We start from the raw sequence: 72,089 nt of genomic DNA, 5'->3' as shown, positions 1-72,089 counted from the left end.
ATCCTATATAATAAAGAGCTAGCCGCGCATGCGCACTCCTATTTGCGTGTTCTGTGCGCCTGTAGGTCTGTGGCTGAAGGAGTGCGCATGTGCGCTTATACGTCACCAGCCGATCGCCTCCACAAGTCGGACCGCAGCCAGCCGCCGATCTCCGTTCCTCCTGTACCATGGCACGCCAGGCATGTCCCTGCCTCTCCTGCCGCCGGCCTCGGGCTCCTGGGGGCCGGCGGCGTGAGCCGCCCGGCCGGTGCTGAGGCCCCGTCTCCCCGCTTCCGCCCTACATGGCGCCGCCAGACCCGGACAGCTTCCCACGAGGAAATAACAAAACAGCCCTACACTCACAGACCCGCGAGCAGGGTTGCCATGGAAACCCAGCCAGAATAACATGCAGTCGCAAGGGTCAGTGAGAGGGGATCAGAGCTAAAGAGAGATTGAAAAAAACAAACAAACAACAGTGGACAAGGAGAGAGAGACACACAAACAGCCACAGAAGGACAGGGGGCTAAAGAGACAGATTGAAAAAATAAGAAAACACAGAGGACAAGGAGAGAGAGAGACACAGGAAAAAAATGACAAACAGACATACAGCAGCCAAGGAGACAGACAACAAAAAAAAATACAGACTTACTTACATACAGCGTCCAAGTAGACAGACAGAGAGACAGTGGGCAAGGAGACAGCAAAAAAAAAAATACAAACAGCCAAGGAGACAAACAGATAAAAGTACAAAATACAATGCCCAAGGATAAATTCAGGAAAAAAAGACATACAGTGGCCAAGGAGTTAGACTGCAAAAAAGACATACAGACATACAGCAGCCAATGAGACAGACAGACTGACAGCGACCAAGTAGACAATCAGCAAAAAAACATAGAAAGCAAAAAAAGAGAAACATACAGCGGCCAAGGAGACAGGCATGCAACAAATAGGAAAAATATAAAAACTTTTAATAAATCAACCATACGTGAAGAAGGAATAAAAAAAAAAAAAAAAGGAAGAGACACCTACAGGGAAACACAGGATCAAGAGCATACAGAGAAAACAGAAGTTTGCAGGAATCAGGAACATATAGAGAAAGGAGAGCAGAGACCCCTGCAAGAAGAGAAAAATAGCAAAGAGACTGGGGATGAGAAAGAGAGCAGAGATGCTTGCAGGGAGAAAAAGCTAAGCAGTAATGTTACAGCTTGAGAGTGCAGACTGAGGAAGAAAGCAGAGACAGCGCTACACAGGGAAATGGAGGGAGGAAAGAGACAGAAAGAAAAATACAGACAGACATAAATTCTAGCACCCGTTAATGTAACGGGCTTAACGACTAGTAAACTATAAAGAGTTTTACCTCATGCAAAATTGTCATTTCTTTAATAAGACATTAACTATTTTTTCTGCGGCCCTCCAAGTACTCTATTTTTTCTGCAGCCCTCACATTTAAAGTTTAATATATTTTCTTTCTCAAAACTGGCACATTTCAATCACTATATTGAAAATAAAATCATTTTCCCTACCTATGTTGTCTGGTGACTTTATTTTTCTGTGCTTTCAACTATGGTTCCACGGCCTTCTTGTCCTTTGACTGTTTTTCTCTCCGTCTTCACTTTCTGCCTTGCATCCATCTTTGGCATTAACTTAATGTTCAATTTTTCTGCTTTCTTTTCAAAATCTACGTTTCCATGTCTTCCCTTCCCTTCCTATCTCTCTCTGCTTCCATCCTATTTCCATGGTCTGGCATCTCTTTCCTTCCTTTCTCTCCCTCCCTTCTTCTTTCCTTTCCCCTGGTCTGGCATCTGTCTCCTTCCCTTCCCCCATGCCCTGGCATCTCTCCCTCCCCCTCCATGGTCTGATATCTCCTTTCCTTCCCTCCCTCCCATGGCTTCTTCTCTTTTTCCTCTTCTCTCCCTTCTCCTTCCTTCCCTCTCTTTCCCCAATTGGGTGCAGCAGCAACAGAAGCAGCATTTCCCTTCCCCCTTTCCTGTGCAGGAGAGGCATTTCTCTTCCCCTTTCCCTCCCTCTCCCTTTCCCTGTACAGCAGCAGCAGCATTTCCCTAGGGTCCTCCTTTCCTATGTAGCAGAAGCATTTCTCTTTCCCCTTCCCTTCCGTTCTCTTCCTTGTGGAGCAGCAGCGTGTCTGGCCGGCTCGTTCCGTTCAAAGCCGCAGGTGGCGGCTCCTTGCGAGATCCACGCCTACGTCTGAAGCCTCTCTGATGTTGTGACATCAGAGAGACTTCCGATGCAGGAGAGGATAGCGTGAGGAACCGCCAACCCGCGGCTTTGAACGGAACGAGTCGGCCAGACACGCTGCTGCTCCAAAAGGAAGGGAAAGGGGAAGAGAAATGCTGTTGATTGCGTTCAGACCGCGGGCCGCAAACAAAACCTGGAGAGCCACATGCGGTCCGCGGCCCGCGTGTTTGAGACCGCTGCAATAGCCCATCAAAAGTAGATTTAGTAAAGTTGTTAGTGTCACATTAAACTTGAACTCCCCTATAGATTTTATATTTATTTATTCGATTTTTTTAGCCTGTCCTCCCAAAGAAGTTCCATAATAGGTTACAAATCAGATACTCAAGCATGTCTCCTATCTTTCTTGGCAGGCTCCCAATCTGTGTAATGTACCTGGGGCAGTGGAGGGTTAAGTGACATGCCCAAGGTCACAAGGAACTGCAGAGGATTTGAACCCAAAACTTCAGGATTTTGGTTTGGAAGATTGTGGAAAAACCTTCAACTCTCAAGATTATCTATTTTTTTTTTTCTTTTCTTTTTCTTTCTTTATTTTCGTGAAGTATGACTTATAAAGCAAATTCTGCATTTTACTAAGCACTGATTGTTCATGAGCCACTTATCATGATTTTGCATAGAAGCATCTTATTAACTATTCATTTGAATGAAATTTATATGCTTAAAACCAATTGTAAAATGATGTTCTTTGTAACGAAGATAAATCCCTTGCATCCAGACAGCAAATGGTACACATTATTGCAATAACAAGAATGATTTTCTGTTTTACAACCAAGAGAGTTGATTTTGCAAAGTTAACACAGAAAAATACCATTTATTCAAGTAAAACGGCACGAACCTAAAAGTTGAGAATTTAAAAAAGATATTACTTATACAGTACTGGGTCTGATTCCATATAAAGCACCAAAAAAATTCAGCACTGACTAGAACAGCGCTGAGCGTGATTCTACAAGGTACGAATACCTTTCATAGAATTGTGCTAAGCGTAAGTGCACATCCATTTAGGCCAGTGGTCTCAAAATTGCGACCCGGGGGCCGCATTTGGCCCGCCAAGTACTATTTTGAGGCCCTCGGTATTATAAAGAATGATTCTTTATGGAAAACCTGTGCCTTAAGGGTCCGGCGGTCGCGTTCTGAAACGTTGCCCGCCTCACTGCTGTAACCTCACGCAAGCGCTTTCCTGCATCATTACGCGATGGTCCTCTCCACTCCACCTCACAATCACGTACAGACGCAGGACAGCGCTTACGTGAGGTTACAGCAGTGAGGCGGGCAACGTTCCAGAACGTAAGGTAACCTTTGGAGGCAGTGAAGCTTGTGCGTGTGTACATAATCTCGTGAACTCTCATGAAATTCGGCACCTCTCCTGGCGGTGACTGCTTGATGTAAGATGGCGGTTGGGTCCAGTGCTGGAGGAGGTGAGAGCTGAAGGCGATTGCCGGACACTTAAGACACAAGTTTTCCATAAAGAATCATTCTTTATAATACCGAGGGCCTCAAAATAGTCGGTCCAAAATCTTGTCTCTTGCAGTTGATGCTTTGATAGTTTTTCACTTCCTGCATGTTGCACTGGTTTCAGCTGTGTGTAGCTGAAATTATCAGAAGCAATTAAGAAAAAATTTATAAACTATTTCCTTAATTGCTTCTGATAATTTCAGATAATCCACATTTTGGATTTCTAGGTACTTACCTCATGCAAAGTTGTCATTTCTTTAATAAGACGTTAACTATTTTTTTCTGCGGCCCTCCAAGTACCTACCAATTAACATCAATTATGAGGTATTAATTTCCATTTATTGGCGCTGATTAGGCTTCTTAAACAATTAAGTTGTGCATGCAAAAGACTCCGTGGAGAGTTGACGTTCCTGAATTGGACTTTATTAAAAGTTATCTTGATAATCCACAAGAAAACTAAAGACATATAGGACCCAATCCACTAGAAACGTGGGACCCAACACGGTCCATGTTTCAACAAAGATGTCTTCCTCAGGGGTACTGGAAATAATAGTATGGTGTGAGATGGTTTCGTGATACTTAAAAATATCTACACAGTGAATTGGTGAGTGGGAAAGTGTCCGCTTTGTGGAATACGTGAATATGATAGACTCGTAAAATATTGACGCACAAATTTGTGAAAGAGATTGAACTGATAAACAGAAAACATGTGAAATATATGCAATAAATGATGTGATAATGATGGAAGAGATAGGCATGAGGCGGAAATTGTGTATCATAAAACCAATTTGGTGCTTTGATAGCAGAGAAGTGGTGAACAAATCGTTATGTGTGACTTGGGTTATCTACTGATGCTTTAATTTATCAGGATCAGTAGATAATCCATGCGTTTTTGCTTATCGATAATAGGGTATGTATTTCTCTTCTCGAAAAAAGCACTGTGCGAGTCAAAGCATGGCCGAATGAACCTGCACTTCATAATATTGGTATTTAGAATTCAACAAAGGGAGAGGTCCAAGTCGCACAAAGCGAATTACAGGTTTAAGTTCATTTCGCTGCAATGCACAGTAATTTTCACTATTCATTGTTTGCCTGTGCACTTGGAAATGTGCCAAAATAGCCCCCTTCATGTCCCAAAAGAAGGTTAACATGCAGATCCATAGTTGATATCCAAATCGGCAATCAACTGGGTCACCTTATCCGTCGGTCTTCTCTAATCAAGACATGGGTAAGTGTAAAGTGATGCATGTCGGTAACAAAAATCTTCCACATGAATACAGGATGTCTGGTGCGGTACTCGGAGAGATCCCCCAGGAAAGAGATTTGGGAGTACTGGTCAACAAGTCGATGAAGCCGTCCGCGCAATGTGCGGTGGCTGTGAAAAGGGCGAACAGAATGCTAGGAATGATTAAGAAGGGGATCACGAACAGATTGGAGAAGGTTATCATGCCGCTGTACCGGGCCATAGTGCGCCCCCACCTGGAATACTGCATCCAGCACTGGTCGCCGTACATGAAGAAGGACACAGTACTACTCGAAAGGGTCCAGAGAAGAGCAACTAAAATGGTTAAGAGGCTGGAGAAGTTGTCATTCTGCGAGAGGTTAGAAAAAACTGGGCCTCTTCCCCCTTGAAAAGAGGAGACTGAGAGGGGATATGATTGAAACATTCAAGATAAGGAAGGCAATAGACTTAGTAGAGAAAGAGAGATTGTTCATCCTCTCCAAGGTGGAAAGAACGAGAGAGCACTCTCTAAAGTTAAAAGGGGATAGATTCCGTACAAACCTAAGGAAGTTCTTCTTCACCCAGAGAGTGATAGAAAACTGGAAGGCTCTTTCGGAGGCTGTTATAGGGGAAAACACCCTCCAGGGATTCAAGACAAGGTTAAACAAGTTCCTGCTGAACCAGAACGTACGCAGGTAGGGCTAGTCTGTTAGGGCAATTGTCTTTGACCTAAGGGCTGCTGCGGGAGCAGACAGCTGGGCACGATGGACCACTGGTCTGACCCAGCAGTGGCAATTCTTATGTGCTCTTGTGTGCGCAACCCTAGGTAGGAGAAGTTGCTGGATGCTGGTAAAGATTTGATGAGGTGGGAAGGTTTGAGAGGAGGAGAGGGATTGGCACTCCCACCAAGACGGCACCTGGAGTGGTCTGCCCCTCACCTGGAGTGCCTCCCCCTTACTATGCCACTGGCTAGAGCTCAGCTCTTCTTCTTTTTTAAAAAAATGTACAAAGGTTACATTGGATTATCACAGGCTATGAAGTCATGGCTTGTTTGCAAAGTGTTGCATTGTTCATTTCATCTCTCTTAGAACATAAGAACATGCCTTACTGGGTCAGACCAATGGTCCATCAAGCCCAGTAGCCCGTCCTCACGGTACTTAGTACTTGTACTTGGCCAAAACCCAAGGAGCAGCAACATTCCATACAGAATCTCAAAGAATAGCAAGATTCCAGAATCCCAGAGAATAAGAAGATTCTAGAATCCCAAGGAGTAGCAACATTCCATACAGAATCTCAAAGAATAGCAAGATTCCGGAATCCCAGAGAATAAGAAGATTCTAGAATCCCAAAGAGTAGCAACATTCCATACAGAATCTCAAAGAATAGCAAGATTCCAGAATACCAGAGAATAAGAAGATTCTAGAATCCCAAGGAGTAGCAACATTCCATACAGAATCTCAAAGAATAGCAAGATTCCGGAATCCCAGAGAATAAGAAGATTCTAGAATCCCAAAGAGTAGCAACATTCCATACAGAATCTCAAAGAATAGCAAGATTCCGGAATCCCAGAGAGTAACAAGATTCTAGAACCCCAAAGAGTAGCAACATTCCATACAGAATCTCAAAGAATAGCAAGATTCCGGAATCCCAGAGAGTAACAAGATTCTAGAATCCCAAAGAGTAGCAACATTCCATACAGAATCTCAAAGAATAGCAAGATTCCGAAATCCCAGAGTAACAAGATTCTAGAATCCCAAAGAGTAGCAACATTCCATACAGAATCTCAAAGAATAGCAAGATTCCGGAATCCCAGAGAGTAACAAGATTCTAGAACCCCAAAGAGTAGCAACATTCCATACAGAATCTCAAAGAATAGCAAGATTCCGGAATCCCAGAGAGTAACAAGATTCTAGAACCCCAAAGAGTAGCAACATTCCATACAGAATCTCAAAGAATAGCAAGATTCCGGAATCCCAGAGAGTAACAAGATTCTAGAATCCCAAAGAGTAGCAACATTCCATACAGAATCTCAAAGAATAGCAAAATTCCAGAATCCCAGAGAGTAACAAGATTCTAGAATCCTAAGGAGTAGCAACATTCCATACAGAATTCCAAAGAATAGCAAGATTCCAGAATCCCAGAGAGTAACAAGATTCTAGAATCCCAAAGAGTAGCAGCATTCCATACAGAATCTCAATGAATAGCAAGATTCCGAAATCCCAGAGTAACAAGATTCTAGAACCCCAAAGAGTAGCAACATTCCATGCTACCGATCCAGGGCAAGCAGTGCTTCCCCCATGTCTATGGACTTTTCCTCCAGGAACTTGTCCAAACTTTTCTTAAAAGCAGCTACGCTATCCGCTCTTACCACATGCTCTGGCATGTCTTATTTAATAACAGCAGATTGAATAAATATTTACAAAGATGTAGAAGATTAAAAATTGAAAAAAATGCAGCATAAAAATAGTATTGTGTTCAAAGGGGAAAAGAATTAAATTTAAAGGTTTGAAAAAAAAAAAAAAACACCCAAATTTGTCTACATGGAAGAGCACAGTAGAAACAGAATACCCCAAACGGTAACAGTTTTATAGAAATTAGTTTAGTGCCTGCCAAAATATTTGTCTATATTTGACTCTAAGGAGAAGGTTAATGAGCTGATAAATTGACAGTGGTTGATCATTCTCATTATCTTTCTCTTTTGCAATATTACAGTTATTTGAAATGACTGTTTTATATGGAAAATATAGCAGGGTAGGACCCAAGAAATATTCTTGGATATACTCTTGAACCACACATGGAGTGAAGAAATAAAAGATGCACTTCATTTCTGACAGATTTGCATTTCGATTGAATGAATTATTAACCCCGCGCTGCTCCTTGTGACCCTGGGCAAGTCACTCAGGGCTCCTTTTACGAAGCCGCGGTAGCGGCTTTAACGCGCGTGACTTTTAATCACACGCTACCCTCACGCTAGCCGGAAAACTACCGCCTGCTCAAGAGGAGGCGGTAGCGGCTAGCGCGGCCGGCGGTTTAGCCCGCGCGATTATGCGCGTAAAACCGCTACCGCGCCTTCCTAAAAGGAGCCCTCATTTCTCCATAGCCCCAGGTACGTTCGATAGATTGTGAGCCCGTCGGAACAGATAGGGAAAATGCTCAAGTACCTGATTGTACATACCGCTTAAATAAACCTTGATAGGCGGTATATAAAAACCTATAATAAACTTAATAAGCTTGAAACTTGAATGCTTGTAATAGATCTGCAAATTGGGCATACAGGGTCCATCTAGCTCACTATTCTGCTTCTCATGGAAAATTAGGTTTTTGCCTTTGATAATCTTCTTTCTGTTAGGGCAAGTTTCTCAAAAGTTGAACGCCGTCGTGAAACTGTTTTCCAGCGGTTTAGCCTGTATGCAGTTTAGCGACGGATTATCAAAAGCGATTATCTCCCTCCTAAGCAAGGTTTCTAGTGGTCTTCAACACTGAAATGAGCCCACTGGTGCATTCTTAAAAAATGCTGAGCCATTTTTAAAAAGTGGCATCAGCTTTTGGTGCCTAAGGCCCAGCCTATGGGGTGTCCGGGCCAATCAGAGCCCTAGGTCCCTTCCTGATGCATCCAGGGAGGGGCCTGAGGCTCTGATTGGCCCAAGATGTTTAAGGCCCCTCCCATAGGAGGGGCCTTAAACATCCTAGATCAATCAGAGCCTCAGGCCCCTCCCTGGTGCATCCCAAGATGCAGCAGGTGTGGGGAATACCCAGTTAGATGATGCAGCAGCAGCTGCAAGGAGGATATCCTGCCTGCTCAACTGTTTAGGTAAGGGGAAGGGTGCAATGGAGACCAGGTAGGGGGGTCACTACTAGCAGGAGAGAATGGGCATCTCTCCTGCTGCCAGGGAAGGGGAGAGGCGTATTCGCGTCAGTTCGGGCAGGATTTTCTTTTTAATGTAGTGCAGCAGGAGAGAGTTGGCATCTCATCTGCTGCCGGGGAAGAAGGGGGGTCACGGCCAGGATGTTAGGGGGGTGTTGTGATGCAGCAGATTGAATGGGCATCTCTCCCGCTGCATCACAACACAGGGGTAGCGGGAGAGTATGTGTTTTTTATGGGGTTTTTCTGTGCATGTGCCCATCAGTGATGGGCAAATGCAAATATAGGAAACCTTCGCTGCTGTCCAGCGATCTTATTTGCATGCACAATTTTTTAAGAATGTCTCGGGTTTTTAGATTCAGTATGAAAACGGCTGCCTTAGCTGACCATCGCTTTTTAACATGGGTTTTTATCTTATTCTACATGCTCCTTCTAGGGTCCTCAGATCTACAAATCAAAACCTATTGACAGTGCCTTCAATCAAGGATCTATACTATACCTGAAATTCCATTTCCTCACTCTGGAATGCAATGCCATTTCATCTTCGCAATGAAAATTCCTTAAGTAAATTTAAAACAAATCTCAAAACATTTCTCTTCAAAGATGCCTATCAATAAGCAGCGGGAGGGGGGGAGGGGGGGAGCTTTTAAGAAGTAACATCGGATTCCGGAACTTGGAGGCTTGGTGGATGACTTTTTGGAAATCAATTTGGGACCAAATTAATTGTTTATTAGACAATCCAGTGGCATTGTCATATGATACTGTATTATTTGGTATGTCAATGAGAGCAAAGAGTCAGATATCATCAAATAATAACAAGTTATTACTCATAATGGCTGGGGTTGCCATTCAACAAATTACTTATAACTGGAAGAACTGGAGTAGACTAAATTATAAGTTTTGGTGGAATTCATTATGTCATATGTATAAAATGGAAAGAGTAATAGCAACACAGCGAAGATATATTAGGAAATTTCAAGATGTGTGGGAGCCATTAACAAAATTTTGTACTGATTAGGTGTTACTTTTCCCTTAATTCTTAAAGTTCATTTTCCAGGGAGGGGAGGATTTTTTAAGTATAACATCTTATATAAAGTAATTTAATTACTTGTTATGAAGGGGTGGGAAGGGAGGGAGATAAAAATTTATGATTGGTATTATTGCTGAATATTAAGTGATATTCTCAATGTGCAAATGTGTTTATGTATTATCACACTTATTGTACGTATAAAAATGAATAAAGATTTACAAAAAAAAAAAAAAAGAAGTGACATCCCTGTTTCCCCCTATCCTTCCTTTTATTTTTATTTATCATTGTAATTAAAACTTCCCTATCCCCCAAACCTCTCGTCTCTAATCAGTCCTAATTTGTTATAGTTTTAGGTTTACCCTCTTTTTATTTTACCCCACCCAAATCACAAATAATATTAGACCTTTTAAACTTTTAATATTGTAAACCGCCCAGATATTTGGGATGGTCGGTATATCAAGCCACGAATAAACTTGAAACGTGTTGATAAAACTTTCACTGTAAGGATAACTAAGGCAAAATGTAACCTATAAACTGTATATCATGTATATTGGTATTAGACCCCTAGTATGTATCAAATTAAGATAACAACTTGTATCGTAAACTTGTAATAATGTACTTATGGCAAATTGTAACCTGAAAACTGAATTTTATGTATGTTTATCCTGTAACACGTTCTGAGCTCTTTGGGGAAAACAGGATGTATAGAATTTTCCCATGAGTGCAAAATGTGAAGGCAAAAAACTACCCACAGACTTTCCCTCCAATTAGATAGCCTGAAAATTGTGCCCCCTTCCCCATCTCCACCAAAACATGTTTCAAAAGGTCCTTCATCTTAATTTTATGCATTAGAACACTTAAAAATTAAAAATACGTTTGCTTTACCAACTATACAGTATATATATATGTTAAAAAAATTTTTTAAAAAAACTATCTTAAAAGATGAACAGGCAAATCAACCCACAGAGCTACCGTATTTGCCGGCGTATAAGACGACTGGGCGTATAAGACGACCCCCCAACTTTTACAGTTAAAATATAGAGTTTGTTATATACTCGCCATATAAGACTACCCCTTCTTCCGCACACCTTCTGCACAACAAATTAAACTTAAAAGAACATCAGAATTTATTTCAACAATTTTAATTAATTCACTAAAGCTGAATAGAACAATAAACCCATGGGAGCTGCCATGCTATTTGTTTTCTAAACTGTTAACCAAACTGAAACTGTCAATGATAGAAGGAAGATAACACATAGAGGGAGAGAGCAAGTGCCGGGCAAGTCCCTAGCAAGTTTGCTGGCATGACAGTTTCCCTTTAAAAGCCTTCAAAAGCCTCCTGTTCGCCCCCGCAACTTCCTTAAGGGCTAGACTCCACACACGGCCGCATGTGCGAGAGACGTAGTAAAGAGAAAAGGGGTGGGGCCAGAGCGCCGCTGCTTCCCGCTGCGCAGGATGAAGGAGCTGGCACCCTTGTCACACTGATGTCCCGCCATGGCCCCGCTGATGTCCCGGCAGGTTTACTAGTACCGTAAGCACCGTAAGGAGGTAAGGAAGGAGATGTTAGGGCATGTAAAGTAAGGGCATGTAAACAGTACCCGGCGTATAAGATGACCCCTGACTTTGGGGAGGATTTTAAGGTACTGAAAAGTCATCTTATACACCGGCAAATACGGTAGTTTTGTTCATTTGTTTTAAAATTGATTAATTGAGTCTTTCGGCATCACAGGTCTGAAAACCAAATATGAGGGCAGTGAAAGAAAACATATCACATGTTCGGTTTTTAGCACTATGGTTTATAAATTTCACGTCAGGCTGCCTCTCTCTCATTACAGTAGAGAGTACATTGCTGATGCTATTCTCAGATGAGTTAAATACTGTAATATATTAAGAGATACTTTTGTTAGGGAAGATCTGCCGACATAAATCTCATAAAAATTAGGTTATTGCCTGAATGAATCAATATTGCACCCCCTCTTGCTTCTCAAGGGATGAACAGTTGCTAATCTTTCTGAAATCATAAAAGAGTAAGTATTTTACGAAAGATCATGGGTCTATAGAAGCAAACTGCTTTTAGCAAGCAGAGATCCAGTAGTTTTCAAATGGTACCAAGTCAAACTAGTCCAGTCAAGAAGGCCCCGACAAAATAACCCTGAGAAAATGGCCTGTACACAAAATTACCCTGAGAGGGGAGATATGATAGAGACATAAGAACATAAGAATTGACGCTGCTGGGTAAGACCAGTGGTCCATCGTGCCCGGCAGTCCGCTCACATGGTGGCCCTTAGGTCAAAGACCAGTGACCTATTTGAGTCTAACCTTACCTGCACGGGAGTGAGTCTTTCAGTTTAAAGGCAGCTCTGGAATGAGGGGGCACTGGATGAAAGTGAAAGAAGACAGACTCAGGAAAACTTAGGAAGCAGTGAAAGGAGGAAGGGAACAATGGCATTGTATTTATTTGGCTGGTGAGGCTTCTGTATTCCTACCAGCATCGGTAAGGAGGGCTCAAGATCTGAAGAGGACCTAAACCTAGAGTTACCAGACATGTCCTCTCTTTAGAGGACTGTACAGGTTCCCGGATGGACCTTCCCAAACCCGGCAGTTTGTCCGGGTTTTGGAAAGCCCTGAGCTCTGGCTGCGTCTGGAGGGCTTCCAAGAAGCATGCGCCGGATGTCGTCACATGGATCCGCGCATGCTGGAAGCCTTCCAAACGTGGCCTGGAGATCAAGAGAAAAAGAGATGTGCTTTTTGGGGGTGGGGCTGGAGGCAGAACAGAGCGGGCTGGAGGTGGAACAGGGGATCCGGGTTTTCCCATCGGCAAATCTTTTAACCCTAACCCAAACCCAAAGTGTGTATGTATGGGAGGGGGGGCAGGATCCTAAGCCTACCCCCCTCGTGGCTACACCATTGATTAAAGAAAATTATTGTCTCTTTTTTTTTTTCATAAAGTTTGAGGCTAGTTTACAAAAGGATGCTCCGTGATGCTTTTGGGCATTATCAACTTAGGATGAAGTGGGAGGAAGCTAAGATGGCTGTGCTCTCTGGTGAGGAATTAGAGAGAAGCCAAGGGGACTAAGCTCTACAAATAATTCTGTGTGTGTTGGGGGGGATGTCAGAAGAAAACCTAATGAAGGACCCCTATAGAGGAATCTGACTCAGACGGGCAGCTGGTTACTGTGGATGGGCAGACTGGATGGGCTATTTGGCTTTTATCTGCCTTCATGTTACAATGTTTCTATAACCATAAAGTTCTATGACATCACAATGCAGGTGTAAAGAGCATTAGCCAATAGGGAGAGGAGATGCAAATGTTAAGAGCCTTAGCCAATAGGGAAAGGAGGAGGTAGTGGATGGTGTACATGTATAGACTGGATGGGCCATTTGGCCTTTATCTGCCATCATGTTTCTATGTTTCTATGTTTCTATGCCTACTATCACCATGTAATGTCTTTAGAACAGACAGGCAATTACTGTTTCAGAACTCATAGAAATGAGCTCTATGATCAACCTGGCCCCTGATCTACGTCTTCCTTTCATGCATATTTTGCTGTATTCATCAACGTTCAAGTCTAAACGCAGGATTATATGGCAAGTTCAAGACAGAATTGAGTGTCTTAAAACATATTTCCTTTTAGACACTGTGATAATGTACATTATTAAATTACAGGGATCCTAACAAATCAAGTCATCCTCTTTTTAAAATCAGAAACTATTTCTACTGACTTTTATAGTATCTACAGTACATATAGATTGCATAGGTGAATTACATATTGAATGGCACTTGCATCTTTTCAATGGGTGATCCATCATTTCGTTCCTTAGAACAGGACAGCTTTAAGTACCAGGATACCAGCCAGAGTACAGAATCCTGATTAATAAGGATGAGAATATATGCCGCTATCTCAAGCTCCTTCAAGTAAAGTACAGTACTCTAAATCATGTCAAGGAGACAGCACATTATTTGAAGACCTGCAGCAGTAAATGGGAATGCAATCAAGGAAGTGTTTGATGAAGCTCTATATCACATAATGGACGTGATTTCACCACGTTCACATTCTTTGAGAAGCATAAGCAATTATTGAAACAGATACAAAGCAGATTCGAAGAACAAGTGTTTTTGCATCATTATTTTATTAACACTTCAGTTTTGGGGACTTTTTTTTTATTCTAAAAGAGATGGAAAGATTCAAATTCTAGAAAAGTTAAGTAGACCAAAAGACTACACTTGATTATGTTTGTTTTTTAAAAAATCCGTTGTAGCATTGTAGTTAATTGTATATTGTGACCACCTCCCCCCTCCCAGAGGTGGGTAACGCTGTGAGGTAGGAGTGGGTGGATCAATTGGGGAGGAGATGTGGAGAGCCCAGTCCAAAGATAGAGGGTGCGCCTCAAGGAGTCTTTGACTGCCCAGCCCCTGTTGAGACCTATAGCACCAAGACAGAATCCAGAAGATAAGAAAAAGAGAGGGGTTGTCCTCTGGCCCCAGCCTTCTCCAGTTCAACAATGAAGGCAGATAAAGACCATATGGCCCATCTACTCTGTCCACTATCCTCTCCTCTTCTTCAGAGATCCTAAATACTTGTCCCAAGCTGTCTTGAATTCAGATACACTTTTCATTTCCACCATCTCCACCGGGAGGCTGTTCCAAATGTTCACTACCCTTTCCATGAAAAAGTATTTTCTGAGGTTACTTCTGAATCTATCCCCTTTCACCTTCATCCTTTGCCCCCTCATTTCAGAACTTCCTCTCAATTGAGACTCATCTCAAGTTTCAAGTTTATTAGCATTTTTGATTAATCGCTTAATCATACTTCAAAGCGATGAACATAAATAAAAAACATTAAACATTACAATATTAAAGAGTAATGCAATATTTAACATAGACTTAAAATCAAACCAGACTATACACAAACTTCACAAACAAGATAAAAGGGAAAAAGGGATTTGAACTACAAAGTATTATAAAAAGAATAGTCAGGGAAAAAACACAAGGTAGGGGATATAAAATTCATTAATCAAAATCAACATAACGAATAAATCCAAGGTTGAGAATTATCACTCAAAAATATCTTTGAAAAGAAATGTTTTAAAATTAGTCTTAAATTTATCAAGATCGCGTTCTTCTCTCAAATAGATTGGAAGAGAGTTCCAGACTTGAGGGGCCGTAACGGAAAAAATAAATTGTCGTCTAGTATTGATGATCTTGAGAGAAGGAATTGTCAATAAATGTTGTTCGTTTGATTCTATTCGAGTAGTAAGGAATTAATAATTTAAAAATAAATGCAGGAGTTTTAAAGAGTAATGATTTGAAAGTGAGTAAGCATAATTTGTAAGTTATTCTATGAGATAACCGGAAGCCAATGGGCATTCTTAAGAAGTAGTGTTACATGATCAAATTTATGCCACGTAGGTATTTAAACATCTCTATCGTATCTCCCCTCTCTCACCTTTTCTCTAAAGTATTTTTATTTATTTTTTTATTTATTCAATTTTCTATACCGTCCTCCCATGAATTTATTCAGGTACTTAAGCATTTTCCCTTTCTGTCCCGGCGGGCTCACAATCTACCTAACGCACCTGGGACAATGGGGGGGATTAAGTGACTTGCCCAGGGTCACAAGGAGCAGCGTGGTTTTGAACCCACAACCCCAGGGTGCTGAGGCTGTAGCTTTAACCACTGCGCCACACATTGAGATCTTTAAGTCTGTCTCCATATGCCCTATGGTGAAGACCACCAACCATTTTACTAGCTTGCCTCTGGACCGACTCCATCCTGTTTATATCTTTTTGAAGGTGTGGCCTCCAGAATTGTACACAATATTGTAAATAAGGTCTCACCAGAGTCTTCTACAGAAGCATCGTTATCTCCTTTTTTTTTCTACTGACCATCCCTCTCTTTATGTGCCCAGGCATCCTCATAGCTTTCTCCTTTTCAACCCGATTGGCCACCTTTAGATCATCCCATACAATCCCACCCAAGTCCCGCTTTTCTGTCATGCACAAAAGTTCTTCACCCCCTAAACTGTACCATTCCCTCTGGTTTTTGCAGTCCAAATGCATGACCTTGCATGGCTTAGCATTAAATCTTAACTGCCATATTCCAGACCATTGCTCAAGCTTCGCTAGGGTCCTTTCTCATGTTATCCCCACCATCATGAGCATCTACTCTATTGCAGATTGCTTTGTATTCCCTAGTCCAGGTGCCTGGCCTGAAGTGCTGAACCATCAATACAAAAAAAAAAGCCTTCTGAAGAACAAATCTATATAGTTCTTCTCAACAAAAGCAAAGTGGTTGTGTAAAATCATACACTCCCCTCTAAACGAAGGTGCGCTAGGGCCTTAACGCGGGGAATAGCGCACGCTAAATTGCTGCATGCGCTAGCCGCTACCGCCTCCTTTTGAGCAGGCGGTAGATTTAATCCAGTGCGTGTGCTAAAACCGCTAGGGCACCTTCGTAAAAGGCGCCCTAAATCTTACGTCAATAAATATTTTAATATTTTTAACCAGGAGGTCCTCTGTGATTGCATAGTCAGGTGAGCGCAGAGGCGTTCAATACTTAACTCAAGCACGGACTATACAGCTCACTGCAGCCCACTACCTTGAACCCTCCCGTGTGCTGAAAATAAATTGTACAAAAATTGCAAGTGTTAATCTCCCCTCTCTTCCATGAAACCGCGCTAGCGGTTTTTTTAGCGCAGAGAGCCGTGCTGAATGGCCCGCACTGATCCCGACGCTCTTTGAGTTCCTAGGAGCGTCGGGAACAGCGCGAGCCATTCAGCGCGGCTCTCTGCACTAAAAAATGCCAGCGCGGTTTCGTAGAAGAGGGGGTAAATACCTACAGTAAAGCGTAAAAAGAGTCATGTAAATTTCACAACCGCGTTAGCGGTTTGAAAATAAGTTTTAATTTTAGCAGTTATCTTTGCTGGTCCACCAGGGCTTGAGCTGCTGGATTTAACCAGTCACATGGGTAAATAATGATATAAACCACCCAGGAAGACTCGCAATTAGTCTTATATCTCAACGAGTCTTTTAGCCCGTTACATTAACGGGTGCTAGAATATATGTCTGTCTGTCTTTCTGTATCTCTCCCTCCCGCTGTCTGTCTTTCTTTCTGTCTGTTCTCTGGCCCCCTTTGTCTGTCTTTCTGTCTCTCTCCCTGCCCATGTGTCTTTCTTCCTTTCTTTCTGTCTCCCTCCTGCTGTCTATCTTTCTTTCTCCCTCCCGCTGTATCTGTCTTTCTTTCTGTCTCTCTCCCTGCCCCCTATGCAGAAGCAGCATTTCTCTACACCCTCACTTCCCTGTGCAGCAGCCACAGCAGCATTCCCTCCCCCTCCATTTCCCTTTCAGCAGCATTTTCCTCCCCCCACCATGTGCATCAGCAGCATTTCCCTCCCCCCACTTCCCTGTGCAGCAGCCGCAGCAGCATTCCCTCCCCCTCCATTTCCCTATGCAGCACAGTTTCCCTCTCCCACCCCAGTTCCCTGTGCAGCAGCAACAGCATTTACCTCACCCCCCCACTTTCCTGTGCAGAAGCTGCAGCAGCATTCCCTCCCCCACCATTTCCCTGTGCAGCAGCATTTTTCTCCCCCACCCCACTTCCCTGTGCAACAGCAGCAGCATTTTCCCCTACCCCCCCTTCCCTCCCCATGGTCTGGCCTGCTCCGTTAGTCTTTTGCCCCTCCCCCCCTCGCCCTTCCCTTCCCTTTCTGCATTCTGGCCGGCTCCTGGCGGCTCCTCTCACAACTACCGCCTGCATCGGAAGCCTTCTCCGACGCAGGTGCGACTTGCCCTTACCGCGCCATCTGCCTGCCCCAGAAGTGTTCTTTTTGCTTGCTTCCTTGCGCCTCCGGCTACCCGAAGATTTTAAAATACAGTGGCGGGGAGCTTGTAGATGGGGGAATGGGAAACAAAGCCTTCCTCCTGCCATTTTTCAGTACCCCAAGAACACTTCTGAGGTAGGCAGGCAGGCAAATGTTGGGAGGTTGGTTTTGTTGCACCGCTGGCTGCCCAAAGTTTTTAAAATAAGCAGTGGGGAGCTGGTAGGAGGGAGAATTGGGAACTGGGGAGAGGTTGGATCCAGCTGAGAGGAGTGGAGGCTAGGGTTGGGTTGGCTTGGCTTTGACGGAGGGGGGCGGGAAGGAATGAGGGATCCATTGCGGTAGTGGCTTAGGTGAAAGCAGGCAGACAGGCAGGCAATATCCATGGTGGCACGTACCCCCACTTAAAAATAAACTTCAGGCGTGAGGGACCATTGTATGCGCGCATGCCAGTCATGGACCTACAGATCAGGGTTCATGGATCACGCAGGTACGAGTGCGCATGCGCGCTTAGCATTTTATTATAGTTGATTCATATTTTTTTTAAATTTGTTACAGGGTGCGTCCAGTCTGAACAGATGAAGGATATATCACACATGTTACATGCCTGACATGGAGCATGACCCCCTGTCATGACATTCCTGAGGAACCCAGTTTGATTTTTGTGTGTGGAACAGTCTCCTGGAAGAGGTGGTGGTGGAGACAGAAACTGTGTCTGAATTCCAGAAAGCATGGGATAGGTGCACGGGATCTCTTAGAGAGAGGAAGAGATAATGGTTACTGCGGATGGGCAGACTGGATGGGCCATTTGGCCTTTACCTGCCATCATCTTTCTATGTTTCTATAACCATAAAGCTCTATGACCTCACAATGTAAGTGTTAAGAGCCTTAGCCAATAGGGAGAGGAGATGCAAATATTAAGAGCCTTAGCCAATAGGGAGAGGCGGCGACAGTGGATGCAGTGGATGGGCCATTTGGCCTTTACCTGCCATCATCTTTCTATGTTTCTATAACCATAAAGCTCTATGACCTCACAATGGAAGTGTTAAGAGCCTTAGCCAATAGGAAGAGGAGATGCAAATATTAAGAGCCTTAGCCAATAGGGAGAGGCGGCGACAGTGGATGCAGTGGATGGGCCATTTGGCCTTTACCTGCCATCATCTTTCTATGTTTCTATAACCATAAAGCTCTATGACCTCACAATGGAAGTGTTAAGAGCCTTAGCCAATAGGGAGAGGAGATGCAAATATTAAGAGCCTTAGCCAATAGGGAGAGGCGGCGACAGTGGATGCAGTGGATGGGCCATTTGGCCTTTATCTGCCATCATGTTTCTATGTTTCTCTCTCAGATTATACATATTAAGTTTTCTAAGTCTGTCCCCACACAATTTATAGATTAAATACAACAGAGTGAACGAACAATACATCTCACACTGCTCTTGGTGACCCTGGGCAAGTCACTTAATCCCCCATTGCCCCAGGTAGATTAGGCATAGCGTGAGCCCACCGGGATAGATAGGGAAGAATGCTTGAGTACCTGAATATAAACCACTTAGGCTATAAGTAGTATATAAATGCTAAAAATAAAAAAATAAATCTCAGTCTATGCTTAGTATCAATTCTCATTGGTAAAAAAAAAAAAAAACAGCAGCATCAGCATTTTTATCCACAAGCAAAAGTCGACTGGAACAGATCTTCGACGAAAATTCCCAAATGGAAGATCTGTGATTCTGCTGAAGGAAGAAGGTTTCCCACATCGTAAGAATTCTCCAGCCTTTTAGATTAGCGCCAAGGCCAAGTTCTCTAATACTTTTCTTCCTGGGGAGGGGGGGAGGGCATGAATATCTGGCTTACACGCTCATCAAACAACAACTCTGACCTGTTTTTTTGTTTTGATTTTGATAGGGGGTTCCTTCATCATCATTAACGTCAACACTCCAAACTTCTACTTCATTTCTCTTTGGAGCATTGCCTATAACTGAGTATTTTGCTATTCCTCAGCAAACTACTCATTTTTTTCTCAACCACATATGCTTGCTGACATTGTTTCTTATCTCAAACCAACCTAGCATCACCCCTAACTTGGGCCTCCCTTTCCTATCTCTTTTTTCTGATTCTCATCTTTCCTATCACTTTTTTTGTTGTTACTTTCCAATTTATGTTTTTATTATATACTGCTTTGAAGGGCAATATATCAGACCCAATAAACCATAAACCATTTAATAGGCACCACTAGGTCAGTGCTTCTCAACCCTACTCCTTGGGGGCCAACCATGCATTTGGGTTCCTAGAACATTCATAGTGAGTATTCATGAGAGATCTGTTTGCCCTACCTCCATTGGTATATCTCATGCATATCCAGTATGGAGGTCCTGAAAACGTGACTGGCTAGGTGTGTTCCAAGGACTGGTTTCAGACGCTCTGTACTAGGTATATTCCTTAAAGAATGAAAAACAGCATTTCTAGGGGTGGCTTTGGTACTTCCTAAATTCCGAGTGTTATTTTGCCACTGTAGCTAAAAAGAGTGTTCTCTTATTTCACTACGTGCCAATTTGCATAAGCAAAATTCTCTGTTTTGACATTGCTTCAGATCATTGATTGAACCATCTCCACATCATTCTCTTCTTGGTTAGGCCAACTTTTCAGCAACCCTCATAGCAACATTCCAGAGCTGAGATTGAGATGTCATAATGCCTCATTCTACCAATAAGAGCCAACCTCATCAGTGACGTCACAATGGCTTGATTGTCCTATTCTTGGCTCCCATAGGATGGGGTATTGGAAAATTCTCAGCCCAACCAACCAGCTTCCTAAATTCTGAACATCATTTTGCCACCATAGCTGAAAAGAGTGTTACATCAGAATTGCCGCTGCTGGGTCAGACCAGCGGTCCATCAAGCCCGGCAGTTCGCTCACGCGGCGGCCCTCTGGTCAAAGACCAGCACCCTCACTGAGACTAGCCCTATCAGCGCACGTCCTTTTTCAGCAGGAACTTGTCTAACTTCGTCTTGAATCCCTGGAGGGTGTTTTCCCCTATGACGGACTCCGGAAGAGCGTTCCAGTTTTCCGCCACTCTCCCCTTTCAACTTTAGAGAGTGCCCTCTCGTTCTCCCTAACTTGGAGAGGGTGAACAACCTGTCCTTGTCTACTAAGTCTATCCCCCTTCAGTGCCTTGAATGTTTTGATCATGTCCCCTCTCAATCTCCAATGGGCGGAAATAAAATTCTGTGTTTTGACATTGTTTCAGATCACTGATCGAGCCATATCTACGTCGTTTTCTTCATGGTTGGGCTGAGAACTTTTTAGCACCCCCCTTGTAAATGTAAACTCAAAATGGGGCACCACCAGGGCAACTTACGATATAAAATGCAGATTTACAAACACACATTAACCATTACTGCCCAGTTATTAGCATATTATCTTTAATAGGCCCCACAGAAATAATGGGGCATGCATTAAATAGCGTAAGTTAACTTAGATTAGATGAGACTCTGAAGGCTGCGCAGAGTGCTGTGACTTGCCTAACAGTAGAGAAGCAGCATTTGAACGCTGACATCGCTGCGTCTTGCTCTGCAGTTCTTACGATTCAACAACTCTTTCATCGGATTGGTAAGAATACCGTGCTCTCTTTTTATACCAGGCTTTTCAGAGTGCAGACTGGCTTGCCAGTGAGGTGGGAAGCCGAGAGCGGGTGTTAACACTGTGTTCCTTAAAAGAACGTTTAAAAGTCCATTAGTGGGCGCAAAATTCCAAGGAAGTGCTGTCATTTATTCTATCCCAAACTGAAGAGTGAATGCTTTGGAGGACAAAAAAGCGCAAGACTGAGAAATGGAGGAGAATTATTGAGCATTAAGTATTCATTTAAAATCCAGCGACAATAATGGAATATTTCCGTAACTCGAACAACCTAAAGAATAGAACGGATCCTTTCGGTGGCAAACTGAAATCAGCACTTGAAGTGTGTCGGTTCTCAGATCAGTTCTATAATTGCAATTTTGCCGTTTCAATAACTTTCTTTTCAATATTGTCCCTGAGCTCAGTAACGAACAGCTAAGAAAAAAAAAGACAAAAAATATCTTCTTTAGGACTAAATTAGTCAAACTACAGATACCAACCTTACACGCAAGCTTGATTACGTTAGATTCTACATATAGCACCTAGGTTTGCCTGCCCAAATTTGGACACCCACACTTTAATTTAGTAACGAGCCCTTAGCGATCAACCAATTGCTGAAGTTAATTGACGCTCTTTAAAATCTGCACTTGCATCTTGCTGTGAATTGTTGTATAAGGTGTGGTGCCTAACTCTACTAGTATGTAAGTCAAAGGGGGGGGGGGAGGGGGGCGACCAGGGGGCGTTCCAAAACGTTGCACAGAGAATTATAAAATTTGGCATTAGTGCATCAAGCTTGGGTACCTTCATTTAACCAGGTATCCGCAGGGGTAAGTCTGGTGCCTAAAGTTAGACACAGAAATCTGTGCTAAGCATTATTCTGAGGAAAAGAGATGGCTGAGGGGGAGACTGGATTGAAGTCAAACAAAATCCTGAGCGGAGTGGAACGGGTACAGGTGGATCGATTTTTCGCTCCGTCACAAATTACAAAGACTAGGGGGACACTCGATGAAGTTACAGGGAAATACTTTTAAAACCAATTGAAGATTTTTTCACTCAGAGATTAGTTAAGCTCTGGAACGCGTTGCCAGAGGTTGTGGTAAGAGCGGATAGCGTAGCTGGTTTTCAGAAAGGTTTGGACAAGTTCCTGGAGGAAAAGTCCATAGTCTGTTATTGAGAAAGACATGGGGGAAGCCACTGCTTACCCTGGATCGGTGGCATGGAATGTTGCTACTTCTTGGTTTTGGCCAGGTACTAGGGACCTGGATTGGCCACCGTGAGAACAGGCTACTGGGCTTGATGGTCCATTAGTCTGGCTGAGTAAGGCTTTTCTTATGTTCTGTAAAAGGCACAGAGAGTAGAGTTGTACCTGAAATTTGCATTAAAAGATAGTCACTGGGCTTACTAACATGAAGTTTTATTTCAGAAGCTACCGCCCTATCCTCCCGCCCCCCCCACCCCCTGACGCAGCTAAAAGCGAAACGCTGGTTACCACCATCGGAGGAAGAAGGCACATTGGACGCGTCACACAGCTCTGCGATTTCCCGGTGTAGCTTGTTATGATAAGAAGCTGTAATCTTGCTACAAAACATTGTTTATGATTGGAACATACGATGCACCTTGATAGTAACCCACTTGTATCCCATGTACTGTCAAATATATCTTTATTGTAAACCGCTTCGAACTTCACGGTATAGCGGTATATAAGAAATAAATGATTATTATACTGAGCTATGTATAAATTTAAGCCTGTGTCTAACTCCAAATAACACTCACAAAGAGGTTTCTTACAGGCCAATGAGGTATAAACCCTTTCTAGTCTTTCAGCAAGATTTCATCTGACTGAAGACGGTGATCTGAGGCTCATTCCTCCTTGTATAGAGTACTTAAGCCTAGGGTACTTGATCAAAGTTTTGTCTATATAAGAATTTAAAGGCATAGAGTTGGTATACATATTGAGTGATTGAATTGAACCCACTTTCCTGCATTTTGTGATATAATTAGTGGAGTTCCCCAGGGCTCTGTGCTGGGACTACTGCTTTTAAACATTTTTATCAATAATTTAGAGGTGGGAATAATTAGTGAGATAATTAAATTTGCTGATGACACAAAGTTGTTCAAAGTTGTTAAATCACAAGAGTGTGAAAAATTGCCAGAGGACCTTGTGAGGCTGGGCATCAAAATGGCAGGTGACGTTTAATGTGAGCAAGTGCAAAGCGATGCATTGTGGGAAAGAGGAACCCGAACTATATCTGTGTGATGCAGGGTTCCACATTAGGAATCACTGCCCCGGAAAAGGATCTAGGTGTCATTGTTGAGGATACGTTGAAACTCTCAGCTCAATGTGTGGTGGCTGCTAAGAATGTTAGGAATGATCAGGAAAGGAACAGAGAACAAAGATGAAAATGTTATCATGCCCATGCCCATGTTATCATGCCCATGTATGCCGCTGCACTTTGAATACTGTGTGAAATTCTGGTTGCAACATTTTAAAAAAGATATAGCGGAATTAGAAAAGGTAAAGAGAAGGACAATGAAATTGATAAAAGGGATGGGACGATTTCCCTTTGAGGAAAGGATAAAGTGGCTAGGGCTCTTCAGCCTGGAGAACATAAGGGTAGCCTTAGTGGGTCAGACCAATGGTCCATCAAGCCCAGTAGCCCGTTCTCACGGTGGCCAATCCAGGTCCCTAGTACCTGACCAAAAGCCAAGGAGTAGCAACATTCCATTCGGAATCCTAAAGAATAGCAAGATTCTGGAATCCCAAAGAGTAGCAAAAGATTCCTGCACCCCAAGAGTAGCATCATTCCATGCAGAATCTCAAAGAATAGCAAGATTCTAAAATTCCAGAGAGTAACGAGATTCTAGAATCCCAAAGAGTAGGAACATTCCATATAGAATCTCAAAGAACAGCAAGATTCTAGAATCCCAGAGAGTAACGTGATTCTAGAATCCCAAAGAGTAGCAACATTCCATGCTATCAATCCAGGGCAAGCAGTGGCTTCCCCCTTGTCTTTCTCAATAACAAGACTATGGACTTTTCCTCCAGGAATTTGTCCAAATCTTTCTTAAAACCAGCTACGCTATCCACTCTTACCACAACCTCTGTCAACGCTTTCCAGAGCTTAACTGTTCTCTGAGTGAAAAAATATTTCCTCACAAGAGAGATATAGTAGAGGTTTATAAAATACTGACTGGACTGCAACAGGCAGAAATTAATTGCGTGATTACTCTTTCTAAAAATACTAAGACTAGGGAGCATGCAATGAAGCTACTAAGTAGTATATTGAAAACAAACTGGATAAAATATTTCTTCACTCATGATATTATACTCTGGAATTCATTGCCAGATAATGTGGTGAAAGCAGTTAGTTTAGCAAGGTTTAAAATAGGTTTAGATAATTTCCTAAAACAAATGTCCATAAGCTATTATTAAGGTGGACTTGGGAAAATCAGCTGCTTATTCCTAGGATAAGCAGCATAAAATCTGTTTTACTACTTGGGATCCAGCTAGGTACTTGGAACCTGGGTTGGCCACTGTTGGAAACAGGATACTGGGCTTCATGGACCTTTGATCTGTCCCCGTATGGCAACTTTTATGTTATCTTATGCTGAAAGTTTCTGTCCAGTGTGTGGCGGCAGACAAAAAAGGACCCCCCACCTTGAGTACTATGTGCAATTTTGGTCACTGTCTCATAAAAAAGATGTGAGCAAAATTAGAAAAGGTTCAAAGAAGGGCAACCGAAATGATTAAGAGGTTTGAGCTTCTCTCATATGAGGACTTTTCCTCCAGGAATTTGTCCAAACCTTTCTTAAAACCAGCTTCTCTATCCGCTCTTACCACAACCTCTGTGTTCATTGTAGCTCCTTTTCAACCTAACCCTGTAACCCGTGCCGAGCTCTACGCTTGTGGAGATGGCGCGGTATACAAACCTAAGGTTTAATTTAGATTAGTTTATAAAGGCCTAAGATGTTAGGGCTCTTCAGCCTTGGAAAAGAGAGGGCTGAAGGTGGATATGATTGAAGTCTACAAAATCCTGAGTGGAGTAGAACAAGTGAAACATAGAAACATAGAAATAGACGGCAGATAAGGGCCCACGGCCCATCTAGTCTGCCCACCTTAATGTCCCTCCCCTACCTTTGCCCTGTGAATAGATCCCATGTGCCGATCCCATTTGGCCTTAAAATCAGGCACGCTGCTGGCCTCAATCACCTGTAGTGGCAGACTATTCCAGCGATCAACCACTCTTTCAGTGAAAAATAATTTCCTGGTATCACCTCGTAGTTTCCCGCCCCTGATTTTCAACGGATGCCCTCTTGTTGTCGTGGGACCCTTGAAAAAGAAGATATCTTCCTCCGCCTCGATGCGGCCCGTGAGATACTTGAACGTCTCGATCATGTCCCCCCTCTCTCTGCGCTCCTCGAGCGAGTATAGCTGTAATTTGTCAAGCCGTTTTTTGTATGGTAGATCCTTTTTTAGATCGTATGGATCGACTTTTTTTTTTTTTTTACTCCATCAAACATTACAAAGACTAGAGGGCACTCAATGAAGTTACAAGGAAATACTTTTAAAACCAATTGGAGGAAATTTTTTTTTTCACTCAAAAAATAGTTAAGCTCCGGAACGCATTGCCAGAGGATGTGGTAAGAGCGGATAGCGTAGCTGGTTTTAAGAAAGGTTTGGACAATTTTCTGGAGAAAAATTCCATATTTTGTTATTGAGACAGACATGGCGGAAGCCATTGCATGCCCTGGGATTCATTATATGGAATTCATACTATTTGGGGTTTTGCCAGGTACTTGCAACCTGAATTGGCCACGGCGAAAACAGGATCCTGTGCTTGATGGACCATTGGTCTGACCCAGTCTGGCTATTCTTATGTTTCATTCCTAGTCTGCTTGGGGGAGTGGCTGTTTCCCTTGTACTCCGCCTAGCTATGCCTCTGACGCCAATCACTCCTCCATCCACTCATGTCATGTCCATGCCCCGCCCACTCCCATCTTAGAGAGTTACATTAGGGACTTCTATTCCGCCTATACCTTGCAGTTCAAGGCGGATTACAAAAGAGCTAACTGGACATTTCCAGTGAAGTTACAACAGTTTTGGGTTTTTTTGGTTACAAGGGAGGAGAGGTACCTGGATTAATTCTGCAAGAACTTGCAAATTGGATATTAAATTGACTGTACGTTACTGTGTGATATAACAAATAGATTACAGTTAGAGTACAAATAAGATTACGTAACATTTCAGGGATACATAAGCTACATAAGCAATGCCTCTGCTGGGTCAGACCTGAGGTCCATCGCGCCCAGCAGTCCGCTCACGCGGCGGCCCAACAGGTCCAGGACCTGCATAATAATCCTCTATCTATACCCCTCTATCCCCTTTTCCAACAGGAAATTGTCCAAACCTTTCTTAAACCCCAGTACCGTACTCTGCCCTATTACGCTCTCTGGAAGCGCATTCCAGGTGTCCACCACACGCTGAGTAAAGAAAAGCTTCCTAGCATTTGTTTTGAATCTGTCCCCTTCCAATTTTTCCGAATGCCCTCTTGTTCTTATATGTTTTGAAAATTTGAAGAATCTATCTCTCTCTACTTTCTCTATGCCCTTCATGATCTTGTAGGTCTCTATCATGTCTCCTCTGAGTCTCCGCTTTTCCAGGGAGAAGAGCTCCAGCCTCTCCAATCTTTCAGTGTATGAAAGGTTTTCCATGCCCTTAATCATTCGTGTCGCTCTCCTCTGGACCCTCTCAAGTATTGCCATATCCTTCTTAAGGTACGGTGACCAATACTGAACACAGTACTCCAGGTGCGGGCGCACCATTGCCCGATACAACGGCAGGATGACTTCTTTTGTTCTGGTCGTAATACCATTTTTAATAATACCCAACATTCTGTTTACCTTCTTCGCGGCTGCTGCGCATTGCGCCATTGACTTCATTGTTGTATCCACCAGTACACCCAAATCTCTTTCAAGGTTACTTCCCTCTAATACTAATCCCCCCATTTGGTAGCTGAACATCGGGTTCTTTCTCCCTATATGCATGACCTTGCATTTCCCTACATTGAATTTCATCTGCCATTTATTCGCCCACTCCTCCAGTTTGCTTAGGTCCCTTTGTAGGTCCTCACACTCTACAGATCTGAATACTTGGTTGGTGTTTTGGGGAGGAAGAGATTATTTAAGTGGAGGTTTTGGGGGAGAATTTATCTAGGAGGAGGGGGAAGGGTTGGGTTAAGATATCTGGCTAAATTTTTTGAAAAGTAGGGTTTTGATTTCTTTTCGAAAAGTTTTGAAGTCGCCCGTTGCCGTCAACAGGTTGGAGATGGAGGGGTTAAGTTTTGCTGCTTGCGTCGCCAGAAGGTTATCAAACATCTTTTTGCGCTGAGTACTCTTGAGTGGAGGAAAGGCAAAAGGGTTCGGAGTTCGGAGTTAACATGGGATTGTTACCAGGATGGCGGCTTTTTTTTTTTTTTTTTGTAGCACAAAAGACATTAGAGTGGCTCCACTTTAGGTGCTTAACACAGCTTAGTAACAGGGCCTCTCCATTGCCGACTGAAAAGATAAATCCATTGAACTAGCCTACACCTAGTCATTTCCCCCCCCCAAAAAAAAAATGTCAGCATTTCAATTGCGTATTTTAACATTCCACGATTATCACACTTCAGTACATACATCCCAATGTGTCCACTGAAAATTCTACTGTATTATTCATTTCCGAGTGTCTTGGGCACTGTTCCTTCTAAAATGAACGGAAGTCCTCTACTTATAGTCCTACTGTGTCTGTGTGTATATGTGTGTGTGTATGGGGGGAGGGGTGCTGGTTCTAGGGTTGCCAGATTTCCTCTATAAAAAACGAGGACGCCTGGTCCTGCCCTGTTCGACCTCCCCAGCCCCACCCCATTCTGCATCCAGCGCCGCCCCGTTCTACCCCCAGCTCTGCCCCCGCACAAACCTCCCCAAGCTCGGGACTGCATCTGCGCATGCGCAGACGTCGGTGCAATGACGTCAGGCGCATGCACGCATGCACAAAACGCCCTCCAAACGCGGCCGTGAGGTCTGGGACTTCCAAAACCCAGACAAACTGCCGGGTTTTGGAAATCCCTCCGGGCATCCGGACATAGGGTTACCATATTTAATAAAAGAAAACCCCGGACACATGACCCCACCCTGTTCCGACTCCAGTCCCGCCCCATTCCGCCTCTAGCCCCACCCCCAGAAAACCTCCTCTCTCTGCTATGAGCTCCAGCTGCATCTAGAGGGCCTGGAGAATGGGTGGATGTGTGTGACGTTATCTGCGCTAGAGAGTTGCGCGGGGACAGAAATCCCACCCGTCCCCATCAGGATCCACTCCGTCCCCACCCATCCCCGACAGTATCCTCTCCATCCCCACCCATCCCCGCAAGGAATTACCTCCATCCCCGCCCATCCCCATAAAAAGCAGCAATTACTTCTGACAGGATCATCAATTCCACAGTTTCTTTTGTGTTTGCGCTGCTGTTTTCCTTGTGGAATCTCTTTGGTGGAACCCTTTTTTTGTTTTCGGTTCAGGTAATTAACTTATAAACCCCCCTCTTTTACTAAGGCTGACATGTCCATTATATTATATGGACGAACTCTGCTTCCAAAGCCTTCCATTCCCGTGGGAGTCCCGTGGGTTAGGGGGGATTCCCGGGGGATTCCCACAAGCCCCATTCCCGTGCAGACCTCTAATCTGCGCATGCTCAGAGGCCCTCCAGATGTGGCCGGAGATTGTAGGGGTTTTCCAAAACCAATACATTACATTACATTACATTACTGATTTCTATTCCGCCTCAACCTTGCAGTTCTGGGCGGATTACAAAAGAGACATCTGGACCTTTCCAGGATAATTACAAAGAGACTTCTACGAGAAGAAGAACATTTCCAGAGGAGTTACAAGAAGAATGGTGTAGTATAGTTTAGGGAATGGGATACGTCAAGGAGGACTGGGCTATTCCAGCTGATAGACAAATGCCGGGTTTTGGAAAGTCCTCTAAAAAGAGGAGATGTCCAGGGTTTCCAGGGCGTATGGTGACCCCAGCTGTTTCACTATCACATGTTCAATAGTGAGGGACAGCAAAGCTCTGCAGGACTTCAGGGAACCTGCCTGTCTTTAGCCAGTAAAAACACAATATTGAAGCGCCAGTGTCTACTGACAGCAATTCGGATGGAGGAATCCCACTGAGCTTAGGGGGAACAGTGGCCTTAAGAACATAAGAACATAAGAAGTTGCCTCCGCTGGGGCAGACCAGAGGTCCATCCTGCCCAGCGGTCTGCTCCCGCGGCGGCCCATCAGGCCCACTGCCTGAACAGTGGTCTCTGACTAATTTTATAATTTACCTCTAATCCTGTCCCTATAACCTTACCTCTACTCCTATCTGTACCCCTCAATCCCTTTGTCCTCCAGGTACCTGTCCAGACCTTCTTTGAAGCCCTGTAGCGTACTTCTGCCTATCACATCCTCCGGCAGCGCGTTCCACGTATCCACCACCCTCTGTGTGAAAAAGAACTTCCTGGCGTTTGTTCTAAACCTTTCCCCTTTCAATTTCTCCGAGTGCCCCCTTGTACCTGTGGTTCCCCTTAGTTTGAAAAATCTGTCCCTATCCACTTTTTCTATGCCCTTCATGATCTTGAAGGTTTCTATCATGTCTCCCCTGAGGGAATAGATTATTATTTTTTGTTTAATATTTGAATATAATTGCCCTTTTTTAAAGAGCTTTCCATAGATTCATTTTTGATGATTATACCCTATGACAGAAAGCAGCAAAAAAGAAAATCCATCAAAGAAGCAAATGTGTAATACATTTGACATATCTATCATGATTGGATAATCTAGCATTTCTTGTTACTGTCTTGAGCTGTTTCCTGTCACACTCCAGATCCTTCAGAAAATTAAGAGACAGGCATAAAGAGCAATGCGGAATTTGTCTAGACTGAAATTGGGCTGTTTTAGGTTTAATTTATAGCTAACAAGACTTGATATTATCCTGTCAATTTTCCCCTTCTCTGTTTATAGCGCAGAACTGTAAAATTGAATCAATACATCAGGACAGGAAGCCAATTATCTGGATAAAGAAAACAGTATTATTTTCGTCAATATCGTAGAAGGACTATTTACTTTTTCTATGTGGCATTAGGACATGTTTATTGCAGGGTTTCCTAGAAATACTGTAAATCTACAAAGTAGTTGTTTATCTTTCCACCATTCCTAAATCAAACAGTTATTTATCGGAGGGTGCTATAATATGGTGTTTAAGGAACTTTTTTTTATAGAGAGAGATATATAAAGAAAGCATAGACAAACAGGAATTTTTTTCTTTAATTATTTTTTAGCATCAGCAGTTACAGTACCTGGAAAGAATTTATTATAAATTAATGCAAAATTTGTCAGCTGTGATCAAGGATTTATGATGGAGCCTAGTGATAAGAATCCATTTTTCATGTGTTTTTTTTATTTTGGCTCTGTGGTTAAGATTTAGATCAAGAATCATAAATTGGTGTTCAAGTCAGTGAAGGCTACATTGGCTCTGCCTTTCAAAATGGAGGAAAATGACGTTAGATAGATAGATTATCTATCTATCGATCTTTCATCACAACAACATCTTCTAACAGTCCCTTCTGATCGATGATTATTTTACCATACTACACGCAAGACTATTTATTCAGTGGTTGCAGCCACTTTGTGGAACGTCCTCCCTCTGGACCTCAGACAGGACACCAACCCTAGCAAGTTCAAATCCAACCTTAAAACCTCTCTCTTTAAAGATGTCTATGAGATTTATAACTAGGATTAAATGCATATTGGCTCAGTTGTGATGATGTGACGCGTGTATAAGAACATAAGAACATAAGAAGTTGCCTCCGCTGAGGCAGACCAGAGGTCCATCTCGCCCAGCGGTCCGCTCCCGCGGCGACCCATCAGGGCTATTGCCCGAGCAGTGGTCCCTGTATGTACTCGTATTGCAAGACCTCGCTCATTTAGAGCAGTCACTACACTCCTGCAGCGTCAGAGAGAAAAGAACCATCGGCTCAGCTGTGATGATGTGACGCATGTATACTGTATGTACTCGTATTGCAAGACCTCGCTCGTTTAGAACAGTCACTACACTCTTGCAGTGTCAGAGAGAGAAGAACCATCAGCTCAATTGTGATGATGTGACGTGTGTATACCGTATGTACTCGTATTGCAAAACTTTGCTTGTTTCAAACGGTCACTACATTCCCGCAGCGTCAGAGAGAGAAGAACCATCGGCTCAGCTGTGATGATGTGACGCGTGTATACTGTATGTACTCGTATTGCAAGACCTCCCTCGTTTAGAACGGTCACTACACTCCCGCAGCGTCAGAGAATGAAGAACCATCAGCTCAGTTGTGATAATGTGACGCGTGTATACCGTATGTACTCATATCACAAGACTTTGCTCGTTTAGAACAGTCACTACACTCCCGCAGCGTCAGAGAGAGAAGAGCCATCGGCTCAGTTGTGATGATGTGACGTGTGTATACTGTATGTACTTGTATTGCAAGACCTCGCTCGTTTAGAACAGTCACTACACTCCTGCAGCGTCAGAGAGAGAAGAGCCATCGGCTAAGTTGTGATGATGTGACGCGTGTATACTGTATGTACTCGTATTGCAAGACTTTGCTCGTTTAGAAGTCACTACACTCCCGCAGCGTCAGAGAGAGAAGAACCATCAGCTCAGTTGTGATAATGTGACGCATGTATATTGTATGTACCTGTGTTGCGAGACATTGCTTGTTTATCAAGTTAAAATTTAATAAAATGTTTTGCTTGTCTTGCAAACCACTTGCACACCAAGTTACTTGCAATCCAAGGTTTTACTGTATATTTCAAGTTTTGTACAATGTATACCGCTTTGGTATTTAAAGCGGTATATCCAGCTTAAATAAACTTGAAACTCTAAGAGAACTCTTCTGAACAGGCAAAACACTTAGCAAGATATAAATTTAGGCCTCCTTTTAAGAAGCTGCATTAGGCTTTTTTTATTTTTTTTTTTAGCTCCGGCCGCGGTGGTATTAGCTCCAACGCTTATAGGAATTCTATGAGCATCGGAGCTTTTACCGCTATGGCCAATGATAAAAAAAGCCCAACATGGCTTCATTAAAGGGGGAGATAAGGAAATAGGTAACAACCCCCTCCCCTTTTATCAAGCTGCGCTAGAGGTTTATAGCGCTGGCCAGCATGATAAGTGCTCCAATGTTCATGAGAATTCTATGAACTTTCAGAGCATTTACCATGCCGGCCTGTGGCGATGAATGATCCAACCCGACCCGATCGCGGGGGGCCCGATGGCAGGAGGGAGTGGGCATCCCTCCTGCCATAAGTTTGGCGAGCGGGTGACAGAAGCCCTGACAGCAGTGACACCTGCGTGCAAATCATTTGCATGCAAACTTGATAGTGAATCAATCGCTGTTTAAAAATTGGCCAGAGAATCGGCCAACAGCGATTGAGCCGCTATCTTTAGTGAATCTGGACCGAGGTTTCTACTTCAAACTGGTAGATGCCTACCAAGTTAGGCGTGTACCATCCAATTAGGTGCAATTTACATCAATTACAAGGTGCTAATTGTCAATTACTGGTACCAATTAAGCCTTAATTAATTAAGCTAGGTGCCTAGATCAGTGTTTTTCAACAGCCGGTCCGTGGACCGGTGCCGGTCCATAGAAATTTCCTGCTGGTCCACAGGGCCAGCACGTGCATCGTGCCCGAGACAGTGTTCTTCAGCCGCCGGTCTGCAGAGCAATTGATGTGGCATTATCTTTGGACTGGCTCCCTCTTCCTCAGTGCTGCAGTGCACAAAGCAGTGGTTCCTACACCTGAATCGGAAGCCTTCTCTCTAATGTCGCAATGTCAGAGGGAAGGCCTTCCGAATGAGGTGTGGGATGTGCGAGGAGCCGCTGCCTGCGTCTTTGTGCACTACATCAGTGAGGAAGAGGGAGCCGGCCCGAAGATAACACTGGGGGCGGCATAAAATGGCCAGGCGGGAGCAGGCCAGAAGGTAAGGCACAGCATGGAGGGAGGGAGACAACAAAGGTAGGGGGAATGATTTTAGTTTTGAATTTAGTGATTGAATTGTGTCAATTTTGAGAATTTACCTCTGCTGTCTATATTTTGCACTGTTCAGGAAGAAATTAATTTGTTTCTTTTTCTCTGGAGTTGTATTGCATGCAGAGTCTTGAATCTTAGGGTTTCATTTGTATATATGAGTACTTTTAGTTTTTGGTCCTGTATTTGCATGGTGTTATCTGTTTTCTGGTAGGAATGAATGTTGAGAAGCATACTCTGTGCTTTGTGTAGTTTACATTTGTGGTTAACCATTATGTGTTGTTAATAAGATTATATTATGTGTGTGTATGAAAAATGAATGGAAAAATGGTATTAGAATTAGTACTATTATGGGGGTGGGGTCTAGGGCGGAGATTGGGTGGAGATGGGCGGGGTCTGGCCCACAATTTAGCCCAGTGTTCTTCAACCACCGGTCCGCGGACTGGTGCCGGGCCACAAAATAATTCTTTTATTTTTGCCGGTCCATAGGTGTCAAAAGGTTGAAGAACACTGGCCTAGATCGTTTATAGAATTAGGGTCTGTGTATGCCTTCGTCCGATATTGTTAAACCAAGGACTCAGTTGCTAACTGTGCAGTTCAGAATTAAAAAATGAATGGGATGTGCATTCCTTTTAAACAATGGGGATGGCTGCTCCATTTTTCATGTTGTTTCATGCTGTTTTATCTCCAGAAATGACAGGTGGGGGGGGGGGGGAAATCAAAATGTTGGGTTCTTTCCTGTATTGTTAATTCTAGATGACTTGTCTTGTGAAACTTACATATCAACAGCCATCTGCTCAGAAATAAATATTTCAAAGGGTCCCCCATTATAAAATATGTAAATATGTGCTGGATTAAACATGCACATCGAAAAATAATTTAAATAGCTTGTTTTAACACAGTCCAGACCAGGGGTCTCAAAGTCCCTCCTTGAGGGCCGCAATCCAGTCGGGTTTTCAGGATTTCCCCAATGAATATGCATTAAAGCAGTGCATGCACATAGATCTCATGCGTATTCATTGGGGAAATCCTGAAAACCCGACTGGATTGCGGCCCTCAAGGAGGGACTTTGAGACCCATGATGTAATCTGACACATCATTTGTCTAGCTCAGAGGTGGGCCAACTCCAGTCCTCAAGGGCCGGAATCCAGTTGGGTTTTCAGGATTTCCCCAATGAATATGCATTAAAGCAGTGCATGCACATAGATCTCATGCATATTCATTGGGGAAATCCTGAAAACCTGACTGGATTGCGGCCCTCAAGGAGGGACTTTGAGATCCCTGGTCCAGACTGTTGAATATCTTGGACTTTCACACTTCATGCATACTTACATTAATGTAAACAAAATCTATACTACTTGACTGATATTTCGGCATAGTAAGGACTTATTAAGATTTACATCAGTAACACTCAACATCTCTCTACATAGAGCAGGGGTGTCAAAGTCGCTCCTGGAGGGCCTCAATCCAGTCAGGTTTTCAGGATTTCTCCAATGAATATGCATGAGATCTATGTGCATGCACTGCTTTCATTGTATGCCAATAGATCTCATGCATATTCATTGGGGAAATCCTGAAAATCCGACCGGATTGCGGCCCTCCAGGAGTGACTTTGAGATCCCTAAGCGCAGCCTAAAGGTTAGAATTCCCCAGGAAGGAAGAGAGAAACAGCCTGGAAGTTGAAGGTTTAATACTGTCCCTTTAAGAGACGCCAGCCCAGAGCCCAGGTATGAAAGGGAAGGCCCCTTTAAGAAAGCAACCGCTGGGAGCAAGGGGGAGGGGCGAGGCCAGAGAGAGCCCTTTTCACCAGCAAGTTGGCTGAAAAAGGGGGTGGAGCCAGGAACTGGGAAGGAGCATGTGGACAAACGCCAGCCTTGCCTGAATGATTGGGACAAGGAAGAGGAACAGAGTGCAGAGGAAAAGCAGCTGGATGCAAGATTTCCTCCAGACCACTACATGAAGTAGGAAGGTTTCTCTGATCCCGAGCAGATGCACGCTGTCAGGCGTGGCTGCTATCAGTGCTGGCTGGGTGTGATTCCAGCACAGCCATTTGAAGCGTTGAAATCTTTCTGCCTAAACTGTTTGAGAAAGTTTTTTTTTTTAAACTGAGATTTTTTTTTAGTCGCTGGACTATATAGATCATTAAAGACAATACTAATACCAGAGAGCTGGGAGTTTATGGGCAGTGGCTGCAACCATCTCACAGAGAGTACAGTGCTGTGTATTTGGGACAGGGAGGTTACAGCTGAGGAACAGCTCTCCCTAAATCCCAGCTGACTGGTAAAGTGTAGTGCTGCCCGATTCAGGAAAAAAAAATTTGATTTGATTTGATTCGATTCGATTCAGCCTATTGAATCGATTTTTCGATTCGATTTGATTAGATTTTCCTTCCCAATTGGGTGGTTTTTTTTCAAACATCCTAGTAGGTTTATTTTATAGCCTCTTCACCCCATTTGTCCTCTCCTACCCACACAGGCGCTGTGGTGTAAACAAAATAAACAAAAAAGTTTGTTCTTTTTGCTCATTTTTTAAAGCTCATGTAGGGAAGCAATCAATCCATGTAAGACGTGTGGGCAGGAATAACTAAGTACAGAGCCAATAATGTTTCTTCCGTGGACATTTATGGTGTTAGCAATACTGTTAAAATTCACAGAAAGGGCGTAGAACAGACAGTTGTATTACTATGATAGGGAAAGAGGGAATACACATAGGAACAGCCGAGATGATTATTAATACCCTGGGACTCCTATTAGGGGTGGGTCATTAGAGTGGGCAGACTTGATGGGCCATGGCCCCTTTCTGCCGTCATCTTCTAAGTTTCTATGTTTAATAAGAAAGAGGTTAGTTGTCAAACCGGACCTGGGGTTGCAGTTTCCTAGGAGAAGGAAAACAGAGCAACACCAGGACCATAATAAATACACAAAGGTAGCCCCTGTGAGGAAAAGCAAGCCTTGTCAGGGTGTGAGAGGAGAGAGGAAGCCAAACCCAGGGAGCAGGCTTGCCAGAGGGAGGACTTGGAGGAAAGCTTCAGCCTTCAGAAGAAAGCAGACATAGAAATGTTGGATGCTGCTGAGAGTAATGGGGAGTCTTCATTAGAACAGCTGCAGCCCATGGAGTGGGCAAGTAATCCCCAGAATGGGGTTGGAGAGGAAGTAGCCATGGAGGTACTGTTAGCCAAGCAAAGAGGTTGGAAGCTGTAAATGTTTTTGCTCTAACCCAGTGGTCTCAAACTCGTGGCCCGCCAGGTCCTATTTTGAGGCCCTCGGTATGTTCATCATAATCACAAAAGTAAAATAAAACACTTTCTTGATCATGTCTTTTTAGCTATAAATGACAATATTATTATTAAGACTTAGCCAAAAGGAAAGATTTAGAAACTATAAAGAGTTTTACCTCATGCAAAATTGTCATTTCCTTAATAAGACATCAACTATTTTTTCTGAGGCCTTTCAAGTACCTACAAATCCCAAATGTGGCCCTGCAATGGGTTGGAGTTGCTCTAACCTGAATCCGTATCTGATAAAGCCATTAAGGCCTAGTGCCCTGCACAAAGCCTAAGAAAGAGTTAGGCTAAGCTTTTGTTTTGAATGATAAGCTGTCCAGTCATAAGAACATAAGAAGTTGCCTCCGCTGAGGCAGACCAGAGGTCCATCTCGCCCAGCGGTCCGCTCCCGCGGCAGCCCATCAGGCCTATTGCCTGAGCAGTGGTCCCTGACTATTTCTATAACCTACCTCTACTCCTATCTGTACCCCTTAATCCCTTTGTCCTCTAGGAACCTATCCAAACCTTCTTTGAAGCCCTGTAACGTGCTCCTGCCTACCACAGCCTCCGGAAGCGCATTCCATGTATCCACCACCCTCTGGGTGAAAAAGAACTTCCTAGCGTTTGTTCTAAACCTGTCCCCTTTTAATTTCTCCGAGTGCCCCCTTGTACTTGTGGTTCCCCATAATCTGAAAAATCTGTCCCTGTCCACTTTTTCTATGCCCTTCAGGATCTTGAAGGTTTCTATCATGTCTCCTCTAAGTCTCCGCTTCTCCAGGGAGAACAGCCCCAACTTTTTCAGTCTGTCAGTATATAAGAGATTTTCCATACCCTTTATTAGCTTAGTTGCTCTTCTCTGGACTCCCTCAAGTACCGCCATGTCCTTCTTGAGGTATGGCGATCAGTACTGGACACAGTACTCCAGATGCGGTCGCACCATTGCACGATACAGTGGCAGGATGACTTCCTTCGTCCTGGTCGTGATACCCTTCTTAATGATGCCCAACATTTTGTTTGCTTTCCTTGAGGCTGTGGCGCACTGCGCTGATGCCTTCAATGTTGTGTCTACCATCACTCCCAGGTCTCTTTCAAGGTTTCCTACCCCTAGCGGTGATCCCCCCATTTTGTAGCTGAACATCGGGTTCTTTTTCCCTACATGCATGACCCTGCATTTCCCTATGGGAGAGAGATTTGTAAAACCCTGCTTTCAGCAGAGAGACCTCTGCTAAAGCTGTTCCAGTTTGCCCTAGAGACAAGGTTCTGTTTGTTTTTTCACAAACTGTTTGCATTTCAAAATGATTATTTTATCCTGTTTGAAGCTGAAGTTGATTATTTTGAATTGTAAAGGATCACGGGCGTTCCCCACAGCACTGTTTGTGGTCAAGTTTTGGGCTTTTTCTTGGCAAGAGAAATAAAGAAATTGCTGAATGTAAGCCTTGGACCGTTCTGACTGTTATTTGGAGGCTCATGGGAATGAGTAACCACATGTCCGTCCAGTGGTGTGCGCAACGGCTGGCGGCGCAATCTGCCCGTGCGCGGATGCAACACGGTGAGGTTGCACGCCCATGCATCACGCCTGCACATGCCCAGCGCAGCTCTGAGCACGAGAACAGGTTGAGGGTGGGTGGGACTGGGGTGCGAGAACTGGGGTAGAACGAGGCGTGACCTGGCTGGAACGGGGCGAGATTGGTAGAACTGGGCGTGCCTGGGGGGGCGGGGCCATAGCAAAATCTGGCAACCCTAACCACAGGGATGACGCTGGACTGCACAAAACCAATCTCTTTAGATCTGCAATTCATCAAGCCGCTAGGGCTCGAACATGAGTCGATGGTACCTAACACGTTCTATTTTTATTTATCATTTATAGGGTTCATAGTCAGTGGCGCGCAAGACGCCAGCGCGCCGACAATCCAGCCCCGACAATTCGGCGCAAGACAGAAGCGTGCGGGGGAAAAAGTAATTTTTAAAGAGCTCCGATGGGGGGTTTGGGGTAGCAACCCCCCCACTTTATTGGTTAGTGTTTGCGCTGCTGTTGGAAGGGGATTCGGGGGGTTGGAAACCTCCATTATAGAGAAAATGGAACTTTTTCTGATTTTTTTCGGGAAAAATTCCATTTTCTCTATAATGTGGGGGGTTTCACCCTCCACCCCCCCCCCCCGCAACGGCAGCGTGAGCACTAACCAATAAAGTGGGAGGGTTGCCACCCCAAACCCCCAGTTGGAGCTCTTAAAAAATTATTTTTTCCTCCTTGCGCTTTTGTCTTGCGCCGAATTGTCAGTGCTGGATTGTCGGCGCGCTGGCATCTGGTGCGCGATTATCCCGTCACCCATTTATTGATTAAGCTATGCAAGTATTTCCGACATTTCGGTATGAATACACTAGCTATGTGCTGGAAAATGCTTGTGTGTGTATACCAGGTTATGTTAGCAAAGGACTGAAGGGAAATATTCCTGCGAAAGTGTTTTGGGAGGGATTCAAAAAAAAGTTTTACCTGGAGAAAAAAGGTGGCATAAAACCTGCAGGTTCACGGACACTTTTCTTAACAGGAAGTATGGAGAATTTTAATGCTATCTCTCTATTTTTAATACAGTATAACCTTGGTTTGCGAGCATAATTCATTCCAGAAGCCTGCTTGTAATCCAAAGCACTCGTATTTCAAAGCGAATTTCCCCATAGGAAATAATGGAAACTCAGACGATTCATTCCACAACCCCAAAACTTTAATACAAAATACTATCCGTACTTGTATTGCAAGACCTCGCTTGTTTAGAACAGTCACTACACTCCTGCAGCGTTAGAGAGAGAGTGTGAGTGAGAGTGTGAGTGAGAGAGTGTAAGTGTGAGTGTGAGAGAGAGTGTGAGTAAGTGAGAGAGAGAGTGTGAGTGAGAGAGAGTGAAAGTGTGAGTGAGAGAGTGTAAGTGTGAGTGTGAGAGTGTGAGTAAGTGAGAGAGAGAGAGTGTGAGTGAGAGAGAGAGAGTAAGTGTGAGTGTGAGATAGTGTGAGTAAGTGAGAGAGAGAGAGTGTGAGTGAGAGAGAGTGAAAGTGTGAGTGAGAGAGTGTAAGTGTGAGTGTGAGAGAGAGTGTGAGTAAGTGAGAGAGAGAGAGTGGGAGTGAGAGAGAGTGAAAGTGTGAGTGAGAGAATGTAAGTGTGAGTGTGAGAGAGAGTGTGAGTAAGTGAGAGAGAGAGTGAGAGTGAGTGAGAGTGTGAGTGAGAGAGTGTAAGTGTGAGTGTGAGATAGTGTGAGTAAGTGAGAGAGAGAGTGAGTGAGAGAGTTTGAGAGAGAAGAACCATCGGCTCAGTTGTGATGACGTGACGCGTGTATACCGTATGTATTCGTATTGCAAGACTTTGCTCGTTTAGAGCAGTCACTACACTGTTGCAGTATCAGAGAGAGAAATACCATCGGCTCAGTTGTGATATGTGTATACTGTATGTGCTCGTAGTGCAAGACATTGCTTGAATATCAAGTCAAAATTTAATACAATGTTTTGCTTGTCTTGCAAAACACTTGCAATCCAAGGTTTTACTGTACTTAATTAGCTGTTTATCTGGGGTTGCCCAGATATTAATTTATCCCCATCTTCCGGTATCAATAGACTTGTATTCAGGGATTACGCCTGGTAAAATGGGAAGTACTGGATTGTTTATTTCAGGGACATCTTCATTTTTAGCAGCAAGAATGTCCCTCTCTATGGGTGTGAACTTGGACTTAAATGGCATCGGGAGTGTCAGTATTAATGTCAGCGAGCCCGAAAACTATAGATTATATACTAATATCTGTCATTTTTGATAATTTTTACACGTCGCCCCTTTCCTACCCCCGCAGTATTTTTTTTCCCAGATAGTAAATCATATGTATACCAAGTTTGGTTGACATCTGTCCATGCGTTTTAGAATTATGCTGGAACATACATGCATACACATACACACAGATACATCCGATTTTAGATAGATAGATAGATATTAATGTCTACATGAAATTGCTAAAAATGCATGTTTTGCTCTAATTAAATTGACAGATTTGCAGTGATCCAGTGACACGTTGATAACTGAGCGTGTCACAGAAAAAGCTGAAACTGTGTGGCTTGCAATGGGCTCTTATCGATTACGCATAGGTCTTCAAGAAATAAGTTAATCAACATCCTGTCATGATATAGCAAATATGCGCATTTTAATTTTTATGCTTGACTATTCTTTGGATTCCAAATCTTTAACCTGACACGATTTATGGATTTTCCCATCTTACCGTGGATTGTTTTTCAAGGGAACTATTTCAGATTTTAATGCAAGGTGTTTGCTATTTGATCAACTCTTCAAAACAGAAGTCAGCTGACTGCATAACCCGTAAATATTTCTCTTCCCCGATCTACTAATATTGGATCAACATAGGGGATACTACTACTATTAATTATTTCTATAGCGCTACCAGACACACGCAGCACTGCACATACTCACAAAGAGAAAGAAAACAGTCCCTGCTCAAAAGAGCTTACAATCTAAACAGACAAGACGGAAAAACAGGATGTCATGGATACAGTTAAGGGGAAGGGTTAATCTGCTGGCTGAGTTGGAGGGCAGAGGGGAGTACAGGAGAATCAAGCCATTGTGACATCACTGAGGAGGTTGGCTCTTATTGGTGGAATGAGGCATTATGACATCACAAGCTCAACTCTGCTTCCCAAAGACAAACAGGATGTCATGAATACAGTTAAGGGGAAGGGTTAATCTGCAGGCTGAGTTGGAGGGCAGAGGGGAGTACAGGAGAATCAAGCCATTGTGACATCACTGAGGAGGTTGGCTCTTATTGGTGGAATGAGGCATTATGACATCACAAGTTCAGCTCTGCTTCCCAAAGACAAACAGGATGTCATGGGGAACGGTTAATCAGCTGGCTGGGTTGGAGGGCAGAGGAATAGGGTTAAGGATTGAAGGCTATATCAAAAAGGTAGGTTTTCAGCCTGCTTTTAAACAAGGGAAGGGAAGAGGCTTGACGGACAAACTCCAGGCCTAGGGGGCAGCTAGATGGAAGTAACGAAGTCTGGAATTGGCAGTGGAGGAGAAAGGTAACACTAAGAGTGACTTATCTGAGGAAGGGAGTTCTCTGGGAGGTGTGTAAGGAAAGAGAAGCCAGGAGAGATATTGAGGGCCAGCAGACTTGGAGGTAAGCAATAAGAGCCAGATTCTAGTAGAAATTGAATTTTGAGGGGACTTGTCCAGCTAGAAAGGGGTTGATCTGAGCAACTTTAGGACAGTATCTTGTGCTATGAACAATTCAAACCAGTTTCATCCCTCCATCCACTGGTTTGGAAAGAGCCTTTTTTTTTTTTGCAGTTGATCTCAATCATTTTTAATTCCATTTCTATTAAAATTCCAAGGAAACGACAGATAACAAAGGCAACATCAAACACAGATGATCAAACCAAACCATCAAAAAGACAACACCTCCTGTTAAAGAAATGATTAAACCCCCATTAGGCGAGATCAAGAATTTTAACAAGCACTCCAGAAACTTACTATCAACCCAATTAAACCGGACACACACACACACAAAATTAACCTTTAGACAGCATCAAATGCTTCGGATCTTTCTGTTTTCACAGTGCGATGATAACAAGGAAGCCAGCTGACCAGACCACCAGTTTGTACATGAAATAGATATGGTCCGTTAACAAGCTTCTATTTCTAGAGGATAGTGTGGCATAATGGTTATCGCCATAGTCTCAACACCCTGAGGTTGTGGGGTCAAGCTCCATGTCAAGCTTTTTGTGACCATGAGCAAGTCGCTTACTCCTCTACTGCCCCCAGGTACATTAGATAGACCAGTGGTCTCAAACTCGCAGCCCGGGGTCCACATGCGGCCCGCTCGGTACTATTTTGAGCAGGGCTGTGGAGTCGGAGTCGAGGAGTCGGAGTCGGAGGAAATTTCGGGTACCTGGAGTCGGAGTCGGAGTCAGAAGTACAAAAACTGAGGAGTCGGAGTCGGAACATTTATCTACCGACTCCATTTTTGAACTTGGCATACCAATCACGAGCGATTCTTTCAGCTATAGCACCCACTTTATACACAGCACAAATGTTGCGAGCAGCTTCTGCGGCCTTAGAACCTTGATTAAAAGCAAAAAGAAGGTGGTGTCGAAAATGCTCATTTCTCTCAACTTGACATTCCATTTTAACGATCTGAAAATTAACCAGTGCTGTGGAGTCGGAGTCGGAGGAAATTTTGGGTACCTGGAGTCGGAGTCTGAGTCTGAAGTACAAAAAACTGAGGAGTCGGAGTCGGAACATTTATCTACCAACTCCAAAGCTCTGATTTTGAGGCCCTCGGTATGTCTATCATAATCACAAAAATAAAATAAAATGGTTTCTTGATCATAAGTCTCTTCAGTTATAAATTACAATATTATTATTAAGACTTAGGCCCTGTTTTATTAAGGTGTGCTAACCGGTCTTTTTAAGATTTTGGTTTTGACTTTTAAAGTTATTCATTATAATGCTCCATGGTATTTACCACAAGTGATGAAGCTTTATTGAGATCAGATGGAATATTTGGATTATCGATAGATGAATTAGCAAAAGTGCATTACGCTAATATGAGAGCATCTATAATATCGGTTGCAGGTGCATTATTATGGAACGAGTTGACGGGACAGTTGAGGCTACTTCTTGATATTCATAAATTCAAGAAATTGCTGAAGACAACACTATTTCTGAAGGCATTCTCTTGGGTGAATTATGATTCTGATTGTAAATGCTTCAGGTGTAGTTATAGATGCTATTATGAGATCATCTATAACAGTGGTTCCCAAACCTGTCCTGGGGGACCCCCAGCCATTCAGGTTTTCAAGATATCCCTAATGAATATGCATGAGAGAGATTTGCATACCTGTCACTTCCATTATATGCAAATCTCTCTCATGCATATTCATTAGGGATATCTTGAAAACCTGACTGGCTGGGGGTCCCCCAGGACAGGTTTGGAAACCACTGATCTATAACATTAGTAGCGTAAGATCTAATGTGGAATATGCTAATAGGGCAGTTGAGGCTGTCCTCCGATATTCGAGAACTTGGGAAATTACTGAAGACAGCTCTAGTTTGTGGAGGTATTCTTTTGATTGAATTGAGATTCTGCTGGTAAATGTCTTAGACGTATTTAACCTCGTGGCCGATCCACGCATGCAAATGAGGGTAAGCAGCATGCAAAGCAGGAAGGACGCGATTCGCTAAACTTGTAAGCAACACAGACTGGGCTGGCCGATCAAAAAAAGAAGCGACAGGTGGGGTCCAGTCGCTCACGACCTTTCCTGCTCTCTGTCGACTTCTCCTGCCTTTCAGCCCTGACTTCCAGCCACGTCACGCCGCCCCCAACTCTCCTCTCGCCGCCCTTCTCCTGCCTTTCAGCCCCGCCGCCCTGACTCTCCTCTTGCCGCCTTGCTCTCTACCCCGACTCGCCGCCTTGCTCTCTGCCCCGAATCCAAACTTCCCCCTGCTCTCTGCTGCCCCAACTCTGGATCTCTGCCGCCTTCCCTGCAGTGCGAGTCCGCGGGTTTAAAGCGGGGCTGCATTACAGCATGTTCCAGAACACGCCGCAGTGCATCCCCGCACTGTAGGGAAGGCGGACGAGAGCAGGAGAGTCGGGGCGGCACATGGGCACCCTCCCCCACCCCATCGCACGCTCAGGCAGCTCTGGTAAGCATGTGCAGACCATCTACAGGCAAAGTAGATGGTCTGCGCATGCGTGGGGATCGCTACCAAGTGATCCGTATCCTCAGATGGGGGCGTGCCTCCGATCACCACCATTTGCATGCAGATGGTTGGTGAATGGGTCGGCCTGCCTCCAATCGCCCACGGATCGGACACGGATCGGACACGGATCTCCAGGTTAGTGAATCTAGCCCTAAAAAAGCAGGGAGTAAAGTTGGTTGTTCTTTTTCTCTCTCTCTCTCTCTCTCTCTCTCTCTCTCTTTCTCTCTCTCTCTCAGTGTGTTAGGTCAACCCTGATTCTTGATTTATTTATCTTCTTACTTAGCTAGATGGTATTGTATTATTATAGTTTTGTAATGATCTATTTAAATTTCAATTATTATTATTTTTTTTTAAAAAAAGCAGATTCATTTTAAATATAGACAGTGAATATTGTATAATTACATTATTTACAAAACTACACAAATACATGCGTACCTATTTTGCTAATGTCCACAGAGCAAAATAAGGGGTCGTTTTATTAAGGTGCTCTAACCAATTTAGGGCTAGATTCACAAAGCAAACCGATCGTTCACCGCTCGGTTTGCGCTCAATTTCCAACCCCGGCTCGATTCACTAACCACCCTCCAGACCTCATCCGCATCGTATGCGATCAGCGTGTGCAAATGAGTAAAAATGCATGTAAATTTCTTAACGCGTCAATTCCTGAAACCATTTCCTCCAAACCGACTGGCCTTTCCATTCCAAAAAGGTACGACTGCTGAGGAACAGTCGTTTACATCCTCGCCGGCTATTTCTGCCTAGCAACTGACGCGTGCATGTTAAGAACCCCATCAAAAATATATATCTACCCCTCCAAAAATCATAAATATATCAAAACTTTTAAATATATGTAAACCTTCATGGACGTAACCGTTAGAAATATTTTTTTTTTTCTTTTTTGGAATGCGCATAGTGAGCGCGGGAGTGAATCTCGTATTTGTAATGCACATTGCGAGAAAATCGCGGATTAACCCTGTGCTCTCCTTGCGCATTGTACATTTCAAATATCAATTCCAAATAACCCAAAAATCATATAAAACTATTTTATGGGCCAGCTATCCCTCTCCCCTTCCTTCCAGCTGGATTGTCGCGTGCATGTGACAGTAGGTGCATTCGGAGCCTCCCTTTATCCCTCTTTCTTGGAATTCCTCAAACCCTAATACCACCAGATCCTCCCACAAATTAAAACTATCCTTCCCCTCGCTAAAAGGCATTTCCCACACAGGAAAGCTAGGGACCTCCCTCCACTTCAAAATCACTGAGCTCTGGAACAACCTTACCTCCCCTCTTCGGAACTTGAGCTCTCTCCAAGTTTTCCGCAAACATCTGAAAACCTGGCTTTTCTCAAAAAATGTAAGTCTCCCTCCAACTTAGGAATCAAGGAAACTCTTATATCTTGGCATCCCAAGTCCTCTAAATTTTCTTCACACTTCTACTTCTAACCCTCTGTTGTAGTTCCTTCCTATTTCTCCTACTGTAAACCGCGTCAAGCTCTACGAACGTGGATTAGATTAGATTAATGACGTCCGCGATTAATAAACCACGCCCCATTTCTACGCAGTGAATTCCTAAAGAGCTAGCGCACGCGTTATGAGCTTCCAAACCAACCAGGATACGGTGCGCACGCACGTCGATCGATGTTTCAACGCTAATAGAGGCGTGTTTACGATTGGATCATTTGCATGGACAAGCTGTACTGAATCGATCGGCTACAATGACTCGGAAACGGATAGGACACGAATAGGATAGATTTCGGGACTTTAGTGAATCCTGCCCTTAGTGCTTAAATGCTAAGATGCCCATAGGATATAAAAGATGCCTTAACATATAGCGTACACTAACCCCCTCGTTTACAAAGTTGCACTAAGCTTTTTAGCGGGCGCTAAATATTAGCACATGCTAAACATGGGCTAAACGCTGACGCGCGCATGTTATCCTATGGACGCGTTAGCGGTTAGCGCATGCGTTGATTTAACACACGCTACATCTGCGCTAAAACACTTAGCGCGCCTTTGTAAAAGAGGGCCTAAATCGGTTACCGCGCCCTAATGAAAGGACCCCTAAATTTCAGCAACTTATTGAAGCAGTCACGGGTTTTAAACTCGCAAGATGCGACCAAAGTTTCCATAATGATAATTTCTCCTTCAAATTAACATCAGCATTTCACAGAGATAAAATCCTTTAAGCGTCGGGTAAGAAAAATCACATCCCCCCTCTCCCCCCCCCCCAGGATTTATCAGGAAAGCGAGCAAGCACAGCACCAAACCTTAAAGTCAGTGGTTGTGTTCCTAAGTCCCGTTTTCTTTATCTTAGGAGAGGCAGATATTCTGCTGGCAAGAGACGTCTCGGGAAACAGATGTCTGAGCATTTAAAAATAAAGATAATTCATTCTTGCAAGGTAGAAAGGCGGCTATAAAAATGTCCAAATGCTACCAGCTAGCTATCTCAATTGTCAGAAGCACGATTAAAAATGGAAAGTAGAATCGAGGCGAGCTCTAAAAGGCCTGGTCGGAAACCAGTCAGATTGGCAAACCAGGTTTTTGGGGGAAAGCCAACTATCACTTGTGACACAGAGGGCGAAATGGTGGTATATAATGCTGATAGACTTACTGTAGATGGGATGACCTTAGAGCATCTTCAGCAGATTATGTAAAAGTCAGAGATAGTTCTGTGGAGAGGATTATCAGGGTAGAGAGTGAATGAGCAAGGTAGTAACTCCAATAATTTTGCCACTTTCAAAACATTCGCGTATGTCGGGCTGTGCCAGAATATAGCATACATTACTTATAAGGCCTGTGGCACTGGAGATCGTCTACACTTCTCTCTCAATATTTGCGGGGGTTAGGGGTAGAGCCGGCCCGCGAATATTGAAAATTTGCAAATAACATTTGGGCCAGCTCTGACCCATGCCCCACCTTCCTCCGGCATCCCAGACCTTACCTGGTGGTCTAGTGGGCTTTCAGGGTAAGAGCGGTCTTCCTACGCTCCTGCCCCGTGCAGATCACTCATCCAAAATGGCTGCTGGGAATTCCTGTTGTAGTCTTGAAAGACTACGGGAACTCACGGCAGCCATCTTGGATGAGTGATCTGCATGGGGCAGGAGCGTAGGAAGATTGCTCCTGTTCCGAAAGCCTGATAGACCACCAAGTAAGGTCCTAAGAGGTCTGGGATGCAGCGTTTCTTTTCTTTTCTCCCCCCCTCCCCCCCAAAAAAAAATCTCAAATGACCGAATCCGCAGATACTGAAACCACAGATTCGGAGTGAGAAGTGTATATGTTGAGCTGATGATTGCTCCGGTTGTCCACTACCTCTGACTGCTTTTCTACTTACAATCTTCAGCTGTTGGCTCCCTCCTGCGATCTTCTTTGGTCAATGATGGATTGAGTCGGCCATTGTGTCCTGCTGTTGCCTTACACTGGGCTGAATCCAATTGGACCTTATTTCACTTTTATTTTATTTTCATTTCTCTATTTTTAAATCTCTAATTTTCTTAAATTTACTTTATTTTTAAAGTCATTTTTGTTTTCACCCGTAATGAAAGTGAACAGAATGTTGGGTATCATTAAAAAGGATATCACAACCAGGAGGAAGGAAGTCATCATGCCGCTGTATCGTGCAATGGTTCACCCGCACTTGGAGTACTGTGTCCAGTACTGGTCGCCATACCTCAAGAAGGACATGGCAGTACTTTAGGGGGTCCAAGAAGAGCGACTAAACTGATAAAAGGTATGGAAAACTTTTCATACGCTGACAGGTTGAAAATGCTGGGGCTGTTCTCCCTAGAGAAGAGGAGACTTAGAGGAGACATGATAAAAACCTTCAAAATCCTGAAGGGCATAGAGAAAGTAGACAGGGACAGATTCTTCAGACTGGGGAACCACAAGTACTAGGAAGTTCTTTTTTACCCAGAGGGTGATGGACACATGGAACACACTTCCAGAGGTTGTGATAGGCCAGAGCACAGTACAGGGGTTCAAGGAAGGTTTAGATAGGTTCCTAAAGGATAAGGGGATTGAGGGGTACAGATAGAAGCAGAGGTAGGTTATAGAAATGGTCAGGAACCACTTCACAGATTATAGACCTGATGGGCCGCCGCGGGAGTGGACCGCTGGGCGCGATGAAACTCTGTTCTGACCCAGTGGAGGCAACTTCTTCTGTTCTTATGTTCTTACCTATCTCTATCTCTTCCTTTCCAATTTGAATATGTTCGATGGCGTTCCTTCTGTATTCAACTGTTACACTGTAAACCGCTTAGATCAGTAAAATGCGGGAGCGGTATATCAAATTCTTAATATCACCTAAAGAGATTACAACTCATTCAGAATACAGCTGCCCAAATAATTTATGGTAAAAATAAATATAATCTATGTTACTCCATTGTTGAAGGCATTGCTCTGGCTTCCAATGTATTGGAGGATCCAGTTTAAATGGGCAAATGCGCTCTTTCAGAGATTATGGGCTCCTTTTACGAAGACACGTTAGCGGTTTTAGCGCGCGTGGCTTTTAATCACGCGCTAACCCCCTGCTCAAGAGGAGGCGATAGCGGCTAGTGCGGTCGGCGGTTTAGAGCGCTATTACGCGCGTTGAACCGCTAATGTGCTTTCGTAAAAGGAGCCCTATATGGGATCTTTTCCCCATTACAGTATTTCCTCTTTCTTTTAATTCCTATCGTTTTCAGTTCACAAGGAATATATATAAATTTAAATTAAGGTTCCCCGCCATTAAAGGGATTCAAATTTTAGGTAGACCTTCACATTCTTTGCCATTCACTAGGGTTAAAATTTGGAATGAGCTTCTGTCAGTTATTAGAACTCTCTCTTTGCTGATGTGCTTTAGAAAAAGCTTCTTTTTTTTTCAAAACTTTATTGATTTCAAATCTTAAAACAATGTTCCCTCTAAGCTGAGCGCATGAGCGATCGCTCACTATTTTCATTGGTGTCGCTTATAATTTTTCTCGTGTCGCTCACTAAAATACTGCAGTGGGAAACTGAGGACTGCATAGTAAGATCCCCGACACACTTCCGATGCAGGTGGGGATCGTGAGAGGAGCCGCTGCCACATCTTCAGTGGCGTACCAAGGGGGGGTGGGGGGGAGTTCTGCCCCGGGTGCAGCCTTAGGGGGGTGCACAGCCAGCCAGGTCCGGATCTGGCCGGCTGTGCACCCCCCCTAAGGCTGCCATTGGACAGGAAGTTCGAGCCAGCCAATCGCTGCCTGGCTGGGCGGAACTTCCTCTCCGACGGCAGAATCGACGTCGGGGGAATGCTGGTCGGCAGAGAGAGCTGGAAGCAGAGAGAGCTTTGGGCAGCCGCGGCGGTGGCTTTGGGGCCTCTTTCCCCCGATGGTGGCAGCAGTGGCTTTGTGGAGGGTAGGGAGAAAGAAAGAAAGAAAGGGGGCAGGCAGGGAGACAGAAGGGAAACAGAAAAAAAGAAAGGGGGCATCAAGAGAGAAAAAAGAAAGGGCAGGGAGAGAGGAAGAAAAAGTTAGGGGAGGGAATGAGGTCTGGAAAAGAGGAAGCATACAGGCTGAAAGAAGGGAAGAAAGATTGGATGTACAGTCAGAAGATGAAAGTGCAACCAGAGACTAATGAAATCACCAGACAAGGTAGGAAAAATGATTTTATTTTATATTTAGTGATCAAAATGTGTCTGAATTTATATATGCTGTCTATATTTTGCACTATGGCCCCCTTTTACTAAACCGCAATAGTGTTTTTTAGCGCAGGGAGCCTATGAGCGTCGAGAGCAGCACTGGGCATTTAAAAGGTAGACATCGAAAATGTGGGCCTTGAAAACTCTGGCCTTCATTTCCAGCGCCTACCTTTTCTGAAATTGCGATTCTGCAAATGGTGCCATTGCATGATTGACATGCAATTGGTGTCCATTTTTAAGGCAGCTGCCGACAACAGCGCCATTTATAGAATCCGGGCCCAAATGACCAAGAGGGTGTGAGCTATGCTGACCTTCAGGCTCACTGGCAGGAGGCAGATTGGCTTAGGTGGAGAATGGTCTCGGTAGCAAACCTGTGTAAAGGGGACTTCTTCCTGTTCTGACGCCACTTTAGGCTCTGAGCTAGAACGCAGGAGAAATATTAATAATGCTCACTGCAGAAACACTACATTCAATTTCAGCGATGCAGTTACAAAGAGAGGCACACTAAGACAGATGAAGAAAAACACCCAGAGAAAGAGAGAGACAGAGAAGAAAGACCGGGAGGAAGAGAGCCAGAAACAGCAAGTTGATGGAGAAAAAGCAAAGGAAAGACAAGAAGCTGGGGAAGCCTAAGAGAATGAAAGATAATAAGTGTAAAAATTAGTATTAATGTATAAAGAGAGTGTTGTTGTAACAGAGGACAAAGAAGTATGAAAAGTAAGACTGACTTGTAGGCATAGATCAACTTATCAGCCAATGTGCTTGTAAAATGCCCTATACCAGGGGTAGGCAATTCCGGTCCTCGAGAGCTGGAGCCAGGTCAGGTTTTCAGGATCTCCACAATAAATATGCATGAGATAGATTTGCAATTCCGGTCCTTGCGAGCTGGAGCCAGGTCAGGTTTTCAGGATCTCCACAATAAATATGCATGAGATAGATTTGCATCTCAAGGAGGCAGAGCATGCAAATCCATCTCATACATATTCATTGTGGATATCTTGAAAACCTGACTTGGCTCCGGCTCTCGAGAACCGGTATTGCCTACCCCTGCCCTATTCTATACACAGGGGTCCTTTTTACTAAGGTATACTAATGGATTTAATGCGTACTAACAATTAGCGTATGCTAAATGCTACGAAGCCTATTCTATATCTAAGGATTTTATAGCATTTAGGACCTGATTCTCTAACTATGTATCCCAATTTTAGGCAGAGGTAAGCATCCTTCCGCCATCCGGTGTCCAATTGGGATGTATGTTTTCTAAAAAAAAAAAACACACAAAAAAAAATGCGGGCGAGGAAGTATGCTTAAATTGTAAGTGTCTTTCGCGAGCCTAGGGAAACGTATAGGGGTGCTTACAGATGCCCGAGGTGTGGGTGTGGTTTCCCCGGAAGTAGCCATGGGCATCGGTAAACGTCCGTATGTGTCACTGTAGGCATGAGGCAGACGCTATTAATTGTAGGCCTCTAAAATGCTGGTCTACATGGAAGTCATCTGTGAGGAAAACTAGCTGTGATTCTCCAAAGGACGCCAAAGCATGATTGACACTCAACTGGTGGCCGCTTCTTAGGTGGCCACAAATATTACATTACATTACATTACTGATTTCTATTTCGTCTCAACCTTGCATAGTTCTGGGCAGATTACAAAAGAGACATCTGGACATTTCCAGGATGATTACAAAGAGACTTCTGGACTTTTCCAGAAGAGTTACAAGCAGAAGAATATTTCCAGAGGAGTTACAAGAAGAATGGTGTAGTATAGTTTAGGGAATGGGATACAGCAAGGAGAATTGGGCTATTCCAGTGGATATACAATTCGGGATGCTGTACAGATAGGATATAGTGCAGTTTCAGTATATATGCAGTTAGGGAAGCAGTTGACAAGCTTGGGCTTTGAGGGGAAGGGTAACTGGTGAAGAAGGGAGGATGGGGGAGTCACACTGAGGGGAATCCAGGTTGGAGTTACGACATCTGTATAAATTTTTTGAATAGATGGGTTTTGATTTCTTTGCGAAAAGATTTGAAATCGCTTGTTGTCATCAGCAGGTTGGAGATGGCATGGTCCAATTTCGCTGCTTGCGTCGCTAGCAGACTGTCAAACATCTTCTTACGCTGGGTGCCTTTGAGTGGGGGGTAGGTAAATGGAGTCTTAGATCTTCTTTGTCTAGCGGCGAGATTTTGGTTCAGGCAGTTGTTTAGGTAATTGGGGGCTGAGCCATCTATTGCTTTGAATAATAGACGTGGATTGAAGACAAAGTTTTATTTTAATTTTCTTTCCAGCTTATGATTTATCTTTAATCTTATCTATTGTTTTGCCTTTTGTCTTGTTCTATTTCTATCATTTAAATTTCTCCAGAATTCTACTGTTCAACGGCTCCCCCTTCTGCTTCTATTCCTTTCTCTCCTCTCTTCTACCTTCCAAAGTATTTAGATCAATGCTGTCTTGTTAAAATGTTTATTTTATTTTTATTTTTCCTCTAACTCTACTTTTCACTTCTCTATTACCCTCCAGGTACTTTAGTTAGATTGTGAGCCTTCGGGACAGTAAGGGAATTTTTCAAGTACCTTTCTTATTTCTAATCTTAATGTATATTTTCTGTAAACCGCTTAGAACCTAACGGATGTAGCGGTATATAAGAAATAAATTACATTACAAATTACATTACAGTATAATTTGAATTGGTGTTCTATAGAGAATCAGGCCCCTGGTTCACAGTAGTCCTTAGTAAAAGGACCCTTTAATGTTTAACTTACACAATATGGCATTCTTATGAAAGTACTTACCACCTTGCCTTTATTAAATCATCCCCATAGTGCTTCATTATTGAAAAGTGTGATAACCTGCATCAACCTTTTTTTGTACTTATTGAAACCTCTTTCTAGTTATGCTGTGCTGAAACCTCTTTCAGATGGTGTGTTTTCACATATCGCAGTGTTCCCATGGCACAAGTTCTAGCTACATGACTCTGCAATCGCCATTAACCCCTGTGCCTCGACTCTGCTCCATACTATCTGCTCATTTCGATACAGCAATTTCGTATAGAGTCTGCTGAATGCCAAATATGATTTTCAGCTCCTGCCCTCTCCCTCCCTCCCCCCCCCCCCGAAAAAGAGTGAATGATTGAGGAAGATTTATCTGTAAGATAAAAATATTGAAAACCTTGGAACCATCAATCAAAGTTACAGATCTAATATACTAAGGAGGCCATTTTAGAAGCATTGATCTTCCTATGCCTAACTCGCTAGTATCAAATTGTAATAAAATAGATTTGACATCCTTGACTTAACCAAATGTTTAACTTCAGATGCTAACGTTAATAACAACCATTCGGTATCTCGTATGCTTAGCACGAAACCCATATTGTGTTAAGTGCAAACAAGACAATTGTTCTATAAATCCTGACAATTGCTTACTTCCTAAGGTTTCCAGTATATTAGTCACAAAAGGTGTATGGGCAGTGGGTCTAAAATTAGTTAGCTATGCCAAATTGGCAATATTGGGAATAGGGGTAATATGGAACGCAAACAATTGGTGGACTAAGGGGCTCATAATCAAAACGGAAATGTGTCTAAATAGCGGCCTAAATCGGCACTCGGACGATCTGTAAAACAAGTCGTCAAAGTGTCGATAATCGAACTGGATTTTATACGTATATCTGGAGGCAGATATGTAAATTTTTTATACCGTTTTTTATGGAGGTGGGGGGGTCAGTGATCACTGGAAGAGTGTGCGGGGGTCCGTACTTTGTTTTTACAGTGCTTTTCTGTTCACTTTAGAGACATTCTGGGCACTTAGACCTGGTTTTACATGGCCTAAGTCTCAACGCACAATTTCCATCTAGGCAGTCTTGTTACACTTTCGGTTTTACTTGCAGTACGACTAAGTCTAGGCCGGCCCACGTCTGCCCAGATCCCACCCTCACCACTCCTCCTAAATCGCCCTTTTTAGCTCTGGGTGTACAGCAGCACTGAAAGGGCCTAAGTCGTTGGGCGTTTTAGGAGGAGTGGTGAGGGTGGGATCTGGGCAGACGTGGGCTGGCCTAGACTTAGTCGTACTGCAAGTAAAACCGAAAGTGTAACAAGACTGCCTAGATGGAAATTGTGCGTTGAGACTTAGGCCATGTAAAACCAGGTCTAAGTGCCCAGAAGGTCTCTAAAGTGAACAGAAAAGCACTGTAAAAACAAAGTACGGACCCCCGCACACTCTTCCAGTGATCACTGACCCCCCCACCTCCATAAAAAACGGTATAAAAAATTTACATATCTGCCTCCAGAACATCAGCAGCTGGCATAGAAAAGCCTAGTAGAGCAGCACAGAGGTGGCTTAAGTAGTCTGGGGGTGGGCTAGTGATCCATAGAGAGGAGGACCCAGGCCCATAAGCTACTCTAACCACTGCATTCATGGTGAAACGTGCACCCCCCAACCCCCCCCCCCCCCACACACACACACACACACCTGTAGCCATAAGGGCTATTGGGGTTGTAGACAGGTGGGTGTAGTAGGTTTTGGGGGGTTCACCATGACCTATAAGGAAGTTGTGATGAGATGTTTATATGGCACCCTTTTTGTGGAGCTCACAGCAGTACCCTGAAAGGTGCCCCACTACTGTGTTGCCATATCTGGGTGTCCAGTCCACCACTTTGCTGGTCCCTCCCACGTCCAAATGATCTTGTTCTAGGCATTTTTGACTTGGACAATTTTTGGGATGAGAATGGGGTATAAAGATAGATGACTTAGCGGTCTGGCTGATCATACTGCTGGACGTTTAAGTAGACGATTTTCGAAAAAAAAATTTTGGATATATTTTTTTGAGAATGGACTTTAGACACTGTCGACTTGGGTGACTAGCGACTTAGGCCCAAAATAGACTTAAATGTATCTTTCGATTATGCCCTTCCACGTGTATAGCCCTCGATGGAGACTGCCCCAACTTTGTTTAAGCAGCCCCTTGTAGGGGCTCCTGCCCGCTTAAATTATCTGAAGCCACCCAACCTCCAGATATCACCTCTGAACAACCATGTAGAAAGAGGGCAGGTCAGAGATGGCATGGTGGAAGGTATTGGGGAGAAGCAAGCAGTTACATTGTGGCAGAAATATTCAGTGTTGGTACCCACATAGCTGACCCAATTCTAAATAGACCAGTTAGCTAGGTGAGTCCCATCACTGAATATTGGCCAGAAACTGCATAATTCACTAAGTCCATTTTTTACCCCTCTAATCCCCCAACAGCCCCCTCCTACTGTTCACCCTGCCCCAGGCCACGACATTAAGAAACTGTTCCTTCCAAAACGTACCCCCAAACCTCCTCTCCGAGCATATCTCAGATCCACAGGGCCATGGCCTCACCAAAAATTGGCAATCGGAAGCATGTCTGGCTCTCCCGACTTCCCCACCTACCACCTCCCTGCCACTGTAATTTAAAATCTTCAGGCAGCTGGTGGCACAATGAAGCAAACATCCCACCATCTGCCTGTCCTGGAAGTGTTCTTTCTGCAGCATCCTGCCTATGTGGGAAGTGTTGCAGAAAGAACACTTCGAGGGCAGGCCAATAGTGGGACGGTGGGCTCGCTTCATCGCACCTTCAACTGCCTGAGGATTTTAAATTACAGTGGCAGGGAGGTGGTAGGTGGGGGAGTCGGGAACTGGGAAGAGGTCGTAGCACAGGATCCAGCTGAAGTGTGTGTGTGGGGGTGGGGGGGTTGGGAAGGATAGATGGCAACTTCTAAGCTTCGTAAAAGGAAGTTGTGCCCACCTTTGGAGGAAGTCTTCGGCTGACAGAACTTGGGGATCCTCATCAGTTAGCATATTTTAATTGTGTATTTACGTTAGAGGTAAATGGGTCTCTCCACAGCCTCTAACGTACTTCAGTAGCATAATCAAATGAACTAGCTACTTCTGAAATTATGATATAAGGGAAAGGATGACTTCCCCATGGGGAAAAACTAAAGCAGCTAGGGCTCTTCAGCTTGGAGATGAGACGGCTCAGGAGAGATGTGATAGAGGTCGATAAAATGCTGAGTGGCGTGGAAAGAGTAGATGTGAATCGCTTGTTTACTCTTTTCAAAAATGCTAGGGGGAATGCAAAGAAGTTTTAATAGGAGAAAATATTTCTTCACTCAACAAGTAATGAACATTGGAATTCATTGTCATAGAATACGGAGAAAACAATTAGCTTAACAGGGTTTTAAAAAGGTTTGGATAATTTCCTAAAAGAGAAGTCCATAGGCCATTATTGAGATTACTTATTTATTTATTTCGATTTTTATCCCGTTCTCTCAGTAGATCAGAACGGCCTACAAGCAAACATTCACAGTGGAATATATTTGGACAGTACAAAGATTATACAGGGAAATCTACTTATTCTGGGATAAGCAGCATAAAATCTGTTTTATTCCCTGGGATCTAGCTAGGTACTTGGGACCTGGCTTGGACGCTGTTGGAAACAGGATACTGAGCTTGATGGACCTTTGGTCTGTCCTAGTATGACAAGGGAAAGCAAACAAAATGTTGGGCATCATAAGAAGGGTATCACGACCAGGAAGAAGGAAGTCATCCTGCCACTGTATCGTGCAATGGTGCGCCCGCATCTGGAATACTGTGTCCAGTACTGGTCGCCATACCTCAAGAAGGACATGGCAGTACTTGAGGGAGTCCAGAGAAGAGCAACAAAGCTAATAAAAGGTATGGAAAACCTCTCATATACTGACAGACTGAAGAAGCTGGGGCTGTTCTCCCTGGAGAAGCGGAGACTTAGAGGAGACATGATAGAAACCTTCAAGATCCTGAAGGGCATAGAAAAAGTGGACAGGGACAGATTTTTCAGATTACGGGGAACCACAAGTACAAGGGGGCACTTGGAGAAATTAAAAGGGGACAGGTTTAGGACAAACGCTAGGAAGTTCTTTTTCACTCAGAGAGTGGTGGATACATGGAACGCGCTTCCGGAGGCTGTGAAAGGCAGGAGCACGTTGCAGGGCTTCAAAGAAGGTTTGGATAGGTTCCTAGAGGACCAAGGGATTGAGGGGGTACAGATAAGAGTAGAGTTAGGTACAGGGATAGGAGTGAGAGGCAAGTATAGGAATAACCAGGGACCACTGATCAGGCAATGGGCCTGAAGGGCCGCCGCGGGAGCGGACCGCTAGACGAGATGGACCTCTGGTCTGCCTCAGCGGGGGCAACTTCTTATGTTCTTAACTCTTGTTTTTATGGGTATGGGTGGGGATGAAAGAGACTACTTGTAGGAATGGGCAGAAATGGAATGGATCGTAGCAGAAACGGTTGAGGATGGGTTTGATTCCAGATTTGATTTCTGTCCCCATGCAACTCTCTAGATTAGAGTAGTTATTTATTTATTTATTCCATTTTCTATACCGTTCTCCCAGGGGAGCTCAGAATGGTTTACATGAGTTTATTCAGGTACTCAAGCATTTTTCCCTGTCTGTCCTGGTGGGGGCTCACAATCTATCTAATGTACCTGGGGGCAATGGGGGGATTAAGTAACTTGCCCAGGGTTACAAGGAGCAGCGTGGATTTGAACCCACAACCCCAGGGTGCTGAGGCTGTAGCTTTAACCACTGCGCCACACTCTCCCCTCATGGGTGGGCGGAGGGGGAGGGCAATTGTGCTAATTTTGCTAATATTTTGAGTGTTCAAAACTACCTCATATTGTGAAATATTACATTATATAGGTTTTATCTTTAATTGGCTTCCCTTGGACTTCCAGTTTTGCTAAAACTGTCACTCTTGTATTTAAGTGGCAGGCCTTAAACGTGTAGGCCACAAAATCACTACTTAGAGCTGTACCTACCAGCAGTGTCCTGAAAATTTTGCTCTAATTTTGGCTTTTCTTTTTCTACAATGGCTGTTTCCACTTGACACGTTACAAATTACATGTTTTTATTCTGTGACCTTAAAAGTATTGTATCCAAAGGTCCACTTGTGGTGAGACTTTTTGCAAAATTCCCTGCAAATTGTGCATAATGAAACTTGGATCTTCCTTTTCTTTCCTGCTCTGCCTATGGACAAATTGGGCTTCACATATGCAAATGCACTAATTTTGCGCAGAGGAATTGTAGCTTGACAGTGGGAGATGTTTAGGCTGTGAAAAGCCAAACTTAACCTTGGAAATCCATGAATATGTTTTTATAAAAATAAGTCATTATTCAATAAAATTCATTTGTCATAAACCAGAGAATAATTGTAGGGTTTTTTCACTTCTGGATAGTTGGGGGTTTTTTTCCACGTCTAACAGTTCGCTAATTATACCCAGTTAGTATTATGTATTCCAAGCATTTTTTCGATATGAAAATGTACTGACTACAAATTACCAGATTATTTTTAAACCAAAATAAGCACTGTTCTACAGAACTGTAGACAAGAGGCAAAGTGAAGCCCCCAAGCTGTGCTCTATTCGATGTCAGGCGCTGATAAGTCTAACTTCTGTCTGTATCTTAGGAACGCCGAGACAGATTCAGCCGAAACTGCCATTCTCCATCTGCTGTAGCAGAACACGGTGACAACAATTAAGCTCATTTTGCTCAAGATACCAAAGAACTGATTAACAAAAGCTGACTTAAATACGCACAAGCGGTGGGGTGGGGGGGAGCGTCATGTTGGTTTACTTAGGTAGGAAGAACCCAAGGGTGAAGAACTTATGTGCACGACAGAAGAGCAGGACTTGGGTGGGATTGTATGTGATGATCTTAAGGTGGCCAAACAGATTGAAAAGGTGACGGCAAAAGCGAGAAGGATGCTAGGTTGCAAAGGGAGATGTATGGCCAGTAGGAAAAAAGAAGTATTGATGCCTCTGTATAAGAATCCGGTGAGACCTAATTTAGAATACTGTGTACAATTCTGGAGGCTGCACCTTCAAAAAGATATAAAAAGGGTGGAGTCGGTCCAGAGGAACGCTACTAATGGTATGTGGTCTTCGTGATAAGGCATATGGGGACAAACTTAAAGATCTCAATCTGTATATAGTACTTTGGAGGAAAGAAGAGAGAGGGGGCATATGATAGAGACATTTAAATACCTATGTGATGTAAATGCGCATGAGTTGTGTCTCTTTCATTTGAAAGGAAGCTTTGGAATGAGAGAGCATGGGATGATGTTGAGAGGTGATAGGCTCAAGAGTAACCTAAGGAAATACTTTTTTATAGAACTGGTGGTAGATGTGTGGAACAGTCTCCCAGAAGAGGTGGTGAAGACAAAGACTGTGTCTGAATTCAAGAAAGCCTGGGCTAGGCATGTGGGATCTCTTAGAGAGAAAGAGATAATGGTTATGCGGATGGGTAGAATGGATGGGCCATTTGGCCTTTATCTGCCATCATGTTTCTATGTTTCCTGGATATCCTTGTCACTTTGGAAGGCTCCAGTTTTTCTACCACTATCTATCACAAGGAAACAGATCGGAACAATCTCTTGTTATTTGGTCTTTATCTGCCATCACGTTTCTATGTTATACACTAGTTTCCATTCAAGGCATGTCAGAAACAATTTACCAGTTGGACAGTTTCTGCATTTGCAACATTTGTGCTCTCAAAGAAAAGAGTTTATTGAGCACACTCAGGATATGATGGATCGCTTCCTTGTTAGAAGCACATATAAATATGAACAGAGGAATAGCCTTAGTGGATCAGACCAACGATCCATCATGTCCAGTAGCCCGTTCTCATGGTGGCCAAGCCAGGTCCCTAGTACTTGGTCAAAACCCAAAGAGTAGCAACATTCCATGCTACCGATCCAGGGCAAGCAGTGGCTTCCCCCCAAAAAAAATTCTAAGGAAATTAAGGATAATTCAGAATACAGCTGTTCGATTGATTTTTGGTTTAAAAAAGAACCAAATTAGTCCATATTATCGTTTACTTCATTGGCTGCCTTTGGAGGCAAGAGTATTATTCAAATTTTCCTGTATCTGCTTTAAGCTGATATCGGGATTGTCTCCAGCTTACCTTCTTCCTCATTTTGTGTTGCATAGACCATCAAGAGAAACTAGGAACTTCTGCTTATTTGCTTATCCAAAAATTAATGGGTGTAGATATAAGACCTTCTTAGATAGGACCCTAGCATTTCAAGCTGGTAGGCAAAAATATTGGTTAGGTAAATGTATTCAGCAAGCTATGTTATCCCATTGCAGTTTTCGGAAATTAATTAAGACCACTTTGTTCCATGAGTTTATTACTTAGTGAGTTTTATTATTGAAATTCTATTTTACAAATATTTGTATTTTTCACTGTATTATTGTATTTTGCTGATTGTCCAGCTCTTCTTAGTGTAAACCGCCTAGAACTTTTGGTTATGGCAGTATAAAATAATGAAGTTAATATTATTTCTCAATAACAGAGTATGGAGTTTTCCTTCAGGAAATTGTCCAAATCTTTCTTAAAACCAGCTACGCTATTGATTATTGAGAGCTTCTATTACGCTACTAATGACTGGGGAGTCAATTCAGAGCGGTCTACATGAGCCTCTGCAAAGGCGCTACAATGCACGAGCTTCTGTAGAGAAGTTACCCATAAGGAGTTGTGAGGTGTTACAATACATGGAGCTCTATGGAGGTGTTACAGAGTTATTAATACCGACATGATTATGCCATAATCCATCATCCTACTTATATGCACATGTTTATACCAAATCAATTGCCCTATGTATATACACATGTAATACTAGGTTTACTATTGCAGCTAAATACAAGTTTCAAGTTTCAAGTTTATTAGGAGACTTGATTAATCGCTTAATCAGGATTTCTAAGCGATGTACACTTTAAAATTCACATTTGTTTAGGGGACAATACAATACGTACAAATACTTAAATAAAGCTAATTTACATTAAATTAACATTACTAAACAATGGGTAAGGAGGGAAGAAATACAATTCTTAAAGTAAAGAGAAGACATTAAGGGAAAATACAAAGGGGTAATAATTAACAAAAGTATAGCAAAGTTAAATAAGACAATAAAGTAGTAAAATTAAGTTGCAAAGGCATCTCTGAAAAGGAAGGTTTTTAACTCATTTTTAAATTTCCCAAACTCCTTCTCCTCCTGTAAAAAAATAGGGAGGGCGTTCCAAGACTGCGGTGCAGTACAAGAAAAGATAAATTGTCATCTCGTATTAATAATTTTTAGTGAGGGAATAGATAATAAATTTTGTTCACTAGATCGTAAAATTCTCTTTGCAGTATATGGAATTAAAAACCTAAATAAAAATGCAGGGGTCTTATTATATAGGGTTTTAAAAATAATTATACATAATTTATAAGTAATTCTGTGAATGACTGGTAGCCAATGAGCATTTTTGAGAAGTGGTGTTACATGATCAAATTTTTTAGACTTGGTTATTAATTTAATTGATGCATTTTGTATAATTTGTAATCGTTTTATTTCGTGTAACGCAATTCCTTTAAATAAAGAATTGCAGTAGTCGATTTTAGACATCACCAAAGAGTGAATCAGTATATTAAGTGCTTTGGGACAAAGAAATTTAGAGATGGAGCGAATTTTGCGTAACCTATAAAAGGTAGTTTTCACAATGTTACTGATGTGATCATGATAATTAAGTTTATTATCGAAGATTACCCCTAAAATTTTTGTATTTTTGACTGATTGTAGGGGAATGTTTTGAATTGAAATAGGAGTAACAAGAGGAAAACTATCCTTCCATGGAAAGAGCATAACGTTAGTTTTTTTGATATTAAGAGCCAGTCTGTTTTTATCCAGCCAATGATGAACTTGATCAAGTTTTCCATTAATAGCCGAAATTTCGTTTATATTATTATTATTTAATGGATGCAATAGCTGTATATCATCGGCGTAGGCAAAAACATGAAAACCTACGGATTGGCATAATGTCATTAGTGGTGCCAGAAAGATATTAAAAAGCAAAGGTGAAAGAATAGATCCTTGTGGAACCCCATGTGAAATCTGTGAAGGTAGGGATGAAGATTCATTGAAAATAACTGTGGATGTACGATCACTGAAGTAAGATGTAAACCAAGCTAGAACTTGGGTTACGCTTAACTATTCTCTGAGTGAAAAAATATTTCCTCCTATTGGTTTTAAAAGTATTTCCCTGTAACTTCATCGACTGTCCTCTAGTCTTTGCACCATGGGAAGTGTTTCTACAATCTACTATACAAACACAAAGTTCCAGTTTGACCTGCGTACTCCCATATTCATCGCAAGCCTTTGCAGTGAAGATCATCATCGGACAACACTGGCACGTGAGGTGTATTCACAAAATCTTCAACAATCCACCACGATTTGCATTTTCACGCCACTGTAATCTGCGAGAACGCTTGACCAAGTCCCAATTTATGTCGTCTACTACCAGCAAGTTTGAGCTCTCACTGGGTCATAGACCATGCGGTTGATGTAGTTAATCTACCAGACTTCAGGTTCATGCTACGTGGCACCACTGATTCATTTAACACAATTTTGGTGTGTCTAATTTTCTGCCCTTGTGTGAGGATACATGTTGGAAGCACAATAAGAGCTATTCGTAATCGGTGACGCGTCAAAACCGTGGAAGACAATGACGTGCTGACAATCCCGCGCTGACATTTACGTGCAGGAGAAATGTGCACCACCGCTTCCGCCGCTTTGAGGCCTTCCCTTTTGTGCTCTAAGTGGGGGGGGGGAGTGAGGGGGAACCCCTCACTACACTTAGAAGTCCTCGCACTCCCGTTGGGGGGTGGGGATGGTGGGGAACCTTCCCCACTACACTGAAAACTCCCAAAGTCCGAAAATGGATCCCAAAGGATCTGCAAAAGTTAGAGGAATGGTCTAATGCCTGGCAACTAAAATTCAATGCAAAGAAATGCAGAGTAATGCATTTGGGGATTAATAATCGGAAGGAACCGTATATGCTGGGAGGAGAGAAGTTGATTTGCACGGATGGGGAGAGGGACCTTGAGGTGATAGTGTCCGAAGATTTAAAGGTGAAAAAACAGTGTGACAAGGCAGTGGCTGCTGCCAGAAGGATGCTGGGCTGTATAAAGAGAGGCGTAGTCAGTAGAAGGTGTTGATGCCCCTGTACAGGTCATTGGTAAGGCCCCACTTGGAGTATTGTGTTCAGTTTTGGAGACCGTATCTGTCGAAGGACGTACATAAGAAAACTTGAAGCGGTCCAGAGGAGGGAGACGAAAATGAGAGGAGGCTTGTGCCAGAAGACGTATGAGGAGAGACTGGAAGCCCTGAGTATGTATACCCTAGAGCACAGGTGTCAAAGTCGGTCCTCGAGGGCCGGAATCCAGTCGGGTTTTCAGGATTTCCCCAATGAATATGCATGAGATCTATGTGCATGCACTGCTTTCAATGCATATTCATTGGGGAAATCCTGAAAACCCGACTGGATTACGGCCCTCGAGGAGGGACTTTGACACCCCTGCCCTAGAGGAAAGGAGAGACAGGGGAGATATGATTCAGACGTTCAAATATTTGAAGGGTATTAACGTAGAACGGTCTCAGGTCAATGTCCTCGGTATGCTTCGCTGCTTCCTCTCCTGGGTATCGACTAGCCATTTTCTCCCCCTCGTGCGATGTTCCTCTGTGGGTGTCTTCTATGAGGTCATCTGCTTCTTGTTCTCCCTTCCATGTTGGTGTTGGTGTAACTTCATCGTTCATTTGAAGTTCGTTTTCTTCCACTCCTCCTGTAGGCTTCCTCAATGAATTTCTCGAGTTCCCTGACCTCCTCCTCAATGTGTCTCTCATTCATGAAGTCTATAGCTGTCCTGATTGGGTCCTCTGTAGTGTGAAGTCCTTCTAGCTCCTGTATCTTGTCCTCTAGTCGCTTTACTTCCTTCTTCAAGCTTTCCAGCTTCAGGCACGGACCGCATATATATGACTGTCTCCCTGAGGGGAGGTAGTTATACATATGACAATCTGTGCAGAACACTGGAAAGCTCATCTTCTGGTTTCCCTCTGCTTCCATTGTCGTTCTCTCTCTCTCCCTCTGTCTGCTGCTGGTGTCCTCTATCTCTCCCTCTGCCTGCTGCTGGTGTCCTCTCTCTCTCTCTCTCCCTCTCTCTCTCTCTCTGCCTGCTGCTGGTGTCCTCTCTCTCTCTCTCTCGCTCTCTCTCTCTGCCTGCTGCTGGTGTCCTCTCTCTCTCTCTCTCTGCCTGCTGCTGATGTCCTCTCTCTCTCTCTTTCTCTCTCTCTCTCTCTTTCTCTCTCTTTCTCTCTCTGCCTGCTGCTGATGTCCTCTCTCTCTGCCTGCTGCTGGTGTCCTCTCTTTCTGCCTGCTGCTGATGTCCTCTCTCTCTCTCTCTCTCTGCCTGCTGCTGGTGTCCTCTCTCTATCCCTTTCTGCCTGCTTGCTGTCCTTCCCTGGTGACCTTGGGTGTAGTGACTTGGCCCTTCTTGAGGCCCTTCGCAAAGGCGCTCTCGCTAAGGCGAGCGCCTTTGCCGCGCGTTGTTGGCTCCTCCCCTTTAAGGGGGAGCTTCGAGTGTGCTTCGGGTGATGTCAGGGAATAGGCGGAGCTACCTCTCACCTCAGCCCCTCACCCTCTGCCTTCTCTCTGCTCCCTCGTGCCTTCTTCAGTGGATTTTCTCCTCTCTCCCTCCTCTGCTCGACTTCACCTGCCTGCCCTGAACTCAGGCAAGCTGGCAAGCTGGATTTTCAGAAGCTGTGCAGCGTTGGCTCCTCCCCTTTTAAGGGGGAGCTTCGAGTCTGCTTTGGTTGATGTCAGGGAGTGGGCGGAGCTACCTCTTGCCTCAGCCCCTCACCCTCTGCCTTCTCTCTGCTCCCTCGTACCTTCTTCGGTGGATTTTCTCCTCTCTCCCTCCTCTGCTCGACTTCACCTGCCTGCCCTGAACTCAGGGTCTTTATCTGCTGTCATCTACTATGTTACTATTTAACCCCCCCCAGGGAGCGCGAGGAGTTCTAACTGTAGTCAGGGGTTCCCCCCCCTCCCTTCAGAGCGTAAAATGGAAGGCCTCAAAGTAGCAGAAGCATCAGCGCGTATTTCTTCAGCGCTCAAATGGCGGCGCGGGTTTGTCTGCGTCCCATTGTCCTCCGTGCTTTTGACGGTGTATCTTCGTAATCACATCCAGGAGCAACATTAGTAAAATTTGCAGAGAAATCTTGGAGGTTTCCCTGGAATTGCATTGGAAAGAATGTTCTCATAATTTGTTGGACCTTAAAGTTTTGGTCCTAGAGACTGTCTCGCTGCCCTGGAGGGGGAGGGTGTAATCTGTCCAGAGCTCTCTGGAGATACGAACAGCGATGGATCTTTAGTCTTAATTCAGTACATCCAAAACATGACATTCTGGACGGTACCTTAATCCCTCGATATCAACAGCTTGAAAGGCTTCACAGTTTGAATGAAAAGACACCCCGTGAAACCGGCATCAAAACGAGGCTTAAGACGCCGGCAGCGGTGACATCACACTGAACAAGCTCTAATTGGTATGTCAAGGTCCCATTGCTGAAATGTCCCAATGTAGATGCACGTGTGATCCAAGTTTTATTAACATTTGATAGAATCGCCTATTCCCAGGTTACTAGGCGAATTACGAAAATAAATACTGAACAATGTTAAAATACATAAATATAATTTTGGATTTACCAAACACACAGCAACATTAGGGTAGGCGGGGAGGAATTACAATTGTCTAAAGAAGATAAAACATTCACGGTAAGAACAAAAGGGGGGGTTGTAAAAATAAGAGAATAACTTTGTATTTAACAGATATCGATGGTTAGGTTCAAAGTTATATCGAGAAGGTGGCTTTTCAGTTTCCCTTTGAAACAGCCTAGTATATTTTTATCTTCTCTTAAGTTTGGGTGGCAGAGCATACCACGGCTGAGGACCTGTGACGCAGAATTACAATATGATGCAAAAAAAATAATAATAATAATCAAAGAAATACACACCACTCTACCTCAAGATTCAATCTGTTTGGATGTACTAGATGTTCTCATAACTGGAGTTACGATAAAAACAGAATATTACAGGAAAATAACTCCATGTTAAACAAAAGACAGACCTCAAGCACTCCCACATATTATATTTTAAAAAATACAATAAAATAAAAATCTGTTGCATGAAAAGAAGCATCCATTACATTCTTCCATTGGAGAACAATAGATACGATCATTTAGGGCAGGGGTGCCCAAAAGGTCGATCGTGATCGACTGGTAGATCCAGGGCAGAATTAATTCGTCGAGGGCCCCTAGGCACACAAGTACACTGGGACCCTGCCCCGCCCCACCCCACCATGCGCCCAGGCGGAAACAGGAAGCTGCGTCAGAGGGAAGCTTTGGGCAAGCAGCACCGCTTGCACAATTACAGTTCCCGTTGCCTTTCTTACCCGCGTTGCTTGCTTGTCTTACTTTCTGTCGATGGGGGGGGGGGCAAGTGGCCAATCGGGGGGCCTGCGTTGCCGATTGATGCTGGGGGGCCCATCGCCGTTTGGAAAAAAGCAATGTTGATGCCCTCCTTCATCGGGCCCCCCTGACCATTTCGGGTCCTAGGCACGTGCCGACTTGGCCTATTGGTTAATCGCGTTGCCTTTGTGTTCTACTTGCTTCCCGACTCGGAAGCACTGAGCCGACCAACTTCCCCCACCTGACGTCAATTCTGACGTTGCAGAGGAAGTTCTGGGCTAGCCAATCACTGCCTGGCTGGCCTGGAACTTCCTCTCTGACTTCAGAAATGACGTCGGGGAGAGGAAATCTGGTCGGCCCGATGCTTCTGTGAGGGGAACCATGGAGAGCTTGGGGCAGCAGTGGTTTGGAGGCCTGTTTCCCGATGGCAGCTGCAGTGGCTTGGGAGCAGGCAGGAAGACAGAAAGAAGGGGGAGCAGGGAGACAGAAAAAAAGAAGGGAAAAAGAAATAAAGGGGGGACAGGAAGACAGAAAGAAAGGGGGCATGGAGAGAGAAAGAAAGAAAGGGGGGACATGAAGACAGAAAGAAAGTGGGCAGGGAGATAGAAAGAAAGGGGGAGGGGGCAGGGAGAGAGGAAGAAAAAGTTGGCAGAGGGAATGAAGTCTGGAAGCATACAGCAGGCTGAAAGAAGGGAAGAAATATTGGATGCACAGTCAGAAGAATAAAGTGCAACCAGAGACTCATGAAATCACCAGACAACAAAGGTAGGAAAAATTATGTTATTTTCAATTTAGTGATCAAAATGTGTCCGTTTTGAGAATTTATGTCTGCTGTCTATATTTTGCACTATGGCCCCCTTTTTCTAAACCGCAATAGCGGTTTTTAGCGCAGGGAGCCTATGAGCATTAAGAGCAGCGCAGCTCCCTCTGCTAAAAAATGCTATTGTGGTTTAGTAAAAAGGGAGGGGGTATATTTGTCTATTTTTGTATAGTTGTTACTGAGGTGACATTGCATAAAGTCATCTGCCTTGACCTCTTTGAAAACCCGCGGAATATAAATGATAATTAACATTTTCTCTGCATACAGTGTGCTTTGTGTTTTTTTAAATTTTATTGTTGGTAGATCATTTTGACTTGGTCATTTTAAAAGTAGCTCGCAAACCCTAAAAGTGCGGACACCCCTGATTTAGGGGAATGCCCAATGAGTGTCATTACAACAATAAAGCTCTTTAGAGGCATGAAGGGAACCTTAAGTACAGAAAAAAGGCCCAGTGAAGGGGAAAATATTTGCCCTGTGCCTAATAAGGAGCCAACAGAAGGTGAAGATGAAGGTGAAACATGAGGGACTCAGGGACTTCTGGGTTTAAAAAAGGTTTGGTTAGGTTCCTGGAGAAAAGGTTCACAGTCTGCTATTGAGATATTCACGGCGGAAGTCACTACTTACCCTGGAATCTGGGATTCTGCCAGATACTTGTGACCTGAATCAGCCACTGTTGGAAGCAGCATACTGAACTAGATGAATCATTGGTCTCACCCAGTTTGGCTACGTATTGGACAATTGAGCCATTGTGACATCACTGAGGAGGTTGGCTCTTAGGCAATGGTGGAATGAGGCATTATGACATCACAATCTTTGCTGTATACTTATCGTGGGGTTGTTTGTCTTGTTTTGTTTTTTTATCACAATCTCAGCTCCAGAATGTTATTACTATTTGGGTTTCTGCCAGATTCTTGTGGCCCGGACTGGCCACTATTGGAAATAGGATTCTGGGCTAGATAGACCATTGGTCTGAGCCAGTAAGTCCTCCTTTTAGAGGTGGGGGTGGGATGGGGTGTGACTCGGGCCGGGATGGGTGGAACTGTGCTGGCCGGGGGATGAGGCTATGGGTCCAGATTTTAGTTCCAGAAATTCTGGTAGCCCTATTCTTACAGTATTTTCTTTTTGATGGTTAATGGTACATTAACCAGTTATTATACGTGCAAATCCAGGATCCACACACAAATTTGCATTCCCGACATTGAGTCTCCATATAGAATCCAGGGGCATGCATCTGGTGTGCTCCCTTAGATTAGCATATAAGTTTTGCACAGATTCTATAGTTTATTTATTACCGAGGGAAGCAAAAATATTGCATTAGATTTGCATAAGGAAGCTATGCACTAGACCGGTGGTTCCCAACCCTGTCCTGGAGAACCACCAGGCCATTTGGGTTTTCGGGATAGCCCGAATGAATATGCATGACAGAGATCTGCATGTAATGGAGGTGACAGGCATGCAAATATGCCTCCATACATATTCATTAGGGCTGTCCCGAAAACCTGACCTGGCCTGGTGGTCCTCCAGGACAGGGCTGGGAACCGCTGGTCTAGACCATCTGCGGACGACTCTTGATGCATCAGCCCTTTGATTTCCTTCCAAATGTCTGCACTCTCTCTTGCGTTGGAGGCACAGCTTCCGTGATGCATTTTCCATGGCTTTTGTGGAGCAACGAGTCTACATTTTAATTTGCAAAAGACAAAAGCTATTAATACGGCGGGGGTTTAAAAATAATCTTTAGCTCCCTGCCTTTTGTTAGTCACAGTAAGGAATGACTTAATGAGGCAGAAAACAAAAGCAATCTGCTGTTGTCCCATTAAAAGTCATCTGAGATTATGCCTAGAGGCCTAGATTAAAAACAGTTCCTTCAGTAACAAGGTCAGTTCATTAAATGGAGGAGCGCATTCTGCCCTTTCTTGGGGTTCTTCTGCCTTCATCAAGGAGATTTCCAAAGGCACAAATTCTATGAAAAATAGCAGTATTGTGCTCCGGCCTGTCTTTAACTCAAAGGAATTTAAAATATCTACCAACTTAATGGTGCAAGCAAAGGAATATATTTAAAAGCCAGTTCTATAGTGTCTTTCCATTGGTATCAGGCTTTCATTTGCACATTAAAAAAAAAAAAATCAAACCCACACGTAAAATGATTTAGAACGAGGTTGGAGACAATAACTTAAAAATATTTAAACAGTATAGAGCAGGGGTGGGCAAATCCGGTCCTCGAGGGCCGGAATCCAGTCGGGTTTTCAAGATTTCCCCAATGCATATGCATTGAAAGCAGTGCATGCAAATAGATCTTATGCATATGCATTGTGGAAATCCTGAAAACCCGACTGGATTCTGGCCCTCGAGGACCGGAGTTGCCCACCCCTGGTATAGAGGGTAATTGTGTAAAAGTCGCCACAAGTTGGCGCTAAAATGCTGGGGACTAAGAATGGGATAACTAAGGTTATTGATGCACAATGATGCTTTGGTGTCAAGTGGGCGTGGCGATGCTGTAAAAAAATTTTGTTTTCTCTGAATTTAGCTTTAGTCTGAATTCGGTCATCCATTGCTCCATCCAATTTAGTACTTCTGTTGCTTTGGGGGTGACTTCTGAGACAGAGGTAGTAAATGGGATAATTATCGTGAAGTCATCAGCGTAGCTAAATAGTTTTATCCCCAGTTGGGACAATTGCGTACCCAATGAGGCCATGTAAACATTGAAGAGCAGTGGGGATAATGGTGATTCCTGTGGCACGCCAGATGGATTGCTTCATGAGTCGGAGAGATCGTAATTAAAACTGACTTGGTAGGTGCGTGATATAAGGAAACCTCGAAACCAGTTTAATACCTCTCCTCTGATTCCAATTGCGTCTAAGCATTGTAATAGTTTCCCATGGTCCACCAAGTCGAAGGCAGAGCTCAAGTCAAATTGCATGATTAGGACGTTGAGGCCCTTACTAAACAAGTAGCGCACATTGTCCAGGATAGCCGCAATTACTGTCTCAGTGCTAAACAGAGGCCTAAAACCAGATTGAGTTTCGTGCAAGAGAGAGAACTGGTCGAGATATTCCATCAGTTGGGTGTGTACCATTCCTTCCATGATTTTTACCATAAATGGGATGGATGCTACTGGTCTATAGTTGGTTACTGATGTTGGTGATTCTTTACAATTTTTTGGAATTGGGGTTATTATAATATGACCATTATTAGTGAGGAATTTTCTATTGTTTAGGTTATTGGTTAGGTAATTCAATAGGGATAGTTTAAAGTCTAATGGAGCTGCTTTCATAATTTCTGGGGGACATGAGTCCAGGACACAGTATGATTTAGAGTATTTGTTATATAACTAGATGTAGTTATTCCATTCTAAATTGTGGAAGGAACTCCAAATCATGTCCGCTGGTATTTCATTTCTTTGTATATCAGTTGATTGATGTTCATATTCGGCAATTATCGAGGAGTTATTTCTTAGGTTTTTAATTTTCGAATCGAAATGTTGTGCTAGATCATTTGCTGAGGGTAACTTGGTGTTATGCATGGGTTGAGTGTAGCGTGTGGTGTCAAAAAAATTCGTAACTATGTTGAACAGTTCTTTAGTATTAGCTCCTTTTGAGCTAGTGTTTGATGAGTTAATTTTGGATGAGTAAAATGTTTTATGTTTTTCTTTTATCTGTTGTTTGTAGAGTTTTATGTTGGATCTCCAGTTGTCGCTGTCTGACAGCTTTCCCGTTTTTTCCCAGATTCCTTCTAATCGTCTTATTGATTGTTTCAATGTTAGGAGTTCGATGTCAAACCATTTGTTGTATTTGTTTGAGCAGCTTTTGCTATTTCGTTTGGGGGCAATTTTATCTAAAATGGATGTGCTAGTTTTCATCCAGTGATCATAGAAATCAATTCCTTCTTCTATCTTTGGGTTCATAGACAATGGCGCGAAAGACAAAAGCACGCGCCGACAATTGAGCGCAGTGCGGAGGCGCGCGCCGCACAAAATTACAGTTTTTAGGGGCTCCGACGGGGGTTTTTGTTGGGGAACCCCCCCAGTTTACTTAATAGACATTGCGCCGGCGTTATGGGGGTTTGGGGGGTTGTAACCCTACACATTTTACTGTAAACTTAACTTTTTCCCTAAAAACAGGGAAAAAGTTAAGTTTTCAGTAAAATGTGTGGGGTTACAACCCCCCACACTCCCCCCGCAACGCCCCCACAATGCGGCGCGATGTCTATTAAGTAAAGTGGGGGGGTTCCCCCCAACGCCCCCCCGTCGGAGCCCTAAAAACAGTAATTTAGAGCGGCGCGCACCTCCGCGCTGCGCTCAATTGTCTGGGCGCGCCTTTGTCCCGGCGCGCTTTTGACCTGACACCATCTTTGTTTGTAGATCATATTGTGACCAATATTCATCTGGGTTAATATGGCCCCTTGTGAGGTGTTCTCTTTTTGTCCGTGGGCGTGTCTTAGATTTTAGCCGAGCCCAGAATAGATTGAAATAATAAGTGAAATGGTCAGACCATATATCGTGACACCAAGTACCGTCTGAAAGAGAGATGGGAGGATTTATGGTCTCCTTTATGGACATCGCTACCACATCTAAATGATGGCCTTTTTCATGTGTTTGAGTGGGTGATTGTAATTGAGTAAAGAAAGAAAGTTTTTAAAGTCTTTCGCTTCTAGATTGTCTATTTCATCTAGATGTAAGTTTATGTCTCCCACAATTAGATTATGTGATGAAGTGATTGAGTTATGTAGGACAAATTTGCAGAAGTCCTCTCTAGCTTTTGGCCAGCTTTTCGGCGGAACATAGAATAATATACAAGAAAGGGAATCCTTATTGCTAATTTTACAGGCTAATATTTCTAATTGGTTGGTCATTTTGGAATCCAATATTTCAACTACAAATCCTTCCTTTTGCAACAATTGCTAATCCTCCCCCTCTTCTTCCATCACGATTTAGCATGTGAATTTTAAAATTATTACATTACATTACATTA

The sequence above is a fragment of the Geotrypetes seraphini genome, chromosome 3, assembly GCF_902459505.1.
Source record: "Geotrypetes seraphini chromosome 3, aGeoSer1.1, whole genome shotgun sequence".
Taxonomy (NCBI): Eukaryota; Metazoa; Chordata; class Amphibia; order Gymnophiona; family Dermophiidae; genus Geotrypetes; species Geotrypetes seraphini.
Note: the sequence above shows the minus strand (reverse complement) of the source record.